The 72,089-nt window shown below is 39.9% G+C and overlaps 2 protein-coding genes and 1 non-coding gene across 4 annotated transcripts; 1 reads left to right on the top strand and 2 right to left on the bottom strand.

The window, feature by feature from the left end:
- Positions 1-21,262: 21,262 nt before the first annotated feature.
- On the bottom strand, positions 21,263-22,607 carry LOC145816117 (uncharacterized). The gene is made up of 3 exons (XM_082912364.1): positions 22,295-22,607; positions 21,939-22,198; positions 21,263-21,784 (listed from the first exon to the last, which is right to left on the bottom strand). The coding sequence occupies exons 1-3, from the start codon at positions 22,605-22,607 to the stop codon at positions 21,263-21,265; spliced, it is 1,095 nt and encodes a 364-aa protein (XP_082768490.1).
- Positions 22,608-49,883: 27,276 nt separating this feature from the next.
- On the top strand, positions 49,884-71,800 carry LOC114322288 (UDP-glucuronate:xylan alpha-glucuronosyltransferase 2). Of its 2 annotated transcripts, none has more exons than XM_028269566.2 (3): positions 49,884-50,378; positions 50,499-51,138; positions 70,562-71,800. In XM_028269566.2, the coding sequence occupies exons 2-3, from the start codon at positions 50,517-50,519 to the stop codon at positions 71,497-71,499; spliced, it is 1,560 nt and encodes a 519-aa protein (XP_028125367.2). In that variant the 5' UTR covers positions 49,884-50,378; positions 50,499-50,516; the 3' UTR covers positions 71,500-71,800. The 2 variants fall into 2 exon arrangements, with proteins under 2 accessions (XP_028125367.2, XP_028125366.2); XM_028269565.2 differs by having other exon boundaries at positions 49,992-50,373.
- On the bottom strand, positions 51,521-51,593 carry TRNAR-CCU (transfer RNA arginine (anticodon CCU)). Its single transcript has one exon. It is a non-coding gene; the product is annotated as a tRNA-Arg (tRNA).
- Positions 71,801-72,089: the final 289 nt, after the last annotated feature.

Genomic DNA, 72,089 nt, shown 5'->3' with positions numbered 1-72,089 from the left:
AGTGCAGTTGTATTATAGTCCCCTGCAACTAAGGACTTTCAAGACAAGAGTGCAGTTGTATTATAGTCCCCTGCAACTAAGGACTTTCAAGACAAGAGTGCAGTTGCATTATAGTCCCCTGCAGCTAAGGACTTTCAAGACATGTCATCAAAACAAGATAGTATTTGATATATAAATAGGGATAATCATTCATGCTTGATCAAATACTTTTATCAAAACGAGGCAAAGCTTTGTCAAAACGTTATAACATAACTTTATTAAAAATACCACTCACATAGTTCTTGGGGCGTCGGGATCAAGGCAAAGGTCCAAGTCCTACAAACACGTGGCAAAGTCTATTGAACGCACTCTTAAAACAAGCTTCACATGAATGCAAATGATCTAGGGAAAACATGCTGAAAACATCTAGGGAAAACGTGCTGGAAAACACCTAGGGAAAACATGCTGAAAATCATCTAGGGAAAACATGCTGAAAATCATCTAGGGAAAACATGCTGAAAACACCTAGGGAAAACATGCTGGAAACACCTAGGGAAAACATGCTGAAAACATCTAGGGAAAACGTGCTGGAAAACACCTAGGGAAAACATGCTGAAAATCATCTAGGGAAAACATGCTGAAAATCATCTAGGGAAAACATGCTGAAAACACCTAGGGAAAACATGCTGGAAACACCTAGGGAAAACATGCTGGGTACCAACCAGGTCCTGGAATGGATGCACAGAGATGATCTAGGCTAAAACGACCTAGCTGGGTGAACTCAAGAGGTCTTGGCCGAGGTCCCACACCTCTTGGCCGAGGTGTGGTTACCTAGGCTTCAGTATGCAGCTGACTGCCGAGGTGTTACAAGGTGCCGGCATGGGTGTACCATGGTCGGCCTAGGTGTGCAGTGGTTAGCCTGGGTGTGCATGCAAGATAAACTAATGTGCAAGTGATCATGCAAGGTAGGCCAAGGTGAGATACGATGCTTGGCCTAAGTGTGTGATCTAGGCAAGAGTGGTCTCGGTGATCACACCTAGGGAAATGAAGCCTGGAAATCTGGGTTTCCTCCTTGAAGAACATGAAGAACATGAGCATGAAGAACATGAAGAACATGAATGCTAAAATCATAACTTGTTATTACAAGATCTGGGATTTCATGACATGAGTTCGAAAACATGGACCTGGGTACCCATACTTTGAAAATCATGCAAGAACAAACACAAAAACATGGATCTAGGCATGAGCCTTCGGATCAAAACATGACTTTTCCTGAAGAACACATGAATGCCATTTTCTCTTTCTAAAACCGAACTTCAAAGCAATGCATGGCTTACAAATCATTTTCAATCATGCAATGCAATAACATAAACATAAAGAACATCATGAGCAGATCAAGAATCTAACCTTAGAACGCGGATCTAACGGTTGGATCTCTAGGAATCAAGCTTGGAAATCTACTCTCTCTCAAGAACTCTTCTCCCTCTTCTAGAGCTTCTCTCTCTACTCTTCAAAACAAGATACAACAAATGAGGGGTTTCTCTCTCTGCCGGCTAACTTAACTCTCAGCTCGGACACGTGGCAACGGTTGGTTGGTTCTCTTCAAAAAGGTGATAGATTGACAAGACAAGGCCCTGACAAGGCGTATCTAGCAAGCTACTCGGAATGGCACTCCGGCAAGTGGTGACATCGGCTAACAATAAGACTTCGGCAACTAAGATGACAATGACCTCGGCTAGGAAGGACAACACTTGACTAAGCTGTGCCACACCTCGGCCTAGATGTGCCACACCTCGGTCTAGGTCATTCCAGTCCCAGAACAAGATCACTAGGTGCAAGGATTAAGGATCTCGGATGCCTAGGTGATAACATCTCGGCCAATATGCCTAGGTGATGGTGGAGGTCACAAAAGCGGTTCCAAGATGGTCCAAGGTGTAAGAGGTTCAAAGGTGTGACCTAGGCTTAAGATGACCTCGGCTTGGCATGACCTAGGCTTGGCATGACTTAGGCTTAACATGACCTAGGCTTAACATGACCTAGGCTTGGCATGACTTAGGCTTAACATGACCTAGGCTTAACATAACAGGAAAGGGACAAAGCATGCATACAATACTTGGACATAACTCATAACCACCAGGCAAGACAAGATTCATGAATGCAAACTTAACAAGACAAAGCTATGTAAATGAACATGAACATGACTACAACATGAATATGGATTGTTATAGCAACTTAACATGGCAAAATATATAAATGCATGCAAGCATGACTAGGACATGAAATGTGGGTTGTCACACACTGCTCTACACTGCTCAACCTCAGTTGGTGGGTCTGTCTGCGCTTCGGCAACGTCATCCCCAGGTAATTGTAAGTCGAAGAAGATTTCGAAACCAGGCACGCGCTTCTTCTCCACGTTCAGCCATGGTTCTGGGAAGCCGCAGAATGGAAAGTCTTCCCCCTCCCGGACAAAGCGTCCGTTTAGGGTACCCCAGATGGGCCTATGCATTAACTCAAATGGCTTCCCAGCCTTCTTTGCTCTGGCCCTTCCGGCCATTTCTTTCCCTTTCCTCACCCAGTCCTCTTTGGTGGGCAGATAACCCAATCCAAAGGTGTGAGGGTTGTGTGGCACTTCGGCCGATACCGCGACGCCCTTCCGGCCGCTTCTTCCTAATCCCATTCCGGGGATATGTTGTAGCTTGTTCATGAGGTAGACAGATTGAGCACTGACGTACATACCCTCATTCACAGCCATGACATTCTGCACCACTTGAGCCTCGGCCAAAGTGAATCCCGATAAAAACACATCCTCCGTGCCGTGCTCGATCTCCAAGACAGGTGTGGACACTTCCGGCGGCGGATGGATTGATGAATTCCCAAAAACGATTGCTACCCCTTTCCCGTGAGGGTACTTTAGCATCTGATGTAGAGTGGAAGAGACTGCTTTGACCTGGTGCAACCACGGTCGCCCCAAAAGTAGGTTAAAGGTTGCGGGAACGTCCAAGATATGAAATTCAATGTTGTGTTGTCCTGGACCAACCTTGGTTTGGATTTTAACAGTCCCCATCACTTCTCTGCTGGTATTGTCGTATGCTCTGATCACTTGAGTAGTTGGGACGAAGTCCACGGGCTTCAACCCGATTGCATATGCCGTTCTGGTCGGGCAGACATTAATCGCAGACCCGGTATCAACAAGTACCACCGGTATCCACTTATCTCTACATTCCACAGAAATATAGAGAGGTTTGTTATGATTTGTGCCTTGAGGCGGTAGTTCCTTGTCCGAAAAGGTTAATGCCGGGGAACCTCCTCCCGGAAAAACCAGCCCAACCAGCTGTTCAGGCGTGGTGTCTATGGAGAGTTTGGACTTGTCCATAGCAGACAGGACAGCTTCCCTATGTACTCGTGATGCCATTAGCAGTCCCCAGATGGAGATGTCTGCTTGTATCTTTTTTAACTGTTTCAGCACAGCTTCCTCTTCAATCTGCTTCTCCTTCTGTTTCTCCGCTTCTCTATCCTTCCCGGATGCCTCGGGTTGGTCCAGGTGTGGGGGTTTGAAGTACCGCCCACTTCTCGTCATATGGTCAACCTCATCGAGGTACCAAGTGTCATCCGGTTGATTATTTCCCCAGTCTTCATCCGTGTGGGCAAGACATAAGTCATCGTCTTCCCACCACATTCTGTCGGCAGCCAACAGACACCTGTCTGGCTCCGATTTAGTTGTACTTGTAGTACTCTTTGTCCACATGCTCGCAGCATTCTCCATCTTCGTGCACACAGCACTTTCAGTCCCCTCAGGGCCCTTAGCTTTCCTAATTCTCTCGGCATCCTCAAACTTTTCTCGTTCCAGCTGCATTAGTACAGCTGGTTGTTCAACAATTCCTGTATCCATAATGCCCAAGTCTCGAGCGGAATTTTTAACATCGGCGCTCTCCGGCGATACAACTTGACTTTCGGCCATTCCGGCCACAGCTGATACCTCTGCCCCTGCCGGGTTCTGTTCTGGTTGGGCTTCCCCCACTTCATCTGGTTGGTCCTCAAGCCATCCAGTGGCCTCTGCCGATTCCTCATAGTCGAACCAGTTGATTGCCGAATCTCCCGGTTCCTGGTCATCGAAAAATTGCAGGTTGGCAAAGTCCTCCTCTAGGGCTGTCAGATCATCTGCCCCTGGCCCAGATCCATCCCCCCGGATCATGCATAGCTCTCTTGTCTCTGGCAATTCTATACCTAGCCCAATTCGGCTCGTTGATAGGATGTACTCGCTTGGATCATAGGCTCCCCCAGCAAAACTTTGTCTGGTCCCGGATTCAACAACCCTATTCTCTCCCGAAATCTGCCCTGCCCCATCTTCGACGGTCACCACCATCGGCTCTGGTTGGGTTTTGGAGATGTCCACCATGCACAAGAAGTCAGTGCAATCGGGGAGGAACACCTCCGGCTTGGGTAGGTGGGTGGGAGTAATATAGATGCTAGGATCGTAAGACACGACCCCAGTCTAGATAAAATTGATTCTATTGGGAGGGGGAGCTTGGTTATGTGGTGGGAGAGGGTTGGTTGTGACATTGGGTTTATCAGGAGGTGCGATCACCTGTTTGTCAATAAGATCTTGGATCTCATGACGCAATCTGAAGCAACGATCAGTGTCGTGACCGTGTTGTTGGTGATACGCGCAGTACTTTGCTGGGTCATGAGAGGGAGGGAGTGGATTCGGTAGTGGCTTCGGCTCCAGGGGTTTCAAATGCTTTTTCCTGATCAATACCCCTAGAGCTTTGGACAGGGGCATGTATAATGGGGTGAAGGTTCTTTGGCCTCGAGGTTGGAATCTGGTGTTTTGTGTGTTGCTTCCGGACGCACCGGAGAAGGGTGTGGCAGCCATAGGCCTTGGAGGGGGAGGGGGAGTGGTGGTGACCATACTGACTTCCGAGGCTCTTGTATTTGCAGCGCCACTTGGGCCCGCATTGTTGTTACGGTTAAAAGTCCTCCTCGGTTGCTCCCTATCGTGGTCAAACAGACCTTGTTTCATTGCATCTTCGATTTGCACCCCCATCTCGTGCAAATCTGCGAAAGTAGGAAAGGGGACTACAATCATTCTCTGCATCAACTTTGGGTGGAGATTGCGCACAATCATCCGGATTTGATCTTTGTCAGTGGGCCTTAAAGTCATCATTGACGCCTTTGCCCTCCATCGGATTACAAAGTCCGAGAAAGTTTCCTTGGGCTCTTGCCTTGTCGTTTCGAGATCACGGGTTGTGATCTCAATCTGAGTGTTGTACGAATATTGCGCGACAAAGGCCTCAGCCATTTCATCCCAATTCTTTTCACTTCATCTTGTAACTTTGCGTACCAGTGGGCGGCCACACCGGACAGGGTTCGGCCGAATAGTGAAAGCTTCTGTGGTCGTGTTAGGCCCATTGGCCGCAAGATGTCTGCGAATAGTCGGAGATGGACCATGGGGTCGCCAGACCCGTCAAAGCGGTCGATTTGTGGCATTTTGAACCTATCGGGGAGTGTCACGGCCTCCTCGGTATATCCGTCTTCGATATCCGGCATAGCCTTGACCCCTTGGGATTTCTTGAAGAGCTTCTCAAGTTTGCTCAATTTCAGAACTGTATGATCAACCTCGAAGCGGGGGCGATTGGGTGCATGGACTTTGAACAGTTGTGATGGAAGTGGGAGCGGAGCTGGCCCCGTTGGAAGATTCGTGTCCTCTTGTAATTTTTGGAGATTTGGCACAGCGTTCTGGGTGTTTGGCAGAGCGTTCTGAACAGTAGGTGTTTGCTCAGGTAATGGAGCCCCTGCCGGAGGAGGAATTTGGTGTGAAGCAGATGTCGCATTCTGCTGTTGCAGTCTGGTGATTAGTTCGGCCTGTTGGGCCATGATTGCGGCCTGCTGTTTGGAGAACTCCGTTTGACGGGCGGCATCATCATGCATCTGTCTCATGCTCTCCTGCATCTGGCGCATTAGGGCCTCTATCCCTGATGTAGTTTGCTGATCCATTTGTCTAACTGGTATGTCTGTTTCTATAGCAGTAATTGAGACCTCAGTCCTATAGTCCTCTGATGAAGTAACCCACTGCTCTGACAACCTCTGTTCTGACACACTGCGCCTTTTCGGCCTTCTTTTGGTAACGGGGGGTAGAGAATGGAACACTGGCTGTCCGTCGATTAGATCCTCAGATCGATTGAGTCGACGACCTCGTGTCCAAAGTGCTTGGGGAATGCCTGCTGGGTTGGAAGCAATTGTGCTAGAACTGACCTAGCAAAAGATAAATAAAGCGAAAAGGAAATAAATAAACAGATAAACGGACAGCATAACAGCTTAAAATAAAATGCATGACACACAGCCGGGCATAACAACACACAGTCAATAAGCTGAATACACACTGTCCTCAAACACTGATTATTATCCCTGTATCACTGTCCCCTAAAACAAAATCTGATACCTGCAGATAACTAATTCTCAAATACTGCCTGATGCCCGCAGGCCTGATACCCATAATACTGAACTGATGCCCACAGGCCTGATGCCCAAACTCATATACTGAACTGATGCCCGCAGGCCTGATGCTGACAATACCGAACTGATGCCCACAGGCCTGATGCCCAAACTCATATACTGATACATGCATTCCTGTAGAGACGCACTCTAAAGCACATAACAGATAAGTGAGAGCCAAAACACCCCTATGTTGGGGTAGGGTTTCCCTGTCCTATTTTGTCAGGAGCTAGGGTTTCACTACGCACACAGCGGTTTCAAACAACCTATAAACGGGTAAGCAACCTGTCCTAGTTTGGAATGGTCACTATGGATCCGAATATGCACTAGGTCGAATGGTCAAAGAGGGTGCCCCGGTAAAACCGGGGTTTGTGTTCCCATACTGGCAGAGCCCACAACCGGTCAGCCTTATGGTCATGCCTTGACAAGACAAGCCTCCGGCAAACCGTTCAGGAATAGCAGATGGCAAACACGGTGTCCTAGGCGCACCAATGCAAATGCAATGCAAAGAAACACACAAGTGTAGTCAAAAACAGATATCATGAGTTCGAGTCAAGTTCTCTAATTCCCCAGCAGAGTCGCCAGAAACTGTAACAAGCCCCGAACGCCCCGGGAGGAACGAGCTCCCGTTCTGTTCATTTTGGGGTCACTACAGCTCAGGACTCTCAAATTTGTCACGGTTCTAAGTCTGAACCAAAGAGTCCAAATCCGGCAAATCGTTTTGAGAAAAAACAGATTTTTGAAAGAAGTGCCAAACATGGACTGCTTTGCCAGATACAGAGTCGCCACCTAAATGTTTTTTAATGGGAAATTTAGGAAACCCTGACTCGTTTGCCTAAGGCCACGTGTCCGTCATCACCAAAGTTGCCTCGGCTCGGGAACTTGGGTACGATTGGGGAAGGTCACTTCGTGAGCACCCCCGCTCGCCCGGTCAGAGACCGGCCTCTACTAACCATGATATCTATTTTTGAAAACTTTGTGTGTTCTTATTCCGGTTATTAGCCTAGGTTACTATGTGATGCACACAGCATATAAGTATAGACTGCGTCGCCCGAATTGGAACAAAACATTTCATATTTGTTTATTTGAAAGATGGTTTGCTACTCGCAAGTAGGCTTAAAATGCAGATTTTGCCACCCTCAGGTGGGCTTAGAAAAGATGGTTTTTCCACTATCTAGTGGACTTGAAACAAATAATTGATGATTTATTCCAATTCAAGTAACCCAACCTTCACCCACAGGCATTCAAGCAGTTATATCATATAAGCACATAGCCTCATGGTAAGCATGCTATTCATGGCAGTCACTCACACGCATGCAAGGATGCTAAAGCATAAAGCTTACCGGGTACTCCAAGCCAAAACAAAAACTGTATTAGAAATCATGCATGACCCTAAGTATACAGAAATGCCAAGTGCAACACATGCAAAATGCAACTATAGTAGGCTCGGCTATTCTAAACATGGCATATGGAATGCTACAGCTAACAAGTATTCAACTTTAGAATTGAAATACAATGCAGTTAGTATGATGCGCCGAGCCCGATGCATGCAATACAGATGAATGATGCAAACATGCTGTCATACTGTATGCTAATTGAAATATGCCCTAATCTAACCATCATAAGCAGGTAAATAAAAGGGAGAAAGACGTGGGGTTGGAAGGCATACATCACACTCACGCACACTTATTACAGTTGTGCCCTCGCGCAGAGGGTCCGAATAAATATACAGTCCCAAATAAAAGAATATTACAGTCCAAATATTATACAATTTCCTAATTAATTAACAAATTAACTAAGAAAACTGTAAAACTGGCGTGCAAGCCAAGGACGGCCTTGCTCCTGATGAATGATATATGTTTGGGCTGCCTTGCGCGGAAATCCACTGGGATGCCCCAATTAGCCTCTGTTTAGCAGTTATTCTTGTAAAGCGTGCCAGACTCCAAAAAGTTGCTGATTCTTCATTTTGCTGCAACAGAGAGCAGGAAAGGGGCATGACAATGTATTTTCACAAATATATGCATGCCTCGATCCTCATGCCACCAATCACGCATATCGATGCATGATGGCAGAGGAGTCGAAATGTGCAACTCAATATAGAATAAATGCACATGAAAACACAACAAGACCTAACTCCATCATGGATGATCTGGAGTGTCGGTGACTGGGGAATTGAGACACGTTCCGACACTCGGAGTACGAAACGCACCTCGTTTCCTGTGCCCGGGCTAATTCCTATTCCGAACACGATGCAATATGCATGACATGCATGAAATGCAACTAAGATACAATCCTAACATACACAATGCCATGGAATGAGATGCCTCGAAATGCGTGCACACGGGCACGCAAGCCGAGAAAATGACAGAATGCAATGCAAATGACATGGAAATAGGATATGGGCTTACACTAACATGAGAGAGCCTCAGCCACACTCACATAAGAGGCCGATAGACGAAAATGAAGTGCCTCGAAATGCGTGCACACGGGCACGCAAACCGAGGCAATGGCATACGCAATGCAATATGGCTAAAATGGCATGGAAAATGCAACATGGACTTATACTAACATGAGAGAGCCTCAGCCACACTCACATAAGAGGCCGATAGACGAAAATGAAGTGCCTCAAAATGCGTGCACACGGGCACGCAAACCGAGGCAATGGCATACGCAATACAATATGGCTAAAATGGCATGGAAAATGCAACATGGACTTATACTAACATGAGAGAGTCTCAGTCACACTCACATAAGAGGCCGATAGACGAAAATGAAGTGCCTCGAAATGCGTGCACACGGGCACGCAAACCGAGGCAATGGCATACGCAATGCAATAGCATGGAAATGACATATGCAAACATGTTAATGGATTTTCAGCAATGAAAAGTGGGGGAAAACAGCCCTGAAATGAGGCGAAAACACACCCGATGCAGGGAATAGTCCCGAAATATGAATTTTGGCACCCGAAATGGCCTATAGCTATACCAAACATACAAAATTGGCACATACAATGAATAGACAGAAGCAAGGCAGCCCCTAAATATGCACTTTTCCAGTTTATAGCATGGCCAAACAGCAAACCAAGACAGGGCAAAACTAGCATGCAAGAAATGGCCCTAAACATGAGATTAAGAAGCAACTCACATCTGTTGTCCTCAAACAGGTTAGGGCCCTTCAACAAAGTTGAAGAGGGGCCGAAAATATGATGTTTTCCAGAACTGTAAAAACCCCAAAAACAAACACAGGTATGGCTGCACTCCCATGCAAGAAAAAGGGCCAAAAGGTGGCCAAAGAGGCAAGTGGTATATGCAAAGCCCAAAATAAAAAATTCCCTTCTACAACATTGAAGAGGGACCAAAAATATGACTATTTACAGAACTATAAAAACTCCAAAACAGTATACAAACATGCTATAAATGCAATGCAAAATGAGGCTCAAAAGTGGCTATAACACAAAGTATGCAAAATATTCATCAAACAGCCAGAGACCCTGATTAAACATGAATAATGGGCCAAAATAAGACTATTTTTAGTACTATAAAAAGGCCAAAAACCGAAGCAAGATAGGCTAACAAATCATGCAAAAATGGGGATTAAAAGAGGGATATAACATGAAGTGTATAAAATATGCCTCAAACCATGAAAGGCCCTTAATGAAACATGAAGAATTGGCCAAAATAAGAACTTTTCTAGCTCTGTAAAATGACCAAAAATGGAACCAAGATAGGCTGCCAAGTCATACAAGAAATGGGGACCAAAGATGGATATAACATGAAGTAGCACATGGAGGTCCCAAACAAGGATGAGCCCTTCTTCAATATTGAAGAGGGGCTCAAAATAAGCCTACTTATAGTTTACCTCATGCTCCAAAACAGATCATACACAAGCTAAAAATATCATGCAAGAAAATGACATTTTAGAGGGATAATGAAGCAAGTGCAAGATAGAGGGCTCAAACAGGGTTGAGCCCTTAATGAGACATGAAAATGAGCTCAAAAAAATGACCTTCTCAGTTTTGGTCAGAGCTCAAATATACAAGAAAGAGAGGCTAAGAAATGATACCAAAATAAGCTTAAAAAAGGAGAAATGTTACTCACCCTTGAAGACTTGACTTTGGTTGCCTCTTGACATGAGTTTGTGGCTTTTTAGGCCTTGGAGAATACCTTCAAAATTCTGGAATGGAGGATGGAAGGGTGGGGGGTGGTGGTGTAGAAGAAATAGTGGTGTAGGGCTTGAAGGTTTTCAAGGAAATGAGAGAGATGGAGGAGGAATTTGTCTATCAAGCTTGAAGACCAAATTTTCTAACCCTTGTATGCAATGTTGCCAGCTTATTATATGGACAAAAAAGGGGGAGTAAAGGAGGGGCAAAAGGTGGGGGAAAATAGGCAAGTTTTCCCCCACAAAATATCCCCCGGATTGGGATATTTTCTGGAGGATAAAGCTATACAGCTGTAAAGTGAACAGTGTGAGGATCATGGCCGGCCAGGTATTTTTGTTTCAGGTGGCCGGCCGGCCACATCCCCTAGCTGGCCGGCTAGGGGTCAAAAGGGTCAAGTTGGTTTAGTGGCCGGCCACCACATAATGGTGTCCTCCCATGTGCCCTCAACACAACCCTATGGTTAAAAGTCCAAGAAAGTGGCTCAAGGGTGTTCAACATTGGCCCGGAAGGAGGGGTTCAAAAGGGTCAAGCAACATTAGTGGCCAGCCACCAACTTTTAGGGTCCTCCCATGTGTGTACATCACAAGTATGTGGTTCAAAGTTCAAGAAAGTGGCCCCAAGGTGTTCAACATTAGCCCGGAAGTGTGAAAAACGGGCATCAGAGGGCGTCGGAGGATATATAACTGGTTGCTGCAACAATTACTGGCCTCCCACCCTTCTACGGCCTTCCCAGTGATAAAACAGAGGTACCTGCCAAAATGAACGAGAACCGTTGCAAAACGAATGTTCGGGGGCCAAAACGCGCAGTTCGGGGTCCCGAAAATGGGCTGTTAAGCACCGAAAGTGGCATTCGGCCACGAAGTGGGTTTCTCAGACCCCAGTGTCCCTCAAAAGGGAGAAAATAAGATGTATGCCAAAAATCAGAGCAAATGGAGATGGTTAAGCGGTCCCGAATCGGGGCACACGGCCAACGGTCCCGAAAAACCGGAAACCAGACTCCAAAATGGGCAAAATGGCCTACGGCCACCAAATGTAGCCCACGGCCACCAAATGTAGCCCACGGCCACTGAGAGATGGTCTACGGGACCTCTCCCTCCCCTCAGGTAAAGAAACAAAGAAAAACCGAGCCTGGTTCGCAAACCGAGGCAAAGCACAAAAGAGGGTTCGGAAGTCCGGAGGCAGGGCTCGCAGCCAGGACTCTGAAACTTCTGAACGAGCACATTATGCAATATCACCAAGCACTCAACTGGTGACGTCTAAGTCTTAAGGTCGGTCAAAATGGGGTGTCTACAGGTAGCCCTTTGTTTGGCCTAACGTTTATGTAATGCTAAGTGTGAAATACCTTCAGAGTTTGCTTGGTCAATAGAACAGGGTCCTAATGGGCTCTGCCCGACCTATCTTGTCAGTAGGAATCTCCCTTATATCTGGTAATTCAATTATCTTTTCCTTGAGCATCTTGAGCATTTCTTTTCCCTTGTCCTGTCCTAGCTTGGAGGTTCTTACAAAGATATTTTTCTCATAACCACAACTTTCTTTCCATCATAGTAGATTGCTAATTCATCATGTTGGACAAGAGTGTCTAACATATTATGAAAAAAATTTGTCAACGACAAAATCATATCCCTCCTATAGTTTGTCTTCTCTAGTGAAAAGAATATTTGAATTGGTTGTTGGGTAGAGAAACCAAATATGATGTAGTTGACAAAAATGAGTTTCAACTTTTTCAACTAAATTAGACATGATTTGTTACGACCAAAACCCCTCCCTAAAGATTTAGCGTCATAACCGGCCGTAATCCAAGGATTACCAAAGGCCTCTGAACAAATTAAACAAAATACAGGGGCGAGCAAAAGCAATTACAAACATACAACATACATAGAGTTGTGTAGACATACATGGGACAAAAAAATTTAAAACTTAATTTACATAATTAAGATGTCATCCTTCGCCATACATAGATAAACAAAAGACTTGTCCAACCAGTAACAGAAGAAACACAAAACAAAAGAAAAGTCTTAGCATTGGTCACAAAAACATAACCACTTTTCAGATGGGAACCTCCTCGGGAGGCATAGTGGCTGGTTGACAAAACGGAACTCTAGGTAATCAACTCTGTGCCTAGTCACGCACCTGGTCACCTACATACATAAATAATACAGTGAGCTAGAGCCTAGTGAATAACAACAGAGTAAAGGGTTTATGAATAATGTCCAAACAGTTTCAGAAATTAGAGTTCATATCAGAAACAAATTTAGATTCATTTACTTAACTAGAAGTCATAAGCAATTATATGTGGTACATCCATTAGCTATCATATCAACTTGGTCCTAAGACCCATATGCATAGTCGGTACCGACGACCCCAAAGGTCCATATCTTGTGCACAAGTAGCCATGGTATTGTTTCCCCCAAGCAAGGGACATGTGAACATAGATGACGGTATTGTTTCCCCTAGGCAAGGGCCATATAAGCCACAGTATTGTTTCCTCAGGGCAAGAGCCATGTGAACTAAGGATGCCACAATTATATTTCAAAAAATTGGACAATCACTCATTGTTCATAAAATAGCATTTCATAAACCAAATCATATCATATCCTTCTGAAAATACTTATCATGAAATATAGCTTTACAAAGTTGTTACTCACAGATAGTTTCGATAGTAGAAGAGTCAAAATAGTCGGATCAAACAATCTATGGCACGTGACCCACACAAAACACATAGCAGATACACATTGAAACACATGCTTGGAAAACACTCAATTCATTTCTTTTCTATCTTGGTGTGTTTCTAATCCTTATTCCCATTACTATGTCTTAATTAAGGCATAGGAATGCCTATGATGCAATGAGGATGCCAAAATATAAGTTGAAACACTTAGCCAAAATTCTAAAAACAGGTTCTTCGCTCAAGCGCAACTTTGGTGACTCGAGCGGTCTGCAAAACTCTACAAAACTTCTGGGAGCTTTCATTTTACGCTCGTGCATAACTTCCTACGCTTGAGTTGAGGATCAAAAAATAAGGGTGGTCACTCAAGCGCAGGTTTTGCCACTCGAGCCAACCCCCAAACTCTGCAAAAGTATTGGAAGCTCGCATTCTTCATTCGACTGCAGACTCCACTGCTCGAGCGAAGAGTACAAATTCTGGAATTTCCAGATTGCACTCCCAGCTTCAAAACTCAAATTCAAAGTGTCAAAACACATCCCTTGGGCCCAAAACTTGAGAAAACATGTCTAAAATTGTAATACATCAAGGACTAAAGATCATTTCGCAAAATCAAGGCCCAAAAGTATGCCAATTGTTTGAAATTAAACTCGAAACTCAATATATAATACATGCATGAGTTAATTCAAATTCCTTCCTTCCAAAGCATGATTAATTGAGGTAAAACAATGTAGAACTTGATGAATTTCCGAAACCAAACCAAAATAACTACATGCATGTTGGAATTCTTGAAACTTATGCTCAAAATGTAAGAAAATATGTATGCATGCAGGGTATGACTTAGATTCTTCAATCCTCGTTTTAATCTTGCATTAAACCACCTAATTCACATGAATTCACTCTCTAGCTACTTCAAACACTTAGTTTATAGGTTGAATTCTTACCTCAATTCTTCAATTAGGCTCTAGAATACTATGTCTTTGAGTTTCCAAGCCAAATTCCTCAATTTTTCCAAGAATGTCTTTTTCCTCAAGCTTTGATCTCAAATCTCTCTTGGTCTCTCTCTCTCTCACACACATTTTTCTTCTCAAGGATGATGAAATAGGAGTGTAATGGAAAGTCTAGCAATAAATTGGCCTTTGTAGACACCCCATTTTGACCGCCCCTAAGACTTGGGCACCTCAATCCGAACACTCGATGATGAAAATTACATTATGCAAATTGTTTGAATCTTTAGCAAAAGAATTAGATTTCAAACTTCAAACCCAAGCCTTCTACCCCATTTAGACCACCCTTTTTTTTGCCTGACCACTCAGTGAGCAGCGAGGCCAATTAATGAGCAGCGGGGCCAAAAACAATTGGTTGGCCGACCAATTAATGAGCAGGCCGTACAAAATATAGGCTGGCCATCCATGTTTAGCGCCAGTAGATATTTTTAGACAGCCAGCTATCCCCATGCCCATGCCTTGCACCAGTTGTCTCATTATAGATATTTCTAACGTGAGAACGTGTTTTTCTACAAATACATGACCTCTCCTCATGGTTTAGGGTTAGAAAATTTTGCTAAGAGCCAAAGACTTGCCAAAAACTCTTCCTTCCTCTCTTGCAATATACATACACTATAGATACACTTCCTAAGCCTAAACTTGAGGCCTTTTGCTAAGATTCTTGAACAAAAATTTCAGCTCTTGAGAGTGTTCAACTTGTGGTTTGTGAACTAGAAGAGCATCCTCTCTATAAAGGGTAATCTTTGAGCTTTTGGACCATTTTTTTGTCTCTTTTTCTTTGCTTTTTCACACTATTTTTTAGAGTGTTTTTAAACTTAAAAATATGATCTTAAGTCACAAAAAAAAAAAAAGGAGGGGTTAGCCACCCTTCCTTAGGCTTGTTGGTTGGTTGAAACTGCTTGGCTTTAGCCCACTTTTACTGACTTTTTCCACCTCAAAAAGTCAATTTTTAGCACTATTTTTGTGTTGTTTCAGTGTTGTTTGTGTGTTAAATTATGCTTTAAATACTATGGATGTGTTGTTGTAAGTCCTCATGGCTATATAGCTTTCAATCCATTTAAGTTGATAGTCTTTTCTTTAACTTTTTTTATAGCTTTCATACATGTTCATTACCATTGTAATCACCTGCTCTCCATTAGCACGCTGTAATCTCTCTTATTTCTTTGTTTATTTTGATTAAGAGTCGTAGCAAACAAAATATTGTTATTCAAGGCATAAGAAAGAGGCCTTCCATGCTTAATGGTTTAATCTCTTCGGAGGTTCATTACCCAAGCATTACACCTCTCTTATGCTAAGCACAATCCCTTGTTTGATACCTCTCTTTATCGCCAGTGCATTACTTCTAAAGGACTAACTTTCTAGTTAGACCCTTGGAAATCACAAAGTAAAGTGTCATTATAGCTTTCTATCAAGTTTGAATTTAGAGTCATTATCACTCATTTTGGGTTTGATTAGTCATTATCGCTCTTTTTGAGTTTAACTAGTCATTATCGCTCATTTTGGATTTGACTCAGAATTCATTATCGCTTGTAAATGAGTTTGATTCTTCCTTTGTAATTTCCCCTATAGAAAAGGGCTTGAAAAGCTCATTTCTCAAGTTAAGTCAATGCTTGCTACTCTTTATTGCTTTTAGACTTAGTGGACTTAATCTACACTTTTGGACAAAAAGAAAAAAAAGATAAGAAATGGAAAGGTAATGTAAAAAGGGCTAATAAAATTGGAGTTAAAGATTTAAAAAAAGGTAATAAAATTGGGTTAGGTTCAATCGGACGTTATATGAACCTATTGCGTCTTGAATCATTACATACTCTTTAGTGATGTTTAATGGTTCATGAAGCAATGTCTACCCCTTCCCTTGAGGTAACTCCATGATAGGGAGGAGGTGTTGTTTGTCTTTTCTTTCATTTTACTGAGCTTTTGTCCTATCGGTTCTAAGATCATCACACAACCAATTTGCGACAATTGATGATTTATGAATCGAATCTACTCCTCTCTTGATCATCTTCATGATAGCGAAGTGCAGAGAGGATAAACCATCTCATGGAAACACTTTATTTTTGCTCTGTTTCAACTTCGTGGCAGTAGGGCATTTCTCAAAAGCATTGGCCAGCCGGCCACCATTCAGTACGGCTAACCACTTTTCAAGGCCAGCTGGCCACCTATTCTTGTATAGGCAATGGCATTTTTACAGCAGAACAGAGCAAAACCTGAGGCCAAAACAAAATAATTTTCTGACTGCAAAGAGAGCAGATTCTGACAACAAACAAAGAGGTTTCTGGGAGGATGTTCTCGGTTGTGTGCATGGGGCTCCTCACCTCTCATTCAAGTCCTTTAAATTAATGCTTTTAATATTAGTATGTTGTAATTAATTAGTTAGCTTCATTTGAATTTGTAATAGCTAGTTAATTTAGTTACTTCATTTGGTATTTGTAATAATTAGTTAATTAAGACATTCATTTAGCCCTTCTTGTGCGAGGGAAAATTTGTAACACTTGTAATATTTTGTATGTCATCCAACCCCTATTTCTTTCTCCCTTTTATTTATATGCTTATCGTGGTAGCATTATATTTTTCATTTCATATCATTGCCATGTATCCATTTTTGCATGAATGGGGTTCGATTCATCATTATAACATCGTTGTCATTTCCTACTTACTTGAATACATGCGTCCCGCATGCTTTGAGTTGATCCATGTAACATGTTAAAATAAACGAAACCTCTTAATTGCATTTTGTATGTGTGCATTAGTCACTTTCCATGTTAGAACATGCATTTTTCTAATTATTTCCTTTCTTTTGGCTTGCCTTGGTTGAGTACTAAGTGAGCATTTTCGTTTTAGCATATTGCATGAGTGTTTGTGTTGCTATATCAAGTATACTACCATGAGGCTAAGTGCTTATTTGATATACCTCTTGAATGCCTGTGAATGAAGGCTATTTCGCTTAAATTGGAACAACTTTGATTAATGTATATATGAGCTTGCTTTTTCAAGTGGCACATATTCATAACTCTTTTCAAACAAACATGAAATCAAAGCATTCCAAAGTGGGTGACGTGGTCTATACTTGTGTGCCTCACATAGTAAAGTTAGCATTAACAATCAGAACAAGAGCATATTCATAAAAATTACATCATGATTAGTAGAGGCCGATCTTTGATCGGGTGAGTGGGGTGCTCAATTCATGACCTTCCCCTTTCATACCTAAGTTCCTGAGCCGAGACATTTTGGTTATGACAGACAAGTGGCCTTTGGCACGAGTCACGGGTTTCCTAAATTTTTCCAAAAAATATTTAGGTGGGGACTCTGAAATCTGGCAATGCAGTCCATTTCTAGCATCTTTGATGATTAATAGATTTTCTAAGATTTGCCGGATTTGGACTCTCATTGATTTTTCTATTTCATATTGCACTTGTAGAACCAGATTTAGAACCATGGAAGACTAAACTGCAGGGTTATCGTATCCGAGGAGACTAAACAACTCCGAAAAGCACGAGAAACCAACTACAGCCTTATATAGGCTTCATTAATGAGACTTAATCAAGTTGAGTTAAGAATAATCAATTATGATTATTGAATTCTAATTATTTGACTCCGAATCAGATTTCAATTAAATCTACCATAAAATTCTAAAAATTCTAATCAACACATAAACGTAGTCAATTTCGCATATAGTGGCTAATATGGCCTTCAATTCACGTGTCAAAGCAGAAATACAGACAGATATTTCTACAATGGATAGATATAACTACAATCAACACATATAACACAGAATTAACATGTGATTTCATCTTAATTCTTATTAGGCTTTCTTAATCATGGTTTAACAGTTAATCGCAGGTTAGGGTTGTTACAGTCTTCCTCTCTTAAAAGAGTTCGGCCCTCCAAACTCGGATTACTTTCATTTTGGAAGAATGTTAGGTCCAATGGGAATAAATCCGGATATCTCTTCATCATGTCCTTTTCAATCTCCCAAGTCGTATATGTCCCTTCATGATTTTGCCAATCTACTTTTACTAATGAAATCTCTTTGTTTCTCAATCTTTTGATCTAGCAATTGACAATTTGAATTGGCCATTCTTCATAAGTAAAATCATCATTCAAAAGCACATGGGTTGGTTCAATTACGTGTATTGGATCCCTCAAATATTCTTGAAGCATTGAAACATGAAAAACATTATGCATGTTCTCCATAAGTGGAGATAGAGCCACTTGGTGTCACAGGGTTGATTTTCTCAATAATCTCGTACGGGCCAATGTATCGTGGTGCCAACTTCATTTTTTCTTCAAACCATGTATGGGCCCTTCATAGGAGTCACTTTAATGAATACATGGTCCCCAACTTCATATTCTCTCTCTCCTTCGAACATTCGCGTAGCTTTTTTGGAGACTTTGTGCTATTTTCAAATGTTACTGAATCAACTTAACTTTTTCAGTGGTCTCTTGCACAAGTTCTGGTCCCAAGAAAGGTCTATCACCTACTTCGGCCTAACAAATCAGAGATCGGCACTTCTTACCATACAGAGCTTCATAAGGAGCCATTCCAATACTTGAGTGGTAGTTGTGGTTGTATACAAACTCGGCCAGAGGTAGATAAGTCTCTTAATTTCCTTGGAAATCTAGTATACACATTCTGAGCATATCTTCCCAAGTCTGTATCGTTCTTTTTGATTGGCCATCCGTCAGTGGGTGGTAAGCACTGCTCAATCTCAGTTCGGTTCCTAGAGCTTGTTGCAAACTCTACCAAAATCTTAAAGTGAACTTGGGATCTCTATCAAATACAATAGATACTGGCACACCATGTAATTTCACAATCTCATTTACGTAAATGTTAGCTAATTAGTCTGCATTATAAAAATTCTTCACCGTCAAAAAGTGAGCAGACTTAATTAAACGATCAACAATGACCCAAATACAATCCATACCTTGAGAGAAGTGAGGTAATCCAATAATGAAGTCCATCATAATATGCTCCCATTTCCATTCCGGTATTGGAAGCGGTTGAAGTAATTCAGTGGGTCGTTGATGTTCAGCTTTTACTTGTTAGCAACGCAAACATTTGGCTACAAAATCAGCAACACATCTCTTCATTCTAGGCCACTAGAAATTTTGTTTCAACTCATGGTACATCTTTGTATTCCCCGGATGCATAGAATTTGGAGTTATGAGTTTTGGTCCTAACACGCTTTCTCAATTCTGAACAATCTGGTACACAAAGCCTACCCTAAAACTTCAATACATTATTATCATATGTGAATCCCGGCCTTGGTTTTGAATCGATTTCTTCAACGATCTTTTTTGAAAACTCATCTTGTAGTTGCTTTTCTTTAACTTCCTCAATGATAGTCGGTTGCGTAGAAATGACAGCTAGAACTCCACCATGTTCACGTAAAACAACTTCAATTTCATTTCTTTTCAGATCACACAACAACTCTTTCTGACCAGTGAGCAAGCATGACAAATTTCCAATGGATTTTCGGCTCAAAGCATCTGCAATTGTATTTGCCTTTCCAAGATGGTACAGAATCTGCAAATCATAGTCTTTTATCAACTTGAGCCATCTTCTCTATCTCATGTTTAGTTCTTTCTAAGTAAAGAAATCTTTTAGGTTTTTGTGGTCAGTATACACTTCACAAGTCACCCCATATAGATACTAGCCAAATTTTCAAAGCAAAAACCACTGCTATGAGTTCAAGGTCATGGTTCGGATAATTCTTCTCATGTGGTTGGAGTTGGCAAGAAGCATAAGCAATCACCTTACCATTTTGCATTAGTACACACCCCAAACCTTTGTATGAAGCGTCATTGTAAATTTGGAACCCATCAGTATCATTGGGCAAAGTCAAAATTGGTGCAGTTACTAACCTGGTCTTTAATTCTTGAAAGACTGACTCTCATTGATCATTCCAATCAAATGATACATTTTTCTATGTCAACTGTGTCATTGGCATGGCAAGTGTTGAGAAGTCTTCACAAATCTGCTGTAGTAACTAGCAAGTCCCAGAAAACTTCTAACTTCAATCACAGTGGTTGGTCTAGGCCAATCTACATTAGCTTCAATTTTCTGCGGGTCTGTTGATATGCCATCCTTGTTAATCACATGCCCCAGAAATGTCACACAATCAAGCCAGAATTCACATTTGGAGAATTTTGCATTCAATTTCTTTTCCCTTAAAATCTGTAGCACAGTTCTTAAATGTTTTTCATGTTCTTCCTTGCTTCTGGAGTAAATCAGTATATCGTCAATAAAAACAACAACAAACTCATTAAGAAATTGTTTGAACACCCTATTCATTACGTCCATGAATTTTGTAGGTGCATTAGTTACCCCAAACGGCATTACCAAAAACTCATAGTGCCCATATCTAGTCTGGAAAGCGATTTTCTCTATGTCTTCTGCTTTAACTTTCAATTGGTGGTATCCGGATCTAACATTAATTTTAAAAAACACTATGGCTCTCTGAGTCAAACAAATCATCTATTTGGGATAATGGATATTTATTCTTGAAAGTTACTTTATTCAATTCACGGTAGTCAATACATAGCCTCAAAGACCTGCCTTTCTTCTTGACAAATCAAACGAGAGCACCCCAAGGTAAAGTGCTTGATCGGATAAACTTCTTATCTAACAATTCTTGAAGTTGGACTTTCAATTCTTTTAATTCAGAGGTTGACATTCTATAAAGGGTTTTGGAAATCGATTGTGTTCCAGGTAACCTCGATGGTAAATTCAATTTCTCTATCAATCAGATCTTCGAGTAATTCAATGGGAAACACATCAGGAAACTCATTAGCTACAGGAATGTTCTCGACATTAGCATTATTAGCAGTCATATTTAGAATACAACATAAATAATCTCGACAACCTTTTCGCAATAGGTTATTGGCTTTCATAAAAGAGATCAAGTACAGTGGCGGAACTACCCCATTCCTAGCAAATATAAATTCAGGCAACCCCAGAGGTCAAAATACAACAGATTTAATAACACAGTCAATGATAGTGTGATATTTTGTCAACCATTCCATACCCAATATGCAGTCAAAATGATCTATATCCAATGGCAACAAATGAACATATAAAAGTGCTTCTTCAATGATAACATCACATGCAGGATACACATAAGCACATATCATAGAACCCCCAGATAGTGTAGATACGGATAACACATAATTCAATTGTTCTAGAGGTCTAGTCAATTTTTGAGAAAACACATGTGACACAAAAGAATACGTAGAGCCAGAGTCTATCAACACATAGGCATTCTGAGCACAGATAGGGATTATACCTGATACTACTGATTCAGTGTTCTGGATGTCTCCAGGCACAAGTGCAAAAACGTGGCCTTGTCTCAAACTTTCCTTTTTGGTGTTAGCTCTAGTATTAGTTCTTGGTGTAGGAGTGGATCCGGCTGAACTTACCACAAGACGGTTGACACTTTCAGCTATGAGCTGGCAATCTTTCATCATGTGGCCAATCTTTCCACACTGGAAGCAAGCTCATGTTGATTAGTATCAGGGGCTCTTATGTTTCCTTCCATATTATGAGCAAGTAGGTGTTGTACCACTACTTTGGCTTGAACTACTGGAGGACCCTGTATTTTGTTTCTTTGAAAATGATCGACCCTTTTTGGAATTAAACCCAAATCTTTTGCCTCTCAACAGCTAAGTTAGCTTCCACCATTAGAGCTTTATCAAGCACATCCACAAATTTGGGCAATTTTAATACACCAACCCTATCAAATACATCTAAGGCTAAGTCTCCTTCAAATTTTTGAGCCTTTTTGTAGTCTGAATCTACCATATGCGGAGAAAAATGGGCCAACTCCATAAATTTGGCTTCATATTCAGCCACATACATGAAACCTTGCTTCAATTGCTCGAACTCTGACACTTTTCTATCTATAAAGCACTGAGTGAAGTATTTCTCATAGAAAATTTATTTAAATTGATCCCAGGTCATGGCTCCATTGTCATGTTGAATAAGCATCCACCAACAGCGAGCTTCTTTCTTTAGAGTGTAGGTGGCGAGCAACACTTTTTGAGTTTCAATGCATAGAAAGACTTCAAACAACTTTTCCATTTCTAACATCCAAGTCTCAGCCTTTAGTGGCTCAATACCACCCAAAAAAGTCGATGGGATAATGTCGTTGTTTACCGGTTCTACTTGGACTGAAGGGGGCGAAGGAGACAGAGGTTGTTGTCTCTGTTGCTGTATCATTGATTCTGTTAAATCGTTTAACATCCGTTCTATGCAGTTCATTCGGGCCTCAGAGGATTTGGTTGCAACAATACTTCTTGTATTTTCCATTTGCTATAGATAAACAAGACGATAATAAACACAAACAAATAAACTTTACAATTCCACAATGGTCACATTCGGTTTAGATATTTTCATGCCATTTTACTTTGGTTCATATATGTCCAAATAATTCACTCGTATACTCACACATGCAGATGTAATGTCCCTAATTCTTTTTTAAAACATCCTATAGCTCATATAGACTAGTGTGTGTGGTATAACGTGTGTTTTGATACTACTTAATCACGATCCAAACCCGTCCCTAAAGGTTTAGTGTCATAACCGGCCAATAATCCAGGGATTACCAAAGGCCTTTAAACAAATTAAACAAAATACAAGGGCTAGTGGAAGCAATTACAAACATACAACATCCATAGAGTTGTGTAGACATACATGGGACAAAAAAATTTTAAAACTTAATTTACATAATTAAGATATTATCCTTCGCCATACACAGATAAACAAAACACTTGTCTAACCAGTAACAGAAGAAATACAAAACAAAAGAAAAGCCTTAGCATTGGTCATAAAAATAAAATCACTTCTCAGATGGGAACCTCCTCAGGAGGCACAATGGCTGGCTGACAAAATAGAACTCCAGGCAATCAACTCTGTGCCTGGTCACGTGCCTGGTCATCTACATACATAAATAATACGGTGAGCTGGAGCCTAGTGAATAACAACTGAGTAAAGGGTTTATGAATAATGTCCAAACAGTTTCAAAAATCAGAGATCATATCATAAATAGATTCAGATTCATATACTTAACCAGAAGTCATAAGCAATTATATGTGATACATCCATTAGCTATCATATCAACTTGGTCCTAAGACCCATATACGTAGTCGTTACCGACAACCCTAAAGGTTCATATCTTGTGCACAAGTAGTCATGGTATTGTTTCCCCTAGGCAAGGGCCATGTGAACATAGACCATGGTATTGTTTCCCTCGGGCAAGGGCCATATAAGCCACAAAAATAATGAAACCATTGCACCACCAGTGTAGTTTGCTTTGACTCACATCTCTTAAATAATTTTTCAAAAATGTTAAGAAATTAAGAAAATATAAAAAGATATTATATCATTTTAAATGCACAACAATTTTCTACAATATTTAATGAAGAACTCATCTTTAACGTACAAATTGAAGCAAGACTCGTAATGTGATGTCTCGAGTCGTTGACCCTACTTCAGTGTGCCTTTTTGGACTAATTGTCTTGCTTGCGGAGCCTTGTACATTGATTTATGTCTAACCAAGTTGTAATATTTTAATAGAGATAACTGTTATCGGCATAATTTAATGAAGTTGGTGTTTGATGTTATTTATGGAAACAAAATTGAGAATACAAGGATTAAATTGTGAAATGTGGATGTGTTGAAAGTAATGAAACTCATAAGTGATTTTGGAAATATTAAAAATGATGTGCTGTTGGTTGAATTGTGTGTTAAATATCATTACATTAGAATATATTGTTTAGGGATATTTTGTTTTGGCAATTGGAGGAGGATTGCATTTTTTGTTATAGAATTGATGTGAAATTAGGTTGAATTAAAACTTTACGTGTTAAGTAATTTTGTCGATTAATTACGTAAGTAGATGTCATATGGTTTATATTTGAGATATGTGGTGAAAGTGTTATAAATTCGTTCCAATATCCTTCCAGTTAGCACCCGGTAAAGTAGGTTGCGGTTCAAATGAGAGGTTCCAATTTCCTTCCAACTAGTGCATGATAAAGTGGGTTGCGCCTCGAATGAGAAGTTCCAATTTCCTTTCAGCTAGCGACTGCCTGGTAAAGTGGATTGCGCTTCTAATTGTAAGTCTCAAATTCCTTCCAACTTGTGTGGTGGTGGCTTAACGAAGCCCAGATTGTGTTATGTGATTGTAATATCTCGTTTAGATATGTATATATATATATATCGTACTGTGATGGTATTGCCTATCTATGCTTATATATGTGCTTATAGCTAGAACAAATGGGTGATGCCTTTGGAAATGTTATGGACTTGTCGCGATTTTAGTGGGTTATACAATGTTATTGATTATTGGAATTATTTACGACTTGCATGGCATCTTAGGTATTGAATTGTATTATAGTTGTTGAGATTGTTTTGAAACATTCGAAATTGGTGAAATCTTTTAAATCATTAAAGATGAAATATAAAGGTAAAGGATGATTCTTTTAAAATGTTAAAGAATAACTTTTGAGAAAAAGTATACTTATATATATGTACATGTGGGTAAGTGGTTTGGAAATACTCTTCGGGATCCTGGAGAACGCTCATGATCCTCTTCTGGTCACCTGAAAAAGAATAAACACTCTGGTCGGGTGTGCCGGAATTAGCACTCCGACGGGCAAGTTAGTATCTACACTCGAGGAGGCTTGTATTCTAAGCTAAGCATAGTAATTCTCACATACCTCTTTAGGACTGAAGATCTTGTATTTAAAGTATTCTCTTGGGGCCCTGGGGCCTGGTCCACTCCTAGTCCTTCCCTTGTACTTCTACACGGCCCTTGTTTCACTGGTAGGAATGCCGGCTCTTTTATTCGGCCCCAAAATTGGATAGGGTCAATAAGCTATGTTCTGGACCGAATTGGTCCGCTCTTGTTGATCCAAAATTATTCGGCTCCCACAATTGCCCCCCAAACACCCCACTAGCACTAGTTAGTCGACGTGTTTGGCTTCTAGTCTGGAGGTTAGAAATCCGGCGGTTATTCCTCTTCCCGATGCATGTCAGAACGCGTACATGCTTCTTGGTCATTATAACGCTTTCCCGCCCCTTCATACGCTGCCTTCATTTAATGCGATTTGAATTTGTCTCTTCAAATGTATGCTCTGAATACTCGAAGATATCTAGCTCGTCTTCCAGTGGGACTCCTGCATTCCATGGCTTCTGCAACCGCTTGTTTCTTGATCTTTCCTTCGCCTCCTGTAAGTTTTCTTCGCCTACATTTTTTTTTTTTGATCCCCCCTCTTTATCTGCTTTTAGTTTTCCATAATCCTTGAGTCGGCAAGAATGGCGAAACATTTGATGGAGCTCCTTTCTGTGGATCGAATCTCAGGCTTTCGACGCCACTTCTCCATCCCTGACGACGTCTATCTGTCACTTGTGGCAGACAGCACTACTGATATGGTGAGGGAAGACGAGAACACAATCGTCTTTCCTCTACTATTAATTGCAAAGGGCGGCGTCCGTTTTCCTCTTCACCCACTTTTGAGGGCCGTTCTTTGGTACTGGGGTCTTATTCCTTCCCAGCCCAATGTGAACTTCTTCCGCATCATAATGGCCATTGTAGAGATAAATCGGCGTCTTAGAGTTAATTTAGGTATTCCCGCCATTCGGCACTGTTATGTCCTAGCCAAGTCTACTGGACATCTGGGACGCTACTTCCTTAGAGCCAAGGACACTGACCACCACTTAGTGACCATGCTTGCTAGCTCTGGAAAGCGTGTCGATGACGTGATGTTCGTTGTCCACAGTAATTAGGAATTCGACGAAGGGTCAGATCGCCTAGATCCTGTGCCGAGGCAAAAAGGCGAACCAGGTGGTCGACCAAATCACTGTTTCTGTTACTTACATATGCATGCATTCGGCACTTTAGCTCACCTAATCGTTTTGTCTACGCAGGCAGCGACTTGAAGAGAGTGTTGACTTCAGACGACGAAGTTGTGCTCACAAAAATTAAAATCGCGCTATAGTTCGTCAGCCATCCAGACCTTCAAAAACAAGGGAGGGCAGCCCACATTCTCCTAAGGTACGAGCCAACCTACACGACGTTCTCGGCGGCAGATAATATTCCCATCGCACGAGGCGATAACCAACTGACGGCCCTCATCTTCCCCAGCTTCAAAAACTTGAGGAAGATTGGCCTCGAATCGTCTGATTCTGAGCACGTGGAAGGACAAGTTGCCGAACCTATCGCCAAGGACCCGAAGGAGTTGGCCGCGGAAGTTGACGAAGCCATCAATTCGGCCTTTGAGGAAGCCAGGTTAAACTCTCCTGATCCTCTGTCTACATCAAGCCGAGGGGACGCCGAAGATATCTTTACGAACTTGGGAGATCTTCCCGGCGATTTCTCTGAGGATATGGCCGAGGATAATCTTACGCAGATGGCACGAAAAAGGAATGTCGAACGCATGGCCACCCGACAAAAGGCCGTAGCCATCCGTTCTAGACTTGTCCTGACTGAATCTATTGCTCCCGTTGTCGTACAAGAAACGGCTCACGTTGTCGTGGCCGAGACGGAAAAGGAGGTTGAGTGCCCAAGTATGGAAGTTCGCCCGATTTCAGAGGATCGGGGCGAAAATGAGGTGCAGAGGGTGAGGTCAGCTCCGAAGGGGGCCCCTTGGAAAAACGGCCACGCTTGGAGGAGTCGGCTGTGGTTGTTCCTTTTGTTATTGAGCCAAAGATAAAAAATATGTCGATCTCCTTCGAAGCGTTGGCTCTGAAAGATGCAGCTGTGGCACTAAGCTTGGCTGCCTCGGTCTCCTTGTCGGCTAACAAGGCGACATTTCGTGCCGAGCCAAATTTGGCGACAATAGCATTAGCCGCCCAGTCGGCTTTTCTGGTACGTGACAAAATCTTTGGTTTGGTTTGCATTTGATGTTTGTTGGCATATGACGATCCTTTGTTTTGTAGATGGTTGGAAGGATCGTAGAATTGGGCCGCCACCAGCATGACGCTGTTGAAAGGATTGGCCGTTTGTAATTTGAAGTCGAGGGTCAAAAGAGCAGGGCGGAGTTCGAGGCAATGAGAGCCACGATGGAAAGCGCGCGAGCCAAGGTTAAGAAGGAAAGGGCCAAAACTGCTGATCAACTCAGGGCTGATGCTAAGGAGAGGGAAAATGCGAGCGAGGAGTCGCTCAAGTTAGCCAAGGAGGCACTTGCCAAGTTGGAGGCCGAGTTTGGAGAGTTGAAGCTGGCTAAAGAGAAAGCCGACTCTGAGTCCTCGGCGGCGTTCGAGGCTGGGAGGAGCTCCGCCTTTAAGGACTATGTAGAAGAAGTCCCTAAATTTGAGAATCGAGGGTTCAAACACGGCTAGCTCACAGCCCTTGTTGCCGTTGGAGTTACATTGACCACGCCAATTCCCTACGAGCAAGTGGACGTTGAGCCGCTTGAGTCTAACCCTGAGACTTGATTTGGGAGACATTCTAGTGTTGTTAGCTTTTTTTTCGATTTCAATGTCTGTTTTCGCTTAGTAGTTTTTCATCTGTGTGGGATTTTCATATGTAAAATGTCCGCTGTTAGTGCCCAATTTATGAATGAAAATTTCATATGCTTCCAAGATATTTCTCGTATTATTTGTTGTATGAGTAGACAATTAGGAGAATCAGTAGTTAGGACAAAATTCCAAGACTACGTGAGACGACAGACTTACAAACCGACTGAGCTTAGCGATCTGATTAAAACAATGAATCTGGCCTTGCCCCAGCGAGTTCGTGATCGTAGAATGCCGAATAACACGTCCATAAGAACCTTGTGTTGAGGCATCGATTCGGGGAACGGCTGGGGCACTTAAGCCGACTAGATTGATGAATCTGCCCTTGCCCTAGCGGGTTCGCAATCGTAGAATGCCGAATAACACGTCCATAAGGACCTTGTGTTGACGCATCGATTCGGGGAATGGCTGGGGCACTTAAGCCGACTAGATTGATGAATCTGCCCTTGCCCCCAGCGAGTTCAAGATCGTAGAATGCCGAATAGATGCGATTGGGGCATATGATTCGTTCGGCGCCGGGTAGTTGGTGCTTCAACATTGAGGGGATTGCCTCGGAGGTGCTGCCCCCGTAGAGAATAAATGGGCGTGTACTTCGTGAACGAGGGTCCTATTTATGTGCTCATTCAGCATTTCAGTCTAAGGAAGATTGAACAAGTGCAAATGTCAAATAAACTTTTCTTCAATAATAGGGGCGAAGCGAAGACACTAGCTGAGCTGGGAGGAGCTATGAGTCGAAGCGGTGAACCTTCACACACGGGCAGTAGGACTTCGAGGGATCGGGAGAGGCGCCAATCTCCTCGTCGTCGGAGTAGGTCACCCAGGAGGGACAAACAGCCACAGCGTAAGTCTCTTCAGCTTGGTTCCGGCAGGCAACCTGACGCGACTCCTCGCCCATTGAGTTTTGCAGTCTTCGTGGGTAATAGACCAATGACACAGGCGGACTCGATCATTCGAGATCCGAATGTGGCAGTCGAGTTTGCTCGACAGATTTTCCCACCCGAAGTTCAACAGTCGATGGTAGGTCGACAGGATTTCAAAATGTTTCGTGAGGGCGTTCACGAGGCGGTGAAGGGACTGTACACGGCTTATGAGATCGGCATACGTCTCCGCGCCGCTCACCGCGACATAGAACAGAGAGATGAACGCATTCGGAAGTTAGAAGCTCGCGTCGAGAAGGCCGAGCACGAGCTAAGGAAAATCAAGGCTGGTGGGCCCCAATCAACCAGCCACCCCAATCCGGTTGTTGAAGAGAGGGTTACTCAGAGGCTGATTAGCGATGCGATCGCCGATCGTAATACGGCTAGCATGTTCACGATCGAGACTGTGAGGGGTGCGGCCTATGAAAAAGGCTTCCATGACGGCCGAAAGGTCGGAATTCAGAAGACCAAGGAGAAACTCACTGAAGAAGTTTGCCGATGTGAAAATCGTAGATTTAGGCATGGTTGGATCAAGGCGCTTCAGTAAGCTGCGAGTTTCCAATCGGGAGGGTTGGATTCGGCGTTTCCGTTGTATCAACAAAATGATTTTCCCTTCTCCGCATTTGAAATTGAGAAGAGCGATGACGAAGAAGCTGCCGAACCCAAGAAATCCTTGTAATGCTTACATAGATTGAAAGTGAAATTATGTATTTATTCACCGAATTTAATAAAATGCTTAGTTCTCAATCTGTAGCGTACTTGTTATTTATATTAGTGCTCATTTTATTCCAACTTTGCTTCGTTGAAAATCTTATTCGGCACACGCGTATTTTCTACGGAGGCCATTTCGGCCTGAAGGCGTCATGCGCCGATGAGGCTCCGAATCTGGAGGCTTTTTCGGCCTAAAGACATCATGCGCTGATGGGGCTCCGACTCTGAAGACAGTCGGCCCATCTATAATTTCTGTTTATATAATTAGGCCATTTTAATAAGGCAAAAATTAGTGCATGAAGTGGTTGTGGCACGTATCGATCGGCATGGGGCCAAGATGCTCGGCCGGTTAGATTAATAAATCTGCCCTTGCCCCAGCTAGTACATGGACTTCAAGGCATTCACCCATAATTGCCGTTTATATAATTTAGGCCATTTTAACAAGGCAAAAATTAGTGCATGGAGTGGCTGAGGCAAATGTCGCTCGACGTCCGTCGTTTGGAGTTCAATGTTAATGAAATCGCCTCGGCGCCAATGCAAAGATTTTAGAAACAAAATGCCTCAGATTTGTCGCTCCAGTGACTTCGTTTTCTGTGCACAGACTCGTTTTAGAACGATTTTGTTGCGTGGGGTTACGTAAGTGTGATCGTCGAATAGAGCTTTTCTTCAGCAGGGAAGAAGGTCGGACTCTGGTTGAGTCTGATATTGCGACGAATCACAGCAGGGAAAACACTCGCACGGGAGGCAGGGTGCTCAAGAAACATCAGCCTTTAAGTCGTCAAAGCAGACCACGTCGAAAGGAGAAACAGCGATGGCGAAGTTGTCCGCAACCGCAGCCAAGAAATGGGGCCGACGTAACTCCGCGGCCGTTGAGTATTACTGTTTTCGTGGCGAATTCCTTTCTTGTCTTGGATCTTGGCCTTGACATTGTCTATGGTGCCAAAGGTTTCCGCCTCAAGGGCGATTATCTCGTTGGGGTGAATCATGGACTCGAGCGCAGTCAGATCAAAGCATTTTCAAGTTGCGGGTGCCCTTTGATCAACGGGCATTGACTTGGCGCTGCCGCTTGTACCGCATGATGTCGTATGAGAATAAATGTTGTAATGCTTCAAATGCGGATGGCGTTTTTTGTAATTACCGTTTAATTAAATAAAATGTTTCTTTCCAAAAGTTTATCTCATTTTGAACTTTTATATGTTTAATTTGAGCATCTTACTTTGAATGCTGGCACGTTTTGTCTTATTCATGCGATTATACTGGTTTCAGCGTACATATCCCTGCTTAGATGTGTAAATGTTTTCATTTTAGAAGGGCACTCCGACTCGGGAGGCTTTATCGGCCCAAAGACGCCATGCACCGATGGGGCTCTGAATCCGAAGCCTTTATCGGCCCAAGGACGCCATGCGCCGATGGAGCTTTGAATCCGGAGACTTAATTCGGCCAATCGTGACATCCACGAAGGGCGCTCCGAATCTGGAGGCTTTATCAGCCCAAGGACATCATGCGCCGATGGGGCTCCGAATCCGGAGACTTAATTCGGCCAATCGTGACATCCACGAAAGGTGCTTCGAATCCAGAGGCTTTATCGGCCTAAGGACGTCATGCGCCGATGGGGCTCCGAATCTGGAGACTTAATTCGGCCAATCGTGACATCCACGAAAGGCACTCCGAATCCAGAGGCTTTATCGGCCCAACGACGTCATGCACCGATGGGGCTCTAAATCTGGAGACTTAATTTGGCCAATCGTGATATTCACGAAGGGCGCTCGAATCCGGAGGCTTTATCGGCCCAAGGACGTCATGCGCCGATAGGGCTCTGAATCCGGAGACTTCATTTGGCCAATCGTGACATCCACGAGGGGCGCTCCGAATTCGGAGGCTTTATCGGCCCAAGGACGTCATGCGCCGATGGGGCTCCGAATTCGGAGACTTAATTTGGCCAATCGTGATATTCACGAAAGGCGCTCCGAATCCGGAGGCTTTATCGGCCCAAGGACGTCATGCGCTGATGGGGCTCCGAATTCGGAGACTTCATTTGGCCAATCGTGACATCCACGAAAGGTGCTCTGAATCCGGAGGCTTTATCGGCCCAAGGACATCATACGCCGATGGGGCACCGAATCCGGAGACTTAATTTGGCCAATCGTGATATCCACGAAGGGCACTCCGAATCCGAAGGCTTTATTGGCCCAAGGACGTCATGCGCCGATGGGGCTCCGAATCCGGAGACTTAATTTGGCCAGTCCTGATATCCACGAAGGGCGCTCCGAATCCAGAGGCTTTATCGGCCCAAGGACATCATGCACCGATGGGGCTCCGAACCCGGAGACTTAATTTGGCCAATCGTGATATCCACGAAGGGCGCTCCGAATCTGGAGGCTTTTGAACTAGATTGCAGAGCCAGTAAACAGGTGTCTTTGCATTACAGAAGTGGAAAGTGTACATGGTGAGCCGCTCAGAACCAATATCATTCCCACAAGTAGGGTTTTATGATAGAACTCGTGCCTAATTCTCCATCAACCAGCCTTCTATCGTCCAAAAATACCTTCAGGAAAAACTTTATCGGCGTGCAGCGGCGCAGCTGGATGCGTTGATCAGACGTCTTGAGAAGCTGCTACCAGTATCGCCTACAGTTTTCTGGCTTCTTATCACGAAGCCGTCCGACTTTATCGAGACTCTTGATTTGACGCTTCAATGGAGTTAACCTGCATCTCCGTTGGTGTCTTTCCAGAAAGGAGATAGCATGCTTGTGCGGATTGTCGGGAACCCCGGATTTGCTCAACGCCGTGTTCGATCGGGAAGCATAGCAGCTGATGATAGGTGCTTGGTACGGCCCAAGTAGTATACAACCAAGTCCAGCCCATAATGAGGTTATACAGTGAAGGGAGCTTGATGACCAGGAATTCCACTTCCACCGTTTGGGAGCCCGCCCAAACGGGTAACGTGATTTTTCCCAACGGATACTCCGGATTGGCATTGAAGCCAAACAATGGATGAGGGGCCGGAGACAGGTCTGATTCGTTGAAGCCGAGTTTGATGAAAGTCTCGTAATACATGACCTCTGAAGTGCTTCTTTGGTCAATGACGGCGCGTTCAACGGTAAACCAGTTCACGTGTAGTTCAATAACCAATGGATCAATATGGGGGAGTGTTATGCCGATAAGATCGGAATCGTCGAAGATAATGCTCGGCGCTTGGTGGGGTTGTTTCGTTTGTGCGCGTTGCTCCTGGGGGGATGAATGGATTGCATGCACGGTACGTGGCATTAGAAGACTGTATATCATATGTATAACGCCGAGGGGAGGTGACTCCTGCCGAAGGGTGACAGTTTTGATTGTGCTTTTCCGAACATGTTGCTGGAGCCGACAATCTTGGACCAATTCCTCAAGGTGGTCTTTCAAGGCATAGCAGTTGTCCGTATCATGATCGTGATCTTTGTGATATTCACAATGTCTGTCCCGCCTTCTCGTGTCAGGAGGTCCCACCATCTTAAACGGCCATTTGAAGAATAGAAGATGTTGGATCTTGGGCATAATTGAGCTGATTGGCTCTGGCAGCTCCGTATATTTCTTGTCGGCACACTTTGTGCGCCTGCTATCGACTTGCAGTTGCTCATTGGCTTGGTGTGGGCATCGATCGCTGGATCGGTGAGAATCCCGTCTCTTGTCTCGTTTAGCCCGTTGTCATGGTTCAGGGCTTTGAGGTGGTGCGGAACTTATTGGCTGAGCGATTTCGGGTGGGGCCATTTTGTTGACCACGTGTCCGGCTTTAACCCGCAAGGCGTCGTCTTCCACTTTGCAGTATTCCTCTACTTTCTTCATCAACCCCCAGACTGTTTTGGGGGGTCTTCTAGTCAAGGAACTACGGAGGGCACTATCTGGGTGTCATCCCATTTTGAAGGCAGTGATGGCCATGGAGTCGTTACAAGCGTCATCGACAAGGTTAAAGCATTTCCAATATCGCACCGAATAAGCTCTTAGTGTTTCTCCTGGCAAGATTTGCATTGCCCAGAGGGAGTCAGCTTGCTTTGGCTAGACTTCGTTGGTAATGAATCTGGCCCTGAAGGATTTCTGTAGTTGGTGGAAGGTTTTGATCGAAGCCGACTCCAGTTTATAATACCACAGGACCGCCAACAGTCCCAAACTGCTGGGAAATATTCGGCACATGCGGGCCTCGTCGTCTGCATGCAATGTCATGGCCTACTTGTAGTGGCGGATGTGGTCGGTGGGGTCTGATTTGCCGTCGTACAGGTTGAACGACGGTGCTTTAAATTTCTTTGGTAGCGCAGCCTTTGCGATCCGTCGTACGAAGGGGTCATGTTGGTCTTCGTCCGAACTTTTCCTTCTTCGCTTCTACATTGTACGGGGACTTTCTTCGGAAGAACTGGTGGTTTCATGTCGTCCCTTCTTCCTAGGCTCCGGGGATAATGAGTCGGAGTCGCTATCAGTGTCTTGTCGTGCTCGAGGTTGTCGACCACCTGCCTTCGGAGATTGTTCCGGATTTAGGCGCGCAGCTTGTTTGGACCTCGCCATTTCCAAGGCCAAATCTTCACGAAGACGTTCGTTCTTAGCAATCGTGTTCTCCAGCCTCTGTTCGTTTTGCTTTGCTTGTTCCATGATCGCCTGCATTGTCTCGTGCTCCAAAGTCGAGGATGAGGCGAAATTCAAGGCACGTCGTGCGGCGATAGTTTCTGGTCCAAGAAAGTTTGTTGGAGTAGTTTCATCGTGAGGTATAGGGTCGACAGTGACTGTCGGAGGATCTTCCGTCACACTTGCCATGGATGTGCTTAAGTATTCCCACAGACAGTGCCAATTGTGGGTAAGTGGTTTGGAAATACTCTTTAGGATCCTGGGGAACGCTCGTGATCCTCTTCTAATCACCTGAAAAAGAATAAACACTCCGGTCGGGGGTGCCGGAATTAGCACTCCAACGGGCAAGTTAGTATCTACACTCGAGGAGGCTTGTATTCTAAGCTAAGCATAGTAATTCTCACATACCTCTTTAGGACTGAAGATCTTGTATTTATAGTATTCTCTTGGGGCCCTGGGGCCTGGTCCACTCCTAGTCCTTTCCTTGTACTTCTACACAGCCCTTGTTTCACTGGTAGGAATGCCGGCTCTTTTATTCGGCCCCAAAATTGGATAGGGTCAATGCCGAATAGAAGTTATGTTCTGGACCGAATTGGTCCGCTCCTGTTGATCCAAAAGTATTCGGCTCCCACAGTACATTTTGAATAATGAAAAGATGATGTTATCTATATATGTATTATGTAGAGCATTTGTGATCATACACATATATAATATTATATTAATTAAAATTATTGGGATCTTTACTAGACTATATGTTCATCCCACATTGTTAAATCTTTTTCAAGTACGTGCATGAAAGATTCATTTGAGTTTTAGAAGCTTTCTCATGTTTTTTAGTCACAGAGCCTTCTATATGTAGCCTAAATGCCATTGTTATGTGTCAAGGATTAAACCCATTTTATTCATGTAAATGTAAGCCTAAGAGCACTTTTGTCATTTATGATTATTGATTCATCATGTATGTATTCAAGAGAGAAATTCTACTGTTAAATCTTATCATAGTTTTAGCTTCTGCACATTTATTTATGAAAATGAATTTAATAATGGATTGGATCATGTTCTAAAATACGGGACGTGACACGTAACACATTATTTAAGAATTGGTTCAAACGTTGATGGACATGACATTACTAGAAGCTTATTTTGAAAAGTCACAATTAAAGAGCCAAAAAGAAAAATAGCCAACACTTCTCTCTATTTTTATTTTTATGTTTTTGGAATATTTACCAATATATCCCACCAATTAATCCCACTTTAAATGTTGATCTGATAAGTCCTACTGGTGGAGAGGTTTAGTTCTATGTGATCCTATTTCCCAAGTTTGGTAGTGAGGCATGGACGATTATACTATTTCTTTCTTGATTGGGTCATTTTTGGTAAATCGAATGTTACATTGATAGAAGATTCCACCATTTCCTATTAGGGTGTTGGAGTTTGTGTTAGGGGTTTTGGTGCGTTGTCTGTGTGACATCGTAGCAAGGATAACATTTGCGAATGTCGGCACTGTCGTTGTTATACAAGTATGTCTTCTTCTTTTTTTAATGCAACATTGATTTGTTTTGTTGTTAGTACCAATCAGTTGTTAAAGTGTAGTTCACCTGTATATTATGTCGTGTTGCATTTTTCCCTTCAAATTTGTTTTTTGTTTATCATGTTGTTAGGGGTTGTATCCATTGTTGGTAAGTTTTATTTGTTTCAATGTCAGAGGGGGTATGTGCTGTATTCTAGGGTGTGATGTTTTTGTTTTGTGAGTCGTTTGTGTGGATTTGTGGTGTGTTACTATTTCCCGACAATATGGGTTTACAACGATGGGTTAGAAAGTGGGGGAAATGGGGCTAAATGGGTGGGGTGTGTATATTTCGTGTGATGGGATCTGTGTGACAGGTCCATTTCGGGGGTTAGGGGGTATCACACGTATGTGGCAGGGTGTGTGCTGCATTGTCATATGTGTTTTTGGTGTTATGTTTGACATGATAGGGGATGGACACACATGTCATGTTGGTATGTTGTTATGGTAATATGAATGTCGCAGTCAATTTGCAAGCCCCATTCCATTTTCATGATCTGGTGAATTGTATGTGTGAAAACTTTTGTGGGTACCTAAAAATGTGAGCTTGTTCTTCAAAATGTCAGGTTACAATAACTTTACGTTATAGAATGATGTTGATATGGAGAACATTGTCTCTCTTGCACGGTCTTTCCGCCTACAATGCATCAATGTCATCATTCTGTTACGAGATGCCCAAGATGCAGAAAACATTGACAGTCTGCTTCACAATGTACGGACTGTCCCATGTCCCACAATCGGGGTGTCTGACGAGTCGGACGTGGATGATGAACAAGATTTGTTGGCCAAACTCTGTCCTCATGTAGATAACGTTTTTTTTTTTGTCTGCTCCGTAGGCCAATGGGAAGGAGCTGCTGAATTCTGAACAGTTCTTCGCAAGTATGCAATTGAGTATGGATTTCGGTTCAAATATGTGAAGAATGATTCTATTCGGATTACAACGATATGCATGATGAGGGAATCCAAAGGATGCGTGTGGTCTTTACACACACATGTCTTACATGCTAATGCATTTTTTTTTATCTTCGTAAGTGGAACAGTGAGCACACTTGTGGTGATGCTGTGCGGACACCCAAAATCCCAAGGGCTTAATGTTTGATGTTATATCCAAACAAGTACGTGATAAACCACTCACGTAGCCTACTGATATTGTATATGACTTGAAGGAAGATTACAGATTAGAGGTTAGTTACCGAGTTGCATGGTTAGGTGTTGAAAAAGCTCACGGGGAAATGTTCGGTGCACACTCCATTTCGTTTGACCAATTATGGTGGTACAGTAACGTAGTTGTGGACAACCCGCGGAGTTATATCAACATTGACTATGATGAACAAAACAACCGTTTCATAAGGTATTTCATATCACTCAAAGCATGTATTGATGGATTCAACCATTGTCGACCGTTGCTTTTTTTGGATAGAACATTCCTTAAAGGGAAATTCAAGGGGAACTTGTTAGCCACCACTGCAAAAGATAGTAACCAAGGTACGTTGTCTTATTGTTAAATTGCGTCACACTGTTGCGGTTCAGTATTTAATTTCATTTTTCTTCTTCCATGTTCCCCCATTCAATTGCTTCAAAATTTAACCCACATTGCTTATTTGAACCCCTCCCCACCAAAAAAAAAATAACAAAAAAACAAAAAGCAGGTCTATTCTGATTTGAGCCAAAATGTTATACTTTGAGGCTCCTTATCTTATGTTTATGATATTTGATGCAATAAAGTGTCTTTCATCCTTTTTAGGCTAATAGAGCAAAAAGTCCATCACGGACTGAATTCGCTCAAGTGAAATTCCCAATCCGCCCGAGCAGAATTCCTTACAAAAAATTCCTCTCTGACTGGATTTCCTCGTGCAGAATTCCCAATCCGCACGAGCATATTTGCCTTGATATGTGTGCATGTGTTTTTTACTCTAAATGGAATGGAGGCTATAAAAAAGAATTTTGGGGACCTGTTTTGTGACTTGAAACCCTAAAGAAGATGACTAGAAGCTAAAGAATGAGAGCAAACCATCAATCCATGGCTTTCTTTTCAACATTCAAAGTGTTCAACCTCTCCATGAGTGGCTAAGCTTTCTTCTTAGGATTGAGATAAAGCTCTAATCAAGTATCATGTAATTTTGTATTTTAATTCTAGTTTGTCTTTGGAATTGGATAATCGTAGTATGATTGTTTTTAGATCTTTTATTCAAATAATCTTTTCATTCAATTTATGTATTAGATTTCTGTGATTGAGAATGCATGATCATACAATTGCTTTATTTTATTATATATACGAATCATAATACGAGTCATGCTTAGAGGAGACGAATCGTGCTGCAATCTTAGTTTAGTGTAGACGATTTATGCCGACCGAAGATGATTCGTGCTTACGTTTTGAATATACACATCTTCTTGACGATGATATTGGGGCTTGTATCCACGATACATCATTATTATCCGGGGCCATTGATTAACTAGAATTAGATATTTTGATTACATGATATGAGATTAGCAGTGGATTCTAAATCCCAAGTCTCTCTCTATATTCGGATTACTCTATTTATTTGCACAATTATTTAGTTTTCATTTAAATTCTCATTAGCAAAAACCAATTCATCCCCGCTTCTTCAAATTAAATTAAAAATTACCATTTGAATTAATATAACTTAGCCCAAAGTCCTCGTGGTATGATACCTGGACAATCCATTGTTCTACCGAATTAATGCTTTGTTTAGTTCTTTATTTTCGATTGAAAAACGACTGATCATATTCCCTCTAGCCATCACGATCGTTGATTCGGAGAACACGGCCAATTGTCATAGTTTTTGGGACACCTCGCGAATGTGGTGAATGGCCATAAAACATTTACATTAGTCTCAGATCGACATACTAGACTGCTACAATCAATACCCATTATATTTCCCACCGCCTATCATGCATTTTGCATACAACATTTGCAACACAACTTGCAAGACAAAATGCGATATGTAAATTGTTCATACCTGGTTGGTTTGTTGGCTAAATTCCGAGCGTGCACATATGCATTGACTGTGGCTGCATTCAACCATAGTTTGGAGGAGTTCATGAAATCCAGACGTAAGGTCACACCAACATTCTTAAAGGATTTTCTACCGGAGTATTAGGCGAATGCTTATTTTCGGTACATGCTTTTAATCCATTTTATTCATACCTACATTATGTTAGATTGTTTTTCACCATAACCTCTTTTGCTTGCATGTTGTCCATTTTTTTAACATAATGTTTGTGTTTATTCCACTAGCGGTGCACGTTACGACGAGATGAGTTGTAATGTCGTCAAGTTATTTAATTTATGGATACGGGATGCATGAAACCTCCCAATAACTCAGATGATAGACAATATCTGGACTCAAATTATGAGAGAACTGGCCAAACGTCGGTGCAAGGCAAAAGCGTGGTATGGTGTTGTCTGCCAAAAGATGGAAGCTCGTTTGGTTAAAGCATACAACAAAGGCAGATCGAGACTTGTAAGCCAATCGAACGATGAGGTTTATGAGGCTCACTCTTTCTCATTAGTGATGGTTGCCGTTGGGAGGCATACATGCTCATGTTTCCAGTGACAAATCAAAGGTTTCCCGTGCGTTCATGTAGTTGTTGCTATCTGTAAAAGTGACAAAGACCTATACGATTTATTTGATCCGTACTACCATGTAGCAAAGTACCGCTTTTCGTATGCACACAACATAATCCCAATTCTGACCATCAGCGTGGAAGATTTTGTCATACAACCACTGATTGTCAAAAGACCACTGGAAAGGCCCAAGCAAAAACGGATGCTTTCTAGGGGAGAACAAGCGCGACAAATTCGGCGTAGTCGATGCCAACGCATGGGAAACCATAATAGGAACACATGCAAGGAACCAATCTAGCATTCAAGTCAGACACACAATTTTCAAAGATTTAATTAATACTTTTAAATTATTTTATCAGAATAAGGGGATGTGCCCAACACCACCATTCAGACCTGTATGATGATTACATACCTCGTACTAATCAATTTATAGCGTATGAACATTTGTAACTTTTCAATTTTTCCATAAAGCTCATGCTACCAGTTTGAACGATTTTATATATTTTCGACACACTGTGCAAAGTGTTACATGGTGGCAGGGGGAGGTTGTCGGACTAACTCACACGCTCACTACCTACTACCTTCGTACCGAACACAACACACATTACCACATCCAAAATAGAGGCATAGGATGGTTTCTAACATATCACACCATCACTGTCACGCAAGCTGCAAACTGTGTGTTGCTCCTTTCGTCTGTGGAAGGACATTACTAGTACCATGTGGTACAAGCATTGTACCACCAGCACGCTGTAAGCCGTCAAGTTTTCCATTTCACTCTCAAACTTATATCACTGTTCAACGTGTCAACATAATGATTTACTCGACACAAATAGTCCACATGTAGGTGATGATGTACAGTTACGTACGATAAACTACATACATGGCACATGCACCTCTACTAACATCTATCACAAGTTCAGATGGTGTGTTGTTCCATAAATGGGTAGTGTATTCTGCATAAATTATTTTCCCCAATGATCACATATGTACAAAATGCACATGAAACGAACACCACAAAATCAAACAACATTATTTCATTAAACATTGCGTATTCCATTTTTATCGCGTGGTAAGTATTCCATACCGACTAGTAGACAATACCCAAAATAATTCGTACACAATTTGCAAAACCTAGTACGCGACGTACCATTCTAAACAACTGAATGCAACGTTCACAAACACAAAAACAAAACATAATAAATCACCTTCCTAAACAAAAGATAACAACTATGATATATTGTTCATCTATATTTATAACCAACATTTGGCTACAAGATAAAAATTTCAAGTAATCAAAGACTAGCCAAACAGATCTACTCCTTCACCCCTCGCATCAGGTCATTGACGAAGGACTTGACCATGTCTGCACACAACATGCTGCAGTTAGTACCTTGCAATGACCGGTCCATGTCACAATGGTGCACGTATTGCCGCATGATAATGCAAACAATTATCCCACAATCAAGCTTGCATATGAAACCATTATGTGCAATAAATCACATGTCCGACCAGTTAACATTTTACAAATTGTGACTTGCAAGGACATTACAACACCGGGTTACTTATGAATCCGCTTTTTTGCTATGGACACTTTCTGACAACCTCGAGGGGGTGGCTGAAATCTACCTCAATGCTTATCTCATCCACTCCAAGCGCACGTAATGACTGCTTCATAATGTTCGACACACGTTCCTTCTGCCACACATACAATAAAAAAATAAAAATAAAAAAACAGATCACAACAACATCAAAGCATCAATATTCGATCACACCCACACACCACATTTATTGACAAATGTGTGGACATATTACCAGAATTAGAGCTTCAACGTAATGCGCGTTTGTCCGAATCGATCGTCGCCTCATCAGATTGAAATGCTTCCAACTACCATCGTAAGTATCATAACCACAAGCGTCCAATGCATTTCATGACAGATCAAAAAATGAATGTATCGACACGCACTTCCCTTCGTTATGTTCCTAGTCACATACTTCTCCATCTCACGGACGTTGTTGTTTTTCACCATATCCTGCAACACATATGACAACCACATCACAACACAGTCAATCACAGCAACCTCAAACGACGTTCATACACACACAACACTGACCAGGCAAATGCTGCTAAAGAAGTACAACTTAATCGATGTCTCATCATTCGCATACATTTTTGAGCTGTTCAATTTTTAACAACTCCGCATACTCATCGATCACCTAACATGTACCAAAACCAAGTTTAATATATAGTAACTGGAAAAACATGAAACACCAAACCATTCAAAAAAAAAAAAAAACAACAACAACAACAACAAACAAACAAACAAACAAACAAGCATCTTAAACTAAAAGACAATTGGTAGCTTACATTGCAACGGATAGTATTTTGCCTAACAAGATCCTTAACATCGGTGAAATACATAGCCACGCCTTCCGTATTGTCAGCCCACATAATGGCCCTACGCACAATGCAATTCACACAAATCAGTACAGACATGTTCACATAAACGACAATGTAAGTAAGTACGTACCTGTCGCCTGGCTGATCATAAGCCTTTGTGATCTTCGTATTCTCTTTAATCATCGTCATTTTCCAAACATCAAACCGGTTGTTTATATCAATCCCAGACCACTTTTTAGCACGTAACACAACTGCATCCACATCAATAACAACATCATCTACGACACATTTGTCTTTTCCTTCAACGTTGCCCACAATTGTGCCCATTTTTTTACCACGCCCAGCCAACAATGGTTACTTCAATTGTGGCAACTTCCGCTCTTTTCTCACTTTATTTTTAATGTTACGCACATAGGAATTCTACACACCCAAACCTGAAGCGCCCTCTAACACATATGGTACCAATTCTGTTTCTGAATTAGAAAGATTGATATCGCTCGGGCCATGCACCTGCAGCAAGATGGGATCCGTCGCCAAGCTCACATCACCTTGCCCAACACTATTTAAACGCCCTCCAACTGCATGTAATAGTGTCACATCGCAGAGTACTACGCCATCAATTTCACAAACATCAGTGCCAACACCACCAAGGTTACAACCAACATCCACCACATTGAACACTTAGGTCACATCATGAACATCACGGTCTGCTAATCGGTCTTCAAGAACTACTATCATTTTTTGCAATTCCACGTTCTCTTTCTTTAACTTCTCCACCTCTTCGTCTTTCATTTTCAAAACACAGCCAAACCCACCAACTATATTAACAACTCGCATCTCATTTTCCCTAATTAACCTAGCTGCCTCTTCTTCAAGTATTGCAATCTTACTATCTTTGCTTTTGTTATGCATCTCCAGGGATGTTATTGCATTGAGTGCTTTTTCTAGATTCGCAATATCTACCCCTGCGTGACATGGCACAATAATGGGTTCACGCACTATATTCTCCTCGATGTCGCCCTCATCCCCAAATGGTCGATGCACATTATCCCCAGTGGGCTCAGCATCTTCTTTGCTACTACCCATTTTAATAGGTACACCATGCATCCCACCATCACTCATCAGAATTTGCTGATTCCCCCGTCAATAAAATCTTTATCACCACCTTCATCGTCTGGACCCATGTCAACGACATCAGTAATGTCTCCTTCAACCATTTCATTGTTTGATCCTATTAAATCCCATTCATGCTCAAAAGATCTCAACATGTCGACTTTTACCTGTGCAGATCAAAAGCACAATTAAACTGTCACAGTCACATGAAAATTAACACCAAGCATATATTGTGCACCGTAATGCGTGACTAAACACTTGAAACATACCTGAAAAGTAACATGGCCAGAAAAATCCACCCCTTGAGCTTTATTCAGCAACGCCCTAATGTTCCACTTCAAGAACCTAGGAAACATGTGTTTTGGTTTCTGGTTGCATTAGAGTTGAATGTTCGTAAAGCTAGTATTGTGTGACAAACAACAAGTATTATATCAGGTATTCCAACCATGAGCACCAAAAAAAAAAAAAAGAACTAATTGGCATATGAATCATACCAGTAATGCAACCACATAGCCAGTCACCCTGTCCGGAGTGCGATGGAACTCCTTGATTGATCCCATCAATGTTGCCAGTATTGCACTAGTCCAAACATACATTCCAACTGTATTTAGGTCGTTCATGTAGCGAATAAACGCCCAACTTATTGTCACCCTAGTGTTTGAGAAAAAAAGCTTCCCACAAATGTACAACGTTAACAACTTCGTTGTGTCTTCCTCATCTTGTCTTATGTGACCACTAACTGTCTCTAGGAATAATGTCTTCACCAATTTGGACGTTACGCGAGAAATGTCACGAGACCTACATTGTATGAAGTCCGATACTGGCCATTGCCCGGGTGACAAATTAATACGCCTCTTGCTGCATTATAATTCGAATATTAACCTTATGTCACAGCTACCGAGCTTCACGCTTGACCCACCAATGTTGGATATATTCTCTCGGGGATTGTACGCCCTTATAATTTTAAAGATTGGCTCATCACACTTTCTATATTCATTGTGGTTTAGGTTATTGATGTGTATTGACTCGATCATGATCCAAAACAGCGTCCTTTTCAACTGTCTCAAGTGTGCCTCCCTCAAGTTTGATGAGTTGACAAGCTTAACTATCCCTGCTATGTTTGAACAGAAGTTCAGTCTCACGTGTAGTTGACGTTAGGGAGCGGAGGCCGGTTTAACCACATTTTGGTCCACCCCACGGTTGATGGTTTTAGCTTGCTTGAAAAGAATACGCCCTTGCATTTTTACCGCAAGTTTGTTTGACTTAGAACCACTAGCATCCTCAAGTCATTTTTGTTCACATGAACGCGTCCATGGACTCGTTACCTTACCACAACCTGCAAAAACAAGAGCACAACCTTTTAGATTAACCGCATGTCCACACAATAATCCACACGCATAATGCAAACATCACACACAGCCACAACGCAATACCCACACATGTTAACAAATTTCATCATGACAGACATACATGCACAGCACAGTATTTACTCTAATACAATAAGATAGCCAGCACACACATTCAATTCCAGGCACCCACATGCATTACCACTCCACATGTAAACCCCACACATCACCAATGCATAGTGTGTCGTCATGACACTACATGTGTCAGTTTTTATTAGTGCGTGTTTCGAATCAAAATTGTAAGGCTAATGCACAACATGTCACACTTCCAACCCTAACGAACAAAATGCATACAAAAAACCAACATAACCCATCAAACTCATAACCCCAACACCATTTTTAATTTGTAGCACCCAAACACATAGGTGTAAACCACTACACATCACACACAACCATTTGAAGTTAAACACCTACAAAACCCCAACCCCAACCCCAACCCCAATTCCATACCACCTCACACCTGACCACACCTAAACAACCCAAAACCAATGAACTCAAATCAATTACAACATTCAAGAAACATTCAAAAAATACTCAACAACTGGCAACATCTAACCTCAAAAAATGAAGCCCTAAACGTCCAATAAGAGGGAAATCATCATACCCTTTACGTCATTGTGCCGCACACATTGATTAAACGAAAATCAACAGTGGGTCATGGCACATATCTTTATCCACCATTGATGCAGGCCACCAACAGGAACACTGAAACAAGAATAATTGGGTCTCACTGTCGCCCATGCCTCCATCTCTAAAGTGTGACAGCATCCTCAACTAAATGTATCAATGTGTCGACGTAACAGTCTCGATGATTCAATATATCCTTCTCATCTCCCCCGAATCACGAATAGTATATACAATCAATTCACTTTTCAAATTTAGGAAACAGGCTAATTTAAGATTTTGCAAACATTACTCAATCTTGCATTAGAAAGGTGGTTGGGTCGTGAATCTCAAATTTGGGTTTGTTGCTAAATTGGGGTCGGTGTGGGTTGTTTGATACATGTCAATTGAACAGAAAGAGGGGTTGGGTCGTGAATCTCAAATTTGGGTTTGTCAGTGAAATGGGGCCAATGCGGGTTGTGTGACACGTGTCAACTGAACCACTCAAGGCTACAACAAAAAAAGCCTTAGTGTGCTCTCCTATTATGTGGCACCCAAAATGTGTCACGTGGCTAACCTCACCCAAATAACTATGACGTATAAAACACCCTTATTGTACTTGACCAATGTGTTGCAAACGCGCGCAATCGCATCCACTCAATTCTAGCTGTAATGCTTACATCAAACTTCCAACTGATGGCAATTATGTCCTCTCACAATTGAAAGGACCAAACGGATCATTACAAAACAAATGGGACTAATTGGATCATAAGTGTAGCATTTAGGATTTACTTTTTTTTTTTTTTTTTTTTTTTACATGTCTTTCATAAAAAGTTAAAAAAATCACTAAAAAAATCAATTCTCAAAACAACCATTAGTCATTAAGCTGTTCAGGTTGAAAGTCTGCTAAAAACTAACTTCCTTGACACACACTAAAAGGAATTATAACATTGACCAATCAATATTTCTTATGCTCCCGATTATTTTTCAGCAATAATGTTATAATAATTATATTTATATATGATTACCTATTTATTAAGGTAAATTGCCAACAGGTCTTAATAATTAGTCTTAATTCCCATTAGGTCCTATTAAAAATAAGTCTTGGTAAAATTATCGCTAAAAATAATTTTTTTGTGACAATTTTTTATATATGTCGCTAAAAATTAATAATTAATGACTTTTTTTGTCATGATTTTTATAAATTATCCCTAAAACTTACAATTAGTGACTTTTTTATGACAAATTTTTTCCATGGAATCTATTAGACAATAAATTCACTTATTAGGATCTACATGTAAGTACCCTTATTTATTATCTTATGTGACACACAAGATGATAAATGTTTTTTAATATACAAATGCAATAGTTATAATATTATTGTTTTTATCCATTTTTAACAGAATTAGAAAGCTCTCAAGTTTCTGGTAGGGCAATAGGCAATCATATGATAATACTTGTTAAAGTTCAGGTGGTCCTCCACTTCCAGGTGGTCTAATCTTTTAAGAAGTTGACAATTTTGGGGGTGGTATTCCAATTGTGATAGTTTATCATACAATTTGAATTTGGTCATTGCACAACTTTGCATACAAATTTGGTGAGGTGGTGTTGATATCCAACCTATAAATCCCCGGTTCATAATAAATATCTCACACACAAAACATATATTATCAAATAAGAAAATATTATAAATTCTAAATTTTCTACTAAATAAATGATCAAATATCTCACATGGGTGTGGGGTCGGCCTCACTCATGTAAGACATTTGGTCATTTATTTAGTAGAAAATTTGGTATCTCTAATATCATCCTTATCAAATAAGATAAACACTTCATATAATAAACATACGCACAAATCAAGGAAATATTTAACGGGTGGAGCCTTGCCATTTCTTATATAAAAAAAACACACAAAAATGGCTAAGCCAAGTTCAGAGGTTTTATTAAAGGGCCTTTTACTTGCATTAATGAGTCTGGAATCACTTGAGTAATTTTAGAATTTTTAACTATTTGTATCTATAACTTTTGTAAATAGTACTCTAGACAATCCCTACTCAACATTAACTTCATGTGGCTAGTGGCAGGCGTCCGGATCCTCTAGAGTGAAAACCCTCAAGTGATCTCTAGAGTGATTCATCCAACGGTGGAAATTAAATCTCACCAAAATGACGTCGTTTTGGTGAGTAATTTGAAAAAAAAAAAAAAAGAAAAAAAAAGAGAGAGGAAGAAGAAGAAGCCAGCCATTGTTCCACTGCTGATCTCTACTTTGTTGGTGGTTGTTTCTCGTTCCTCTTCCTCCTCCTCCGCCGATGCCTAGTGAGAAGAAGCCAGCCATTGTTCCACCTTTAAACCTGTCCCAAACCTCAGTTGTGACTAACAATCCATAGCAGAAGCCAAACTACTACCTAGATTCCACCCTAGTGGTGAAATGGGTGTTCTTCAATTTTGAATTTTTTTTTTAATTCTCTCTCTCTCTCTCTCTCTCTCTCTCTCTCTGTGAAGAGATTGCCAATTGTTGATGATGGTGGTGGGGATTATTGCAGCTTTTTTCTCGGAGATTTTTGGGACAGGAAAACCCTCAAGTGATCTCTTGATATACAGTTCCTTCAAAAGTGAGAATTGCTAGCTAAGTTGGAGGCAAGAAGAGGATCGGCGGCCTGCCGGCGGCATGAGAAGGAAAGAAGAAGGAAGAGGAAGAAGAGAGAGAGGTGGAAAGGGGCCAGATTAATTGCTTTTCATTTTATGTTTCAAACAAAAATAAATTGAGTCATCAATTCGTTTGACATCAAACCCAAATTTGAAAAATTGAAATCAAATCCACAGAAAAATGAAAAGCTTGGTGGCAAACTCTTAGTTTCCTGCTCAACCCCTCCTCTCTCATTCTCCTCATCCTCCTCTTCCTCCCTCTCTCACTTACAGTTTCGTTCTGAAACTGAAACTGAAGGAAGATTTTTTTTTTTTTTTGAATTTCATTAAGAGGAATTGATCTCAGCCCTTGGTTACTCAAGTGGGACGGGTGTCGCACCACATTGAACCACTCTAGAGATCACTTCAGGAAAAAAAAACTCTAGAGGATCCGAACGCTAGTGGCAGAGTTAATGTAATTGTAGAGAAGAAGAAAAAAAGAATTAGACACAAAATTTAATTCATATATAATTTTCTTATATCTTTTGGAGAAATTATTCCATATTTTCGGAGTATCACATGTCTGTACTTCTTAACCAATTATTATTCAATATATCCCCTTATGTTCCCCAATCATCCAACACAATATCTCACATACCCACCTTCTCCACCAATTATAATATTATAAAATACTACGTATCTATACTCCGAGATTACTAAATAATTACCCTATGTTTTGTAGATGATTAATACTACAAACTCATCTTCATATATTCCGAATTTATCTAGAATTTTTATCTTGTAGTTTAAATTCATTTTACATATAGATCTCACACCACACAAATTCAATCACAACTACAAAATCTTATTCAGAGTAAATTTGAAGTAGATAAAGAGTGAGTACCTAAAATTATTCTTTGTAGATCACACAATACTAAAAAATTATGTTCGTTTCAATGATTAATTTCTCCATATTTTTATTTTGGGTAAATTACAAACACATCCCATGAGATTTACTAAATTATAAAGTATTCCTTGTTGTTCTAGAAATTACATTATGCCTCCTAAAGTTTCTAATTTCATAACAAATAAGTCCTTTTATTAGTAAATCATCAAGTTAATTAATAGTTTTCAATAATATTAAAATTTTATTTCTATTAATAATTCAGATAATTTTATTATTGTATAGGTGAACCGTTAGAAATTTCACTTTTTTAATTAATTCTGTTAAATAAAAAATTTTGACAATGAAATATTTATAATTTTTCAAACTAAATAGAATAATTCATGTTTTAAGCAAACCTCAAGATTATTTGTAATTTACCCGTTTTATTTTTTATTGCTAGCAATGATTAATTTCTTTATATGTAGAAAAATTAAAGAAACAATGTTGGTGGGAGACTAGCGATTTCCCAACCGCTAAAAGCAATATTTCGCTGCACGTTGGAAGTTGACAGCGCAACCACCAACATAGTTGTTGGCGGGGCTGCTTCTTCTGCTTAGCTGCTTATATTCTAATGAATACAATCGCTTGTTTTTTACCATACTACCCCTGTCTCGCCTTGACCCATATTTTCATTATTATTGTTATTATTAATTACTCCATTATTCATCCAACTATGTTTGGTTCATCAACTTATATAAAAATTTATAAAGATAAAATATATATGAAATGTAGATAAAATTAACAGCATTTACATATATTTCACTTAAGCCTCGTTTGGGAACCAGCCCATTTAGCCAAAAAGTCAAAAAGTTACTAAAAAAGTCAAAAAGCCAACAACCTATATAAAAAAGTCAAAGATTCTCTTTTCTCTCTACTTTTTGCACATCTTTTTGTAAAAAGGCAAAAAGTCATCACAAACATACTAGTTTTTTTTAGCTCATATTTTAGCCAAATAATCAAAAAGTTACTAAATTAGCATGTTCCCAAACGAGACCTTACTTTTAAATTTTTTTTTTCAAATTTTTATTGAAATTCGTGAATCAAACACAACACTATACACAAAGAAAAACATCTTAAAATTATTTCAAAATAAATGTGTGGAACACATCACATGGTAAATCAAAAGGTAAATTACAATGATCTCCCATGTGGTTTGAAAATATATATATATATATATATATATATACACAGTAAGACTCACAACGTTGACATAATTATATTAGATTTTCTTAATAATTCAATTTATATACTAACACTTAAATAATGTGTTAGTCGCATGAATAGAAAAATAATATTATCATCTATTTTATATTGAAATGCATGTATATATTTTGGTTTATCCCTAAAAAAATTAGTAACTCAAATCATCTAAGTGAATTTTTGTATTGTAATAGGCCTGATCAATTAGACTAGACGATTTCAATTCACGTTTCCGAGTAAAGCAAAGAGAAGGCGGACCTAGCCCTAACTTATTTTGTGTTCTACGGACAAAAGAAGGGGGTTAGCGTTGGAAATTCAAACAAACCTGTTAGATGTATTTGATACCAACTAGGTTGGTTTTGTTGATACTACTATGTGTATTAGCTCCGAGTCCTTTTGTCTTGAAGTGAAAGAAATCCAAAACAAAAGGGATAACGTACAGATGTTACTCTAAATTGATCTCTATCTAATTACTTATCATTAAATTTTAATCTGATTTGTCCCCTCCTCTTGCCTCTAACAACTACAGCCAAACCCCCTTATTATTATTTATTATTATGTTTAACTAATGATGTACACATATATATTTTAAAGTTCTAAGTAAACTAATTAGACATATATTAGTTTTCCATTTTGGACCATATATCACCTTTGGCTTAAGGTGTTTGGAGACTTTGGTCTGTTCTTCAAAAGATGGCGATGATGACAATGATGATGAAGATGAAGAAGGCTATCCCTTCAAAGGCTTTGGTGATCAAAATCAACCTAGTTATCCTTGCTTTCTTATTTGTCATCTATGGAACTCTTCTTCTTTGGCCATCATCGTCAGTCTACCATGAAAATGCAGCTGCTCTTGTTAGGTGCTCTCTGCGCGGTTGCCATCACAAGGTGAGGTGAGCCAATTCAAGTAGTTTTTATTGAGTCATTTTTGTTGAATAAATATATTAGAATTGTGTTCCTTGATTACTAACCCATGTGGTTGAGATTGATTTTTTTTTTTTTTAATTTTTTAGGTGGACAAAGGGATTAAGATGAAGGCAGTGTTGGAACAGACTGAAACCAATCATCCGAAGCCCAAGAGAAATTTAGTGAAGACAGAGAAGCCGAGCTTCTTGAATGATCATATAGGGAATGGAACAAAGATTGGAATGGTGAATATGGATGAAGAGGATATAAGTGAATGGAACACTAGTGGAGAAACTATACCCATTGATTTTGAGCAAGTTTCAGAGATATTTGAGTGGAAGGACTTGTTTCCAGAATGGATTGATGAGGAGGAAGAGATAGATGGACCGTTATGCCCGGAGATTCCAATGCCTGATTTGGAGAATTATGGGTATGTGGACATGGTAGTGGCAAAATTGCCCTGCAAGTACCCAGAAGAAGGGTGGGGGAGGGATGTGTTTAGGCTGCAGGTGCATCTGATAGCGGCCAAGTTGGCAGCAAAGAGAGGGAAAAGAGGGTGGAATGAGGGGAGGACCAAAGTGGTGCTGCTGAGCAAGTGCAGGCCAATGCTGGAGCTGTTTCGATGCAATGACATGGTCACACAAGAAGGCGACTGGTGGTTCTTTCAGCCCCAAATTGAGAGGTTGGAGCACAAGATTTCACTGCCTGTTGGCTCCTGCAATTTGGCTCTCCCACTCTGGGGAAAAGGTATGCTTCCTAATTATATTCTCCCACTCCCTCCTAACAAACAGACATGATTTTTTTATTCTATTACCATTCAAACTCATAGCATAAGCTATCTCCTTGAAGAGTTTATAGCAATTTAATTGATCAATCGTTTAATTCTTTAAAGTTAATTTTTCTTTTAGATAGAGAAACATTAAATCAGAGTTAATTATCACAAAATTGTAGGCTATTTTTTGAGTGAATTAACAAATAGAAAAGATGCAAAAATTTAATTGACCATTCTTCAAAGTTAAATTTTCTTTTAGATACATAAACATTAAAAGAGAGTTAATTGTCATAAAATTGTTAGCCATTTTTGGAGTGAATCATTAACAAATAGAAAAGATGCAAAATAAAGAGAAAACGCGTCAGGTAGGGGTCGAACCTACGACTTTCTGCTTAGGAAACAGACGCTCTATCCACTGAGCTACAGACGCAATTTCGATAATTTGAATTTGGAAAACATATTTAAATGGATTGTTATTCTGCAATAATACTAGTCTACCTACTACACCAGAAAATGACCAACTACTTTTATGACAGCTAAGCATCTGTTTGTACCTAAATTGATAGCACCTGAGGAAAAAACACACAAAAAACAAAAAAAAAAAAAAAGAGTTTACAACTTGATCAAGTCAAATCTATTTTTTGGCTAAATAGAATATCGTTTTTTTTTTTTTTTTTTTTTTTTTGCAAGTTTACTTTAATGGTGTCAAAGTCATTTTTTTGGTACAATTATAATTTCTATTTTCAATTAGGCATTTGGCCAAGTACCTTTTGTGGTGTGAGGTATCAAGTTCGACTGCTATTAAGAGAAGTTTGACACTATTTATGGCGATGATTTATTTCTCTCATATTATAAGGGTTGTTTGATGATATAAATATTTTTTTTTTATTTATAATTACTCTCTTATCGATTAAATAAAATAAAATAAAATAAAAAATCTCTTTTCAACCGTTAGATGAGCTTACTATAATTATAGTCATTAATCACCATGCAAATTTGATGTGACAAATTTAACTAAGTTATAATTTGACATTAAAATTGACAAATTACTCAAGTTGAAGTTTGAGAGGTTTTATTGAAAAATGACTGGTGTAAATTTTCATTTGTTGTTAGAGATGCTCTAAGTTCATGGTTGAAGTTAATAATTTATGCATAGAAACTATTCAAACTATTAGTCATAAAAATATTTTTATTTCAAGAAATTAGTTACATATTTGTTAAAAAAAAGAAAAGAAAAAATTGCTTAATTGAGTGGTTGTGTAAAATATGGGCTGCATTAAAGACCTTCCTAAGGTTTAGAAACCTCCATAAACAACAGGACCAAGACAAAACGCACCATAAGCATAGTGAAAATATTTAAATTAAGAACCACTATGATGAATAATGTTTTAACTTGAAATAAACATATACCTCAAAATAAATAAATAAAATAGACTACGCCTCTTTTCTAGCAAAAGAGTAACAATTGGAGAAACAATAAATATAAAAATATATATTCTACCATGTTGATTTAGAAATATTATTTATTATCTACCGTGTTAAGGCGTTATTTCAATACTTGAAAAAAAAAGAAAAAAAAAAGAAGAAGAAGAGTATTGATAGAAAACTTTGTGGAACATTAATTAAAAATAATTAAGAATTCAATTCTATATATGAAAACTATACAAATTTCTACTATATAAATAAGTGTATACATACCTTGATCCATGATAGTATTAAAATCTCTTTTGAGAAAAAGAAACCTTGAATAGAAGACCTTAATTTTCAAGTTCTTTATTTGTCTAAGATTTTCAAACCACTTTTCTCTCTCTCTCTCTCTAGGCGATGGAAGCCTTCTTGTTGTGACAACTTGAGTTTTTGTGATAATGAGTGTGGTTTAGGACCTTACATTATTTACATTGTATTCTTCTCATCAAAGAATCCATTTATTCAATGAACTTCATTAAATAGATTAATGTATCTTTTACATTCATGATACATAATGCATTTTCCATATTAATGAACTCATTAAATAGATTAATGTATCTTCTACATTCATAATAGATACATAATGCATCTCTAACATTCATTCATAATGAATCTATCACATTCAATGCATTGACACTATCTCCATTCGTCTTTTATACATTATGTATATATAAATGCATTCATCAATGATTAGTCACCATCTAATTGATGTACATGTATATTACTTAATGAGATGAATCTAGTATAATCATGTATAAGCCACAGTAAGCCAGATTTAGGAAAAATTCTTACAATCTCCCACTTGGCTTGCATTATTATATTATGTCACTAGATTATCAAAATATGGCTAACGTTCTCTCATTAGAAGATTGCACTATCACCATTAGATTTTGTTCAGTGAAATTATTAGTACCAAATCATTGCAGTCAGTGATTTACAGATTGATCAAGATTGTACAATGGTTGTAGTGTTAATATTTTCCATCAACATGAATAAGTGAATCTTAAATCATAGAGATGACATTAGCAACATAATGGTAATTAATGATAATTCATCTATAGTGGTCCCGTTGTTTACATATTCTTCTAAATTGTGCATAAGTATGAAAAATGAAAACAACAAACATAATCATTACTAACATAAGATGATTATAACATAACATTTATCACGAACATAATGTACTCATTTTAAGTCTAAACATGATAAACTTTCTACTAAGCATATGAGCGCAACATGTTCTTGAAAGAGCTTAGGTGTGAAACCTTTAGTTAAAGGATCTGCTAACATGAGTGTAGTGCCAATATGAGAGATGGAAACAGTCTTATTCAAAACCCTTTCTTTAACAACTAGATACTTGATATTAACATGCTTTGATCCTCCTGAAGTTTTGTTATTATTGGAGAACCAAACAGCAGCATCATTATCACAATAAATCTGTAAAGGCCTCGAAATTTAATCGACAAGTTGTAATCCAGATATGAAATTCTTTAGCCATACTGCATGACATGTTGCTTCATAACATACTATGAGCTCTACCTCCATAGTGGAAGAGGCTATCAGAGACTGTTTATGGCTCTTCTATGAAATGGGTCCATTAGCAAGCATAAAAATGTACCCAGAAGTGGACTTTCGAGTGTCTTTACATCCAGCATAATCAGCATCTGAATAACCAATTACTTTAAGGCTGTCTGTTCTTTTATAAGTGAGCATGTAATCCTTAGTGCCTTGTAAATATCGCAACACTTTCTTAACTACTTTCCAATGATCAAGTCTAGGATTGCTTTGGTATCGACCAAGTATACCAACTACAAATGCTATGCCAGGTCGTGTACAAACTTGAGCATACATAATGCTCCCAACTACAGAGGCATAAAGAATTTCTTTCATTTGTTTCCTTTCTAAATTATTTATGAGACACTGAAATTCACTAAACTTATCACCCTTAACTATAGAGGCAACACTACTTAAACAGTTCTACATGTTGAACCTTTTAAGAACCTTTTCGATATAGGCTCTCTGGGACAATCCTAAAATACCACGAGACCTATCTCGATAAATTTCTATCACAATGACAAAAGAGGCTTCACCAAGATCTTTCATTTCAAAATTCCTCGTAAGGAATTGCTTTGTCTCATGTATCATTCCCAAATTATTGCTAGCAACCAATATATCATCAACATACAAAACTATAATGCAGATATTGCTCCCATTGATTTTAAGGTAGACACATTGATCAACCACATTATCCTTAAAATCAAATTTGGTGAGAACTTCATGAAATTTAAGATACCATTGTTGAGATGCCTACTTTAGACCATATATGGACTTCTTAAGCCTACAAACCATATTTTCCTTGCTTTCATCCTGAAAAACTTCAGGTTGGTCCATGTAGACCACTTCATGCAAGTCACCATTCAAAAAAGCTGTTTTAACGTCCATTTAATGTAACTCTAAATCATAATGAGCTACTAAGGCCATGACTATTCTCAAGGAATCTTTATTAGAAATAGGAGAATAAATTTCTTTATAGTCCATCCCTTCTCTTTGAGTGTATGCTTTAGCAACTAATGTAGCCTTGTATCTTTCGACATTGTCTTTAGGATCATGCTTGGTTTTAAAAATCCATTTGCATCCAACAGTTTTGGCTCCCTTAGACAATTCTACAAGATCCCAAACATTGTTGTCTTTAATGGATTTTAACTCATCTTTCATGGCATTTAACCATTGAGTTGCATTTCCATTTTTCATGGCTTGGGCATAAGAAACAGGATCGTTCTCCAAGCCTATATCACACTCATTTAGGTAAACCTCATAGTCATCTGATATGGCTGATTTATTTTCTCTTTGTGATCTGCGTAAAGGTTGTTCTGCAACTAGGACAACTTCTTTTTCAATGTAAGAAATCTCTTGAGTACCAACATTATCCATAATAGATTCAGTTACTTCATTTTCTTGGATGATCGTGGAAGGCGTAAAAGCACAATTTTTCTCCAAAGAAACATTTTTGAGATTCATACTCCCACTAATGTTTTCATCCTCTATGAACACAGCATTTCTAGTTTCAATAATTCTTGTGCTATGAGTGGGACAATAGAATCTAAAACCCTTTGATCTCTCAGGATATTCAATGAAATAACAACTTATAGTTCTAGGGTCTAATTTCTTTATTTGTGGATTAAAAAATTTTGCTTCAGCAGGACAACCCCATACATGTAAATAATTCAAATTAGGTTTCCTACCAATCCACAACTCATAAGGAGTTACAGGCACAACCTTACTAGGAACCCTATTAAGAACATGTACAACAGTTTTAAAGCTTCACCCCACAAGTAATCTGGCAAAGAAGAGTTACTCATCATGTCCAAAAGAGTACGGTTTCATCGCTCAGCTTTACCATTTTGCCCAAGTGTACCAGGCATTGTGTAGTTAGCAATAATACCATTCTCAGCTAAAAATAAAGCAAAAGCACTTGGATTTTGACCCAACTCAGCGAATCTATCATAATATTCACTGCCTCTATCAGATCTTACACTTTTAATCCGTCAACCAAGTTGATTTTCAACTTCAGCTTTATAGAACATGAACATATCCAATGCTTTTGATTTTTCACAAATAAGATACACATAAGTATACCAAGAAAAGTTGTAACGCCCTCAAAATAAACCCATAACATCATACAGTCAAGTTACAAGAAAAAAAGATATTATATTACAATGATCAGAGTATCCTTACGAAATGTATTACACGTTGACAGCAAAGGTAACTGCCCTATAGGCTTACAAATTTTCAAGTCAACACCTGGTTACAAGTGAGAGTACTAATTCAAATACATATTAAGCCCTTAGCTTGAATTTTCATGAAATACATACAAAGAAAACAAAACAACAAAATAGTCTGTCTACCTCTAGCCTCCCAAGCTATGTTCTTGGAGGTGGCATACCGTCTGTACCTGAAAATGAAGTCCCATATAGGGTGAGCCACAGCCCAGTAGAAATATACTAAACCAACCATAAACAATGACTAAAATAATAACATTCAATAGATGGTCCACACTTATATTCCAACTTATGTCATATTACAGTTTCATGACAATCATGCCCATGCTATATTTCACCTTCCATTCCTTATTCGTCATCAAGTTTGAAAACAAGGCTCAGAGTCTGGCCAAATAATTTAATGAGATTATAACTCATCACTAAAATACTTTCAAAATTCATTACGGATACACATTTTGGTGTTGTATCAATAATACATAAAACCACTTTCATACTTCACAAATGATAATGATATACATTTTAGTGCTATATCAAATCATACAGCACTTCTATACTTCACAAATGATACACATTTTAGTGATGTATCAATCTCAAACAAATCCGATTTAGAGGTCCATCCCCCATCTTCCAATAAACCGTGGAGTACATCCCCCATCTCCTCCCACACAATACAATGTATATAAGCAATTATCATATACAAATTTAATCAATCAAGACAAGTGATACACATTTAGTGCTACATCAATGTCAAACAAAACACTTCTATAATTCACAAATGATACACATTGTAATGCTGTATCAATCTCAAACAAATCCGGTTTAGAGATCCATCCCCCATCTTCCAATAAACCGTGGAGTACATCCCCCATCTCCTCCCACACAATACAATGTGTATAAGCAATTATCATATACAAATTTAATCAATCAATACAAAATTTGATGTATTATACCAACCGCCGCATTCGATAACATACCCAATTGATTAGTTATAGTTTGCCTAATCCTCATGCATTGTCTACAACAATCAAGACTATCCTCCACCGATAGCCCAAAGCAGTTATTTCTAAACAGAAAATAAATGCACCAAATGGATAAAGTATCAACATTTTATCTAGGTGAGCGATAAATTAATCCAACAACACCCTTTGATCCCGTACCTTTCCAATTTGAATATTTCCTATTCAATTTCTCATTTTCCTAAATTAATTATACAAATTAATTTATCAAAACAGTTAGTGCTTTTTCCCATGTTTACAATATCAACTCTAAGGTTCCACTTTCCATCAACAATCCAACACCAAGTCCATGTTCCAATGAATTACATACATAAAAGTTTATATGTTTGAAACCCCATCTTTTGAAAATTACATAAAGACCCCAAAACCTTCTTAAAGTTTCCTAACAACCCCCAACATATCAAAATGCCAAAATTTAAAGACAAAGCTTATAAGATGGAGTAGGATACCCCTACCTCGAAGTTAGAGCTACCAAACTCAAAGTGCTCCAAACTCCAAACTTTTCGGATCAAAACGTAGCCCTCGATGATCAACAAACTTTTTGTAAAGGCCAAAGGGTAGGAGAACACTCCAACTAGATCAATCCTAAGAGAGAAGGGAGAAAGTAGTGAGAGAAGCTCTCAACAATGGCTTTTTGGAAAAGTAAGAGAGAGAGTGGAAGTTGAAAAGTGATTCAAAATAGCCTAGCTGTCAACTGATATACGACACCCCTACTCGAGCGTAGAACATGACGCTCGAGCGTCTAGCACAGAAACTGGACCCGCTTGAGTGCAAGAAGGCCCACTCGAACTCCAAGACACAAAAACAAAACACATTCGCTCGAGCACGAAAACTAGTCCGCTCGAGCGTGGATTCTCCCCTCCCAATATTCTCTCAGACAGTGAACATCCGCTCGAATGCCAAAAGGGCCCACTCGAGCGCGACCCGCTCGAGCGTAATGAAACCCGCTTGAGTTTGAAAAACAAGCCTGCAGTACTTTTGCAGAGGCACGAAATGCTGGAAGTATGGAATCTCCGCTCGAGCGCACAAGGACCCGCTCGAGCGGACCACTCAAAACTAGGCAACAAGAATTTGAACTGAGGCTCAACCCACCTGTTCGAAACACGCTCAACACATCCTAAAGCTCAGACATATGGAATTAAAGGATGACAACAAGACATACAACCACCAACTCCACGGAACCTAAGTCCGGAACACTGTACATAAAGGGGACAAACTCGGGATCGCTATAACCTCCCCCCCTCAAAGAATTTCGTCCCCGAAATTAAGAAAACAACACAATTACAAGGTCAACCGATCACAAAGTACTCAACACCCGAGCACTTAGGGAAGAAACTATTCTCTCAACAATTTTGTAGATAACTCTCACAAAAGAAATGACTAACTAAGGAAATGCGTTCCACAGACAACACTCAGGCACAAATGGCCTCAACAAAACTAAACTCTTCCTGAGATAAATCACCAAAACACCCGACTAGCGCTCTCAGCTAAGTCACCTCTCAACAGTTATAATTCCAAATAAAACAACCAACGCAAATCTTTTGTATAAATATAAGGGAAATTATTTTCTTGCTCATGAGGCATTTCTCAAAGAAAATCAAATTTTCAATGTTGGCATTCTGAAGTAAAAAAAAAAAAATTGCAATTCCCATGCGAAACTTAAAAATTTTGTAAACATTTTCTTTTTTATAAACACAATGTCACCCATAACGCATGATCATCCATGATTTAAATTAAATCAGTTCCTCAACAATATTACAATTCAACTATCAACCACCTGACCCATTACTGGTCACCCTGTCTCTATATGAGAGGCAACCTACAGTATACATCACAACACGTATTACCCACATGCATTTCTTCCGAACCCAACGATTTCCAATATACATGTTTCACAATTTTATATCATAGTCAATGTTCGTGATACGTTTCTAGTTCTACAATACATTCAACACATGCAATGTTACATTAAACTCCCATTTCAAGGCAAGTTTCAAAATACTTCTGTAAACCAAAACATATGCAATGTTTTTCAACTTAAAACGTAGTCAGTGCTCTTTGTTTTAACAAAACAACAAGGATACAACGCATGCTCAAACATCCACAAATAGATCCGGATATTTCTCTCGGACCTAAAATTCACTTACCCAAGTGGTTTTCTCCAACCCCGTTATGTTTCTACGACACCTCATTTAATGGAGGGGTCCCGTCCTCCAAGACCCAATAACAATGATAATAGTAAGCCACACGCAACCACTACAGTGTTCTGAGACATCCACTACGTCTCGACTACCGACAATACTCAAACCAGTATCTAGTACTTACTACCCCAACATAGGAAATATGAAATCATTTGTACACAAGGCTTCCAGTCGACTTTCACAAAACAGGAACGCGAGACGAAGCAAGAGTAAGGAACAACATTACGGCCCACTTACACCCTAAAATTTTTAAGGTCTTACCAAAGACACACAACATATAACCAGCAACTCAGGCTAGGTCAAATCTAACTTCTCACAAAATATTCCATTCAGGTTAAAGAATCTGTTTTATTTGCTCCGTTTGTTTCAAAGTACTCGTTTTTTTTTTTTTCAAAGGTATTCAGACTTACACCGTCACCACTTAAACACGTCAATTACAACTGGCCACAGCCGAACTCAATTATTTTCCGAAAACAAGGATCGTAAACTCACATTTCGATTCAAAATCATTTTAGTTTACGAAGAGTACTTAATGTTCCTCAAGCGAATCACAACGTAACCAACCCACAAAACCCGCCATACTCACAGTGATGACGGAATCCCCAAAAAAAAAACAGTACTTTCATGATAAGGACTCTTAAACGTTTGAAGCTTCCAACAACACAGCAACATAAAGGATAACTTTGCGCACCCCCGTGCCTTACAACGCATAAACAAGGACCGAACGAGTCAAACGACTTTAACAGAGTGCCTCACTCACTCTACACAACCTTACTTCCTCACTTGTACTATCACAATTCAAACTGGATGACGGACACTTATATCAAAGTGACCGAGCTTTACCAAACCTCAAACCACACGATCCCATCAGTAACCACATTATAGTCTCACCAAGGCATTCGCCTGGGATTCCCTAAGAGTGATCCCCTTCTACACATCATCTACTAACAACATACGAACCACGCACTATCACACACCGCACTATGCAAAACTTCCTCATTTAGAGATTTCACTCACCGCCTCGACTGAACTCGAAGTAACAGAATTTGCATACCCTTTCCCTCATACCGAGTTAACTGACAGGGTTTGCTACACCACGACATTTAACACTACCAAGTAACTGTTCGTACCGAACACCAGCAAACATAGCACCTTCATCCGCAAACACCATACCATTGTGGCTCCATCCGCGGGTCACATCCTAACCACGGGCTATACGCCCAATCAACCCCTCCGATAGCATCTCCTGACCTAACCAGTGCTAAGGTACAAACCTATCACATTCGATCATAATAAAGGAGCCCTAAAACTTAGGAGACACCCATATACTACTACCCGAGATATAGCACCAGCTGCTTACAACACGCCACTCTCCAATGGCAACAACCACAACCTTATATAGGGACTAACACTCCCTCAATCGAAACGACTAGTCAGTACATATGCAAATTTAGCAATGTTACCTACCACGAAGGTAAAAGTCTATTCCTAACCAGATTGTGCACTATGTCCCCGTAAAATACCATGTTAAATACATACTACATCTAGTATTAGTTGCACACTTCACATCCCCTTGAGGAGTTCCCGCGACAGTAGATCAACATCACTTTCATGCACATAGGATCAATTAGATAGCACTAATGAAATTCCGAACACCCGTATACAAATGCATTATTTCCAAAAATTTTATGGTCTCACAATAACTTATACATCCATAAAACTTTTAGAGCCACAACATGCTCTAATCTGCCCATTTCAAGAAAATAGATAAGCACAGGCACACATAACTATATATATATAGAAACAAACAACCTTGATGTTCCGACGATTCCAAAACACATTGGTTACATAACAGAACCCAATGATTACAAAACGATAATTCATCGATTACAAAACGGATTAGTCAGAACAAAACCACCCCATCGGTATTACCACCACTACCGTCCCTTATTGGACCGCTAAGGTTGGTCATCCCCAACCCAAGATATCCTATGAGCTTACAAGCCACGAACAAGAACTACTGATGTGCCCCAACCGGCCACACTTGGAACAACTACGAACTTCCCCAACTGGGGCTTGGGAACTCGACTCTCCTGAGGCCCTCGAAATCTGGCCTGATTGTCCCCCAAAATGATACTGCCCCTGTCCAGTCAAATAAGGCTGGACCCGACTAGGTTGTAAAACCCCCAAAGAAGCCCCTGGCTGAGTACAGAAACGTTTGATATGACCCGACTGATTACACACCCAACAAGTAAACGGCTCCTGAGCACGAGACTGGTTCAAGGTCTGAGCTAATGGAGACCCCAACAACTGCTTCCTCACTAAACACTCGATCGACCCAAAACCTGACTGGCTAAATGATTATGGTGGGGCAGTTACTGGTCGAACTGCCAACCCTGCACTCTTCCTCTGTGGGCAAGTTGGGGACTTGTGGCCCAGCTGACCACATTTGAAACAAGTGACAACCTTACGTTCACCCTTTCCTAAACCTAGACTCGGCACTGGAAAAATAGAGCCAGGCTAAGCTCTCTGAAATTGTTGTGGATTAAAACCTTTCTGCCTCTTAAAAGGTCTACCAACACTCTGAGTCACAGGAGTCGTCGAAATGGCCTCCTCCCTATTTTGGCCCATAGCTAGCACCGCTGCCTCCACATGAGTCGCAGCCTCAACAAGCGCACTATAACTCCTATGCCAAGATCCAACAATCTTTTCTCGGATGTCGTCACACAGCCTACTCTCAAACTCTGAACAACGCAATTCCTCCGTCTCCACCAATTCTGGAGCAAACCTCGACAGGTTAGCAAACCATCTTTCAAACCGTACCAAAGGTGTAGTACCTTGGCGTAACTCCACAAACTGTTTCCGCAACTCTTCCCGAGTGGAAGGAGGGAAATCACAACTCCCTCATCTAGGCATCCTAGTAAAAGTAACAAAGGTATTAGTACAACAACAAGGGTGCCGGAACTATCTCACTAGCGTCCCAACACGATGGACGACTGTAATTCATTCCACGTAAGCACATAAACACATAAGCACTTACGAATTTCATTTCCGAATAATGATAGTTCCGAGGCGTTACTAGAGTTCTGGTTAGAAACAGCATTGATTAAGTGTTTTTCCAACAAGACTCACAGAAACCCAAGGATCCAATCACCATCCTGGAAACTAAATCCCATACCCAAGTAGTCACATAAACATGCTACCATATAAGCACATAACATTACATCTAAGTCTCTAATAAGCGAGACAAACCCATTGTGATACTAATCACTTCCCACGTACCGAAAGTATTCGAACCCGGTACGCTCTGATACCAAGTTGTAACGCCCTCAAAATAAACCCATAACATCATACAGTCAAGTTACAAGAAAAAAAGATATTATATTACAATGATCAGAGTATCCTTACGAAATGTATTACACGTTGACAGCAAAGGTAACTGCCCTATAGGCTTACAAATTTTCAAGTCAACACTTGATTACAAGTGAGAGTACTAACTCAAATACAGATTAAGCCCTTGGCTTGAATTTTCATGAAATACATCCAAAGAAAACAAAACAACAAAATAATCTGTCTGCCTCTAGCCTCCCAAGCTATGTTCTTGGAGGTGGCATACCGTCAGTACCTGAAAATGAAGTCCCATATAGTGGAGCCACAGCCCAGTAGAAATATACTAAACCAACTATAAACAATGACTAAAATAATAACATTCAATAGATGGTCCACACTTATATTCCAACTTATGTCATATTACAGTTTCATGACAATCATGCCCATGCTATATTTCACCTTCCATTTCTTATTCGTCATCAAGTTTGAAAACAAGGCTCAGAGTCTGGCCAAATAATTTAATGAGATTATAACTCATCACTAAAATACTTTCAAAATTCATTACGGATACACATTTTGGTGCTGTATCAATAATACATAAAACCACTTTCATATTTCACAAATGATAATGATATACATTTTAGTGCTATATCAAATCATACAGCACTTCTATACTTCACAAATGATACACATTTTACTGATGTATCAATCTCAAACAAATCCGGTTTAGAGGTCCATCTCCCATCTTCCAATAAACCGTGGAGTACATCCCCCATCTCCTCCCACATAATACAATGTATATAAGCAATTATCATATACAAATTTAATCAATCAAGACAAGTGATACACATTTAGTGCTACATCAATGTCAAACAAAACACTTCTATAATTCACAAATGATACACATTGTAGTGCTGTATCAATCTCAAACAAATCCGATTTAGAGGTCCATTCCCCATCTTCCAATAAACCGTGGAGTACATCCCCCATCTCCTCCCACACAATACAATGTGTATAAGCAATTATCATATACAAATTTAATCAATCAATACAAAATTTGATGTATTATACCAACTGCCGCATTTGGTAACATACCTAATTGATTAGTTATAGTTTGCCTAATCCTCATGCATTGTCTACAACAATCAAGACTATCCTCCACCGATAGCCCAAAGCAGTTATTTCTAAACAGAAAATAAATGCACCAAATGGATAAAGTATCAACATTTTATCTAGGTGAGCGATAAATTAATCCAACAACACCCTTTGATCACGTACCTTTCCAATTTGAATATTTCCTATTCAATTTCTTATTTTCCTAAATTAATTATACAAATTAATTTATCAAAACAGTTAGGGCTTTTTCCCATGTTTACAATACCAACTCTAAGGTTTCGCTTTCCATCAATAATCCAAAACCAAGTCCATCTTCCAATGTATTACATACATAAAGGTTTATATGTTTGAAACCCCATCTTTTGAAAATTACATAAAGACCCCAAAACCTTCTCAAAGTTTCCCAACAACCCCTAACATATCAAAATGCCAAAATTTAAAGACAAAGCTTATAAGATGGAGTAGGATACCCCTACCTCGAAGTTAGAGCTCAAATGGAGGAGAGGACCAAACTCAAAGTGCTCCAAACTCCAAACTTTTCGGATCAAAACGTAGCCCTCGACGATCAACACACTTTTTGTAAAGGCCAAAGGGTATGAGAACACTCTAACTAGATCAATCCTAAGAGAGAAGGGAGAAAGTAGTGAGAGAAGCTCTCAACAATGGCTTTTCAGAAAAGTAAGAGAGAGAGTGGAAGTTGAAAAGTGATTCAAAATAGCCTAGCTGTCAACTGATATACGACACCCCCGCTTGAGCGTAGAATATGACGCTCGAGCGTCTAGCACAAAAACTGGACCCGCTCGAGCTCCAAGACACAAAAACAAAACACATTCGCTCGAGCGTAAAAACCAGTCCGCTCGAGCGTGGATTCTCCCATCCAGTATTCTCTTAGACAGTGAACATCCGCTCGAGCGCCAAAAGGGCCCGCTCGAGCGCGACCTGCTCGAGCGTAGGGAAACCCGCTCGAGCGTGAAAAACAAGCCTACAGTACTTTTGCAGAGGCACGAAATGCTGGAAGTATGGAATCTCTGCTCGAGCGCACAAGGACCCGCTCGAGCAGACCACTCAAAACTAGGCAACAAGAATTTGAACTGAGGCTCAACCCACCTGTTCAAAACATGCTCAACACATCCTAAAGCTCAGACATATGGAATTAAAGGATGACAACAAGACATACAACCACCAAGTCCACGGAACTTAAGTCCGGAACACTGTACATAAAGGGGACAAACCCGGGATCACTATAAAAGTCATCAATAAAAGTAATAAAATATTTATGTCCAGAAATAGTTGGAACAGTAAAGGGACATATATCAGTATGCATTGTGTCTAATAATTCAGTAGTCCTAGTAGCACCTTTTTTCTTTGTCTTTGTATATTTTCCTTTAATGCAATGCACGCAAGTACTAAAATCAAAAAAATCAAGTGAACTTAAAATTTCGTCTTTAATAAGACGTTCCATCCTTTCTCTTGATATGTGGCCCAAGCACTTATACCACAACATGGATGAAATTTTATTCACTCGTTTTCTCTTTTTATTTACTAAGTTGTTTACATGAAAGGATAAAAGAGATTGTGCATAAGTGGAATCTAAATTCAATGAATAAAGATTACCATATAAACTACCAGAACCAATCATATGAGAATTGTGAAATAAAGAGACTCTATTATTTCCAAACTTAAATTCATAACCACAAGAATCAAGTTGTGAAACAGAAATTAGGTTTTTAGTAAAAACAGGAACATAAACTGTGTTTACTAAATCTAAAATGAAACCGGAGTCTAAAATTAGGCGGAGGGTGCCAATAGCCTCAGCGTCCACTTCTATTCCATTCCCAACTGTAATGGTTCGCTTTCCTTTATTTAGTTTCCGACTTGTAAGGTAACCTTGCATGGAATTTGTTATGTGAATACTTGCACCAGTGTCAATCCACCAAGAATTTGGTAGAACACCTACCAAAAAAGATTCATAAGACACAAAGTATTGAGTGTTACATTTCTTGTCCAACCAACTTTTAAAACCTGGACAGTTTTTTCTTATGTGACCTTTTTTTCAACAAAAATGGCATCGAATCTTATTTTCTTCGTTAGCCTTGTGAGTTTCATTATTTGCATTCTTCTTCTACTTACTTTTACCTTTCTTGAAAATCTTTTTGGTTGGATCCAAAGTGGTAAGATGAGCCATATTAGGCTTTTCAGCTTTAAGCCTCTCTTCTTCTTGAACACATAGGGCAATTAACTTGCTTATCTTCTACTTATCTTTCTGCGTATTATAATTGATCTTGAAAGGATCAAATTGCGCAGGAAGAGAAGTCATAATGAAATGAACAAGAAAACCTTCAGAAATTTCCATGTCCATTCCCTTTAATTGAGAGGCCATGTCATTCATCTTTAAGATATGTTCACGAACACCACTCAAACCATCATATTTCATTGTCATCATTTTAATCATGAGAGTACTAGCAAGGGATTTGGAAGTTCCAATGAATTATTCTTCAATAGATTTTATATAGCTCACTGCACTTTCGGAAACATGGATTGCTCCTTGAATTGAAGGCGTAATTGAGCCTTTCATAATCATTAGACTTAAGGGATTAGAGCGTTCTCATTTTTCATATAAAGCCATATGTTCTTTAGAACTTGTATCATTAGGCTTTGTAGGAGCTGGCTCTCTTAATGCATAGTCTAAATCCATAATTCCCAAAACAATTCCAATTTGTTCCTTCCATTTCTTAAAATTAGTTTCACTCAAAACTTCAATACTAGACAAGTAACTATTAATTGCAGTAGGATTCAATGCTGCAAACACATAATATCCATTACATAATATAATCAAGAAAACTACTTTTCACATGTCATGAATAAAAATAACACCACAAGTTAAATATATCTAACTAGAAAACACAATTAGTTAGATACGAAATCAAGTTATCATTCTATTGGGCAGAATAACAATATATTTTAGCAATTCATAATAGTAAATAAGATGACTAATAAAAATAAACAACATAAAATAAAATAATCATTAAGACCATAATGAGTTTATCACCGTTGGGAAGAAAAACTTAATGTCTTATATTATTTTATTGACTAAAGAACGTGAGAAATTTATCACCGTTGGGCCGAAAAACTTATTGCTATATTTATTATACTAATCATCTCGGTTGTTCAAACATACATAGTATTGAACCTCCGTTGGACTGATCAACAATGTTTCAACTCATAAGCTGTGTAACAAAACATTATAAGTGCATAAGATATTATTTTAACTACCACTTGTTCAATAATTTTCAATTTTTATTTTAATATCAATAGAATAAAAGGTTGGCCAAAAATAAAAATAAAAATAAAATTTGACAAGTGTAAATCAAGGTTATGCACTTGTTACACAAAACATCATCATAAAATGAAATTCATACTTATACGTTTCATGCATCAGAATTGAGAACCATGGCTCTGATACTAATTGATAGAAAACTTTGTGGAACATAAACTAAAAACTATTAAGGATTCAATTCTATACATGAAAACTATATGAATTTCTACTATATAAATAAGTGTATGCATACCTTGATCCATGATAGTATGAAAACCACTTTTGAGAAAAAGAAACCTTGAATAGAAGACCTTAATATTCGAGTTCTTTATTTGTCTAAGATCTTCAAATCACTTCTTTCTCTCTCTAGGCGATGGGAGCTTTCTTGTGGTGACAACTTGAGTTTTTGTGATGATGAGTGTGGTTTGGGACCTTACACTATTTATACTAGTATTCTTCCTATCAAAGAATCCATTCTTTTAATGAACTTCATTAAATAGATTAATGTATCTTTTACATTCATGATACACAATTCATCTTTTATATTAATGAATTCATTAGATAGATTAATATATCTTCTACATTTATAATAGATACATAATGCATCTCAAAGATTCATTCATAATGCATCTCAAAGATTCATTCATAATGAGTCTATCATATTCAATGCATTAACACTATCTCCATTAGTCTTCTATACATTATGTATATATTGGTGTATTCATCAATGATTAGTCACTATTTAATTGATGTACATATATATTACTTAATGAGATGAATTTAGTATAATCATATATAAGTCACATTGAGTCATATTTAGGAAAAATTCTTATAGGTGGTGGTTAGGTGTGCAATGCAAGGGTACGTTAATTTGTGTAAATTTTTATAAAAATACATAAGTTGTTTTATAAAATTGTATAATTTAAACACAAATTTACGTAGGTTAATTTATAAAAATTTAAGAAATCACAACTTAACGTAAGTTCTCACAAGCATACATAAGTCACTTTTAATTAACTCATAAAATTTTAGAAATCACAATTTGACATATGTTATCATAAACATTGGGAAATCATTTCACAAAATCGCATAACTTAACACAAATTTATGTAAGTTAAAATCCCATAAAAATGTGTCATAAGTTCTTACAAAAATGTGTAATTTAAGTCACAAAAATACATAAGTAAATAGCATATTATACTTAAGAATTACCCATTTAAAATGACAGAATAATGTCAATCTTTAGTGTAAAAAATTAGAATAACCTGTGCTTGTTGTTATGTGTATTTATGCGACAACTTTTTCTTGGTGATGAGGCGCGTAACAAAGTATCAAAACTATTAGGTGCCGTTTGGTAACAATTACGTTTTCAGTTTTTTGTTTATATTTATAAAAATTTAAAAAACTCAAATAAAAACTTGTTTGGTAAAATTTTTAATTTATAAATCAGTGGTCTCAGTTTATAAATTTGGCCAAAAAATGAAAACATAAAAAATGTGTTTCCATTTTGAGTTTTTAGTTTTTTTTTTTTTATCACCCAACATTAGCCACCACCCGCCACCATTTTCCACCACCGTCTTCTGCCACCACCACCCACCACCCACCTTCCACCACCACCTGCCACCACCACTCACCACTCACCTGCTACCACTAGCCACCATCCGCCACCACCACCCACCAACCTGCCACCCACTCGCCATCACCACTCACCCCTCGCCACCACCACCACCACCCACCTGTCATCCACCTGCCACTACCCACCACTTGTTACTACCATTCACCGCCCGCAGCCACCACCACCCGCCACTTACTTGCCATCACCACTTACTACCCACCTGCCACCACCATTCACCACCATTCACCACCAGCCACCCACCACCACTAGCCACCTGCCACCCACCCGCTACCCACCTGCCACCCACCTGCCACCACCACCCACCACCCACCACCACCACCACCACCACCACTCACTCGCTACCACTTACCACCCGCCACCATCACCCACCCACTCACCACCACCACCACCCGCCAGTCACCTGCCACCACCACCACCACACGCCACCTACCCGCCACCACCCGCCATCTGCCACCCACTTGCTACCACCACCCACCACTCGCCGCCACCACCACCCATTCGCTACCATCCATTATCCGCCACCGTCACCCACCCACCCACCCACCCACTACCACCCGCCATCCGCCACCCAGCCGCTGCCGCCACCACCACCCACTCGTTACCACCCACCACCCGCCACCGTCTCCCACCCACCCACCACCACCACCCGCCACCTACCCGCCACCCACCACCCGCCACCTACCCGCCACCCACCACCACCCGCCATCCGCCATCTGCCACCCACCTGCCACCACCATCCACCACTCGCCACCACCACCTCCCACTTACTACCACCCACCACCCGCCACCGTCACCTCCCACTTACTACCACCCACCACCCGCCACCGTCACCCACCCACCCACTACCACCACCCACCCGCCACCACCCACCACCACCAGCTACCCACCACCCATCGTCACCACTTTGAACCACCGTCTTTCGCCTCCACTTACCACCACTTGCCATTTCTCACTCTTTTTTATATTTTTAAAATTTTTTAAACATTTTGTCAATTACCAAACGCGTTTGTAGTTTATGTTTTTTTTAAAATAAACAAAAAATAAACAAAAACCAATTTATAAAATTTTTGTAAATATAAACTGAAAACGTAAACGTCACCAAACACACCAAAAATAAGCGACTTTTTAAATGAGGACCGTTAGTTATTATAGTTAATATTAGAATAACAAATGTCAAGGGTTAGTCACATTTGAAGAATTTTGTGATACTCTTTAAACAATTTATAGGTATAAATAGATAAAATAAATAATAGCATTGAAGTATATAGATAAAATAAAATTTTATTTTCTTATATTTTAACTAATAAAAATATTCAGACTACTAATTTTGGTACTCTAATGGAGCACTAATGACATGACAATGAACAAAAATAAATAAATAAATAAATAAATCAAGACCAAAATATCACATCATTGTAGGTAGAGTCCACTGCCAATTCATTAGAACTATCTTTAAAATTCAAAAATTAGAGTTCCAAAATATTTTTTTAAAAAATAATATGTATGGTTGAAATCGCTCAAACACACGTTTTGATTTCAGGAGTGGACGATGTTTACGATCTATCCAATATCGGAAACGACACAAACACAGCAGTAAAACGCGAAGCCTACGCTACACTCCTGCATTCCTCCGAATCTTACGTTTGCGGCGCAATAGCCCTAGCCCAGAGCCTCCTCCAAACCGGAACCAAACGCGACCTGATCCTCCTCCTGGACAACTCCATCTCGGTTCCCAAACGCGAAGCCCTGGCAGCAGCGGGCTGGAAGATCCGAGTCATAAAAAGGATCCGAAACCCGAGAGCGGCAAAGAACTCGTACAACGAATACAACTACAGCAAGTTCCGACTATGGCAGCTCACAGACTACGACAAGATAATCTTCATCGACTCCGACATCATAGTACTCCGCAGCTTGGATCTCCTGTTCCACTATCCTCAGATATCCGCGGTGGGAAACGACGGTTGGATATTCAATTCGGGAATCATGATCATAGAACCATCGAACTGTACATTTGAAATATTCATGCAACGGCGCAAAGAGATCGTGTCGTACAACGGTGGCGACCAGGGGTTCTTGAATGAGGTGTTTGTGTGGTGGCACAGGTTGCCGAGGAGGGTGAATTTTTTGAAGAACTTTTGGTCGAATGGGTCAGTGGAGACGGGTGTGAAGAACCAGCTATTCGGGTCGGATCCTCCGAAGCTGTATGCGATACATTACCTGGGGTTAAAGCCGTGGCTGTGTTACAGGGACTATGACTGTAATTGGGACATTGCTGATCAGAGAGTGTATGCCAGCGACATCGCACACCACAGATGGTGGAAGTTTCACGACGCCATGGATAACAACTTGCAGAAGTTTTGTGGCTTGTCGGAACAAAGAAAGATTGAGTTGGAATGGGATAGGAAGCTCGCTAGGAAAGTTGGTTTTCCTTATCGTCATTGTTGGATTAATGTCACTGATCCACGACGGTTCAACTGATTTTCATAAATTTTTTTTTTTTCCTTTTTTGTAAAATTTCTTTCATAATTTTTTGTTTTGTTAAAAACAAAATTATGTGCGTAGAAATTGATCATAGAACACTTACAAGCTTTGAGTCTCAGATGGGTCCTATTGTAAAACCCACCCCTTGGACGACTCACTCTTGTGAATGTTCTGCGGTTTCGTGTGCATAAAAATACTCTTTGGTTATCATCATGTTCCAGGTTCTCAATACTATTTTTTGCATAGAAATTATTTATGGGACATGTTAAATGGAAATCATGTTCGAAATTTCATTTAATTTATGTGTGATGGTCCGTTCGATAGTATTTTTAAGTCAATTTATTTAATTTATTAAATAAAAAAATAACTAAAATATTTGGTTGTAATTTTAAAATCCAGTGTTAGAGGTCCAATTCAATTCATTGTAGGCCCAAATCATTCATCTGGTGGAGCCCTTCAAATATATTATTGATATACAAAATTAAATTGACCAAACATTGACCATTTGATCAAAACATATTTATTTAAAAAAAATAATTAATGGACTATCTTTAAATCATACAACTCGTTTACATTTTTACTAGAAA

This window comes from Camellia sinensis, unplaced genomic scaffold, assembly GCF_055761805.1.
Source record: "Camellia sinensis isolate YWXY unplaced genomic scaffold, ASM5576180v1 Unanchor3, whole genome shotgun sequence".
Classification (NCBI taxonomy): Eukaryota; Viridiplantae; Streptophyta; class Magnoliopsida; order Ericales; family Theaceae; genus Camellia; species Camellia sinensis.
This window is presented reverse-complemented; position numbering and strand designations above follow the sequence as displayed.

What these genes read in the sequence shown, in the direction of transcription:
- LOC145816117 (XM_082912364.1), bottom strand. Translation starts at nt 22,607, where the DNA reads ATGGAAAATACAAGAAGTATTGTTGCAACCAAATCCTCTGAGGCCCGA. An exon ending in TCTAAAGAAAGAAGCTCGCT is followed by an intron (nt 22,199 to 22,294) that starts GTTGGTGGATGC and finishes AGTGCTTTATAG; the next exon opens with ATAGAAAAGTGTCAGAGTTC. An exon ending in TTGAGAGGCAAAAGATTTGG is followed by an intron (nt 21,785 to 21,938) that starts GTTTAATTCCAA and finishes GCTTGCTTCCAG; the next exon opens with TGTGGAAAGATTGGCCACAT.
- LOC114322288 (XM_028269565.2), top strand. Translation starts at nt 50,179, where the DNA reads ATGGCGATGATGACAATGATGATGAAGATGAAGAAGGCTATCCCTTCA. An exon ending in TGCGCGGTTGCCATCACAAG is followed by an intron (nt 50,374 to 50,498) that starts GTGAGGTGAGCC and finishes TTAATTTTTTAG; the next exon opens with GTGGACAAAGGGATTAAGAT. An exon ending in TCTCCCACTCTGGGGAAAAG is followed by an intron (nt 51,139 to 70,561) that starts GTATGCTTCCTA and finishes TTTTGATTTCAG; the next exon opens with GAGTGGACGATGTTTACGAT.